The following is a 72,089-nucleotide window of genomic DNA, read 5'->3' as shown; positions in this document are numbered from 1 at the left end:
GAGCACAATTTTTCAAGACCTGTACACAAGTATTTTCACACTATTCCTGTCTTATACATGTACTTAGGGTAATGATTTCTGATTCATTCCACCATCATTCTTACCCCTGTACCTGCTCCTTTCCCCTCCCTCCTCTTTGCCCTATCTAAAGTTCCTCCATTCCTCCCATGCTCCCCGCCCCCAATCGCCATGAGGCGTCTGTATCCTCATATCAAAGGAAACATTTGGCCTTTGATTTTTTGGGATTGGCTTGCTTCTCTTAGCATTATATTCTCCATCTCCATCCATTTACCTGCAAAAACCATGATTTTATTCTCTCTTAATGCTGAGTAATGTTCCATTGTGTATATCTACCAAAGTTTCCTATCCATTCATCTACTAAAGAGCATCTGAGTTGGTTCCATAATTTAGCTACTGTGAATTGTGCTGCTATAAACATTGATGTGGCTATGTCTCTGTAATATGCTGTCTTTAAATCCTTTGGATATAAACTGAGGAGTAGGATAGCTGGGTCAAATGGTGGTTCCATTCCCAGTTTTCCAAGGAATATCCATACTGCTTTCCAGATTGGCTGCACCAATTTGCAGTCCCACCAGCAATGTATGAGTGTACCTTTTTCCCTACATCCTCACCAGCACTTATTGTTGTCTGTATTCTTTATAGCTGCCATTCTGACTGGAGTGAAAATAAAAAAATTTTTACTGGAGTAAAAATCTTAGTGTAGTTTTGATTGGCATTTCTCTAATTGCTAGAGATGTTGAACATTTTTTCATATGGTTGTTGATTGATTGTATATCTTCTTCTGAGAAGTGTCTGTTCAGTTCCTTGGCCCACTATTGATTGGGTTATTTGTTTTTGTGGTGGTGAGGTTTTTGAGTGCTTTATATATTCCAGAGATTAGTGCTGTATCTGATACGCTTCTGATAAAGATTTTCTTCCATTCTGTGGGTTCTCTATTAACCTCACTGATTATTTCTTTTGCTGTGAAGAAGCTTTCTAGTTTGAATCCATCCCATTTATTGATTCTTGGTTTTAATTATTGTGCTACAGGAGTTTTATTAAGAAAGTTGGGGCCTAATCTGACATGATGGAGATTTGGGCCTACTTTTTCTTCCATTAGGTACAAGGTCTCTGGTTTAATTCCTAGGTCCTTGATCCACTTTGAGTTGAGTTTTATGCATGGTGAGAGATAGAGGTTTAATTTCATCATGTGGATTTCCAGTTTTCCCAACACCATTTATTGAAGAGGGTATCTTTCTCCAATGTATGTCTTTGGTGCCTTTGTCTAATATAAGATAACTGAAGTTATGTGGGTTAGACTCTGTACTATTGTTCTACAGGTCTATTTTGGTGCCAATACCATACTGTTTTAGTTACGGTTGCTCTGTAGTATAGCCTTAGGTCTGGAATAGTAATTCCACCAGCTTCATTCTTCTTGCTAAGGATTGCTTTGGCTATTCTGGGTCTCTTATTTTTCCAGATGAATTTCATGATTGCTTTTTCTATTTCTATAAGGAATGCCATTGGGATTTTGATTGGGATTGCATTGAATCTGTATAGTGCTTTTGGTAGTATAGTCATTTTGACAATATTAATTCTGCCTATCCAAGAACAAGGTAGATCTTTCCATCTTCTAAGATTTTCTTTAGTTTCTTTCTTTAGCATGTTGTAGTTTTCATTTTAGAGGTCTTTCACCTCTTTTGTTAAATTTATTCCCAAGTATTTTTTCTTTTGAGGCTATTGTAAATGGGGATGTTTTCCTAGTTTCACTTTCATCGGATTTGTCACTGATGTACAGAAATGCCTTTGATTTCTGGGGTGTTGATTTTATATCCAGCTACTTTGCTGAATTCATTTATTAGATCTGGTGGAATGTTTTGGGTCTTATAGGTATAGAATCATATCATCTGCAAATAGTGATAATTTGAGTTCTTCTTTTCCTATCGACATGCTTTTGATTTCTTTCATCTGTCTGATTGCTCTTGCTAGAGTTTCAAGAACTATGTTAAATAGAAGTAGTGACAGAGGGCATTTCTATCTTGTTACAGTTTTTAGAGGAGATGCCTTTAACTTTCCTCCATTTAGAATGATGTTGGCCTGGGGCTTAGTGTAGATTGCCTTTACAATGTTGAGATATGTTCCTGTTGTCCCTAGTTTTTCAAGCATTTTGAAAATGAAGGGATGCTATTTTTTATCAAATGCTTTCTCGGCATCTATTGAGATGATCATGTGATTTTTATCTTTGAGTCTATTGATGTAATGAATTACATTTATTGATTTATGTATGTTGAACCAACCTTGCATTCCTGGGATGGACCCTATTTGACTATGATGCACTACCTTTTTGATATGCATTTGTATTCGATTTGCCAGAATTTTATTGAGAATTTTTGCATCTATATTCATTAAAGATATTGGTCTGAAGTTTTATTTCTGAGATATTGGTCTGAAGTTTTATTTCTTTGATCTGTGTCTGGTTTTGGAATCAGGGTGATATTGGCCTCATAGAATGTGTTTGGAAATGTTCCTTATTTTTCTATTTCATGAAATAGTTTGAGAAGTATTGGTGTTAGTTCTTCTTTAAAGGTCTTATAGAACTCAGTTGTGTATCCATCAGTTTTCTTGGTTGGTAGACTTCTGATGGCATCCTCTATTTCCTTGCTTGAAATTGATCAGTTTAAATCATCCTGATTTAGTTTAGGCATATCAGATGCCTCTAGAAATTTGTCAATGTCTTTGATATTTTCTATTTTATTAGAGTACAAATTTTCAAAATAATTTCTAATTACCTTCTGTATTTCTGTAGTGTCGGCATAATATTTCCTTTTTCATCACAGATGTTAGTAATTTGAGTTTTCTCTCTGCTTCTCTTTGTTAGTATGGCTAATGGTTTATCAATTTTATTTATTTTTTTCAAAGAGCCAACTTTTTGTTTTGTCCATTTCAATTGTTTCTTTTGTTTCAATTTCATTGATTTCAGCTCTAATTTTAATTATTTACTGTCTCCTATTGCTTTTGGAGTTGATTTGTTCTTATCTTTCTAGGGCTTTGAGATGTAATGTTAGGTCATTTATTTGTTGACTTTTTCTTCTTTGAAGGAATGAACTCCATGCAGTGAACTTTCCTCTTAGCACTGCCTTCATAGTGTCCCAGAGATTCTCATTTACTTCTAAGAATTTTTAATTTCCCCCTTTTATATCTTTTGCAACCCATTGTTCATTCAATAGGGTATTATTTAGTTTCCAGGTGTTGAAGTAGCTTTTATTTTTTATTTTATCATTGATTTCTAATTTCATTCCATTGTGGTATGATAAAATGCAGGGTAGTATCTCTACTTTTCTATATTTACTAAAATTTGCTTTGTGGCATAACTTAATGGTCTATTTCAGAGAAGGATCCATGTGCTGCTGAGAAGAAAGTGCATTCACTCACTGATGGGTAATATACTCAATATATGTCAGTTAAGTCTAAGTTATTGATTATATTATTGAGTTCTATAGTATCTTTGTTTAGCTTTTATTAGGTAGATCTATCTAGTGATGAAAAAGGTGTGTTAAAGTCACCCAGAATTATTGTATTGTGATCTACTTAACTCTTGAACTTGAGAAGAGTTTGATTGATGAATATAAATGCTCCATGATTGGGGCATATATATTTATAACTGTTATGTCTTGTTGATATATGATTCCATTAAGCAGTATGAAGTATCCATCTTTATCCTTTTTGATTAACTTTGGCTTCAAGTCTATTTTATTTGATATGAGGATGGAAACCCCTGCTTACTTATGTAGGCCATGTGAATGGTATATTTTATCCCAAACTTTCACCTTCAGTCTGTGGACATCTTTTCCTATGAGATGAGTCTCTTGAAGGCAGCATATTGTTGGGTCTTTTTTTAAATCCAATCTACCAGCCTATGTCTTTTGATTGGTGAGTTTAAGCCATTAACATTTAGGGTTAATATTGAGATATGATTTGTATTACCAGTCATTTTTGTTTATTTTTGGTATTTAGATGGACTTGGTTTCTCCTTTGGTTGGCTTTTCTTTTATTGTAGTTCTTCCCTTTGCAGATTTTTATTGTTGTTATTCATTTCTTGCTCGTAGAATATTTTGCCAAGAATGTTCTGTAGTGCAGGCTTTTTTGCTGTAAATTCTTTTAGCTTTTATCATGTAAGATTTTTTTCATCATCAAATTTGGAGCTTAATTTTGCTGGATATGATTCTTGGTTGGCATCCATTATCTTTTAGAGCTTGGTATATGTTGTCCAGGATTTCCTCGCTTTGAGAGTCTGGGTTGAAAAATCTGCTGAGATCCAAATTGGTTTTCCCTTATAGGTAATATGATTTTTCTCTCTTGCAGCCTTTAAAATTCTATCCTTATTCTGTATGCTAGGCATTTTCATTATAATGTGATTTGGGGCAGATATGTTGTAATTTTGTACATTTGATGTCCCATAGGCCTCTTGTATTTGATTTTCTAATTCATTCTTCATACTTGGGAAATTTTCTGATATTATTTCATTGAAAAGATTGAGCATTCCTTTGGTTTGAATATCTGAACCTTCTTCTATCACAATAAATCTTAACTTTGGTCTTTTGATGGTATCCCATAATTCTTGGATGTTCTGTTCATGGTTTCTTACCATCTTCACTGTGAAGTCAACTTTATTTTCAGGATTGTATATTTTGTCTTCATTGTCTGAGGTTCTGTCTTACAAGTGGTCTAATTTGTTGGTGATGCTATCTATTGAGTTTTTTAATTGGCTTATTGTTTCTTTCATTTGTTTGTTTGTTTGTTTTTCAGTATCTCTCTTTCTTGAAGTAATCTCTTGTAACCTGTATTTGCTCTCTTATCTCTTTGTTGGAGTGATCGATTTTTGCCTGTATGTTCTCACTTAGGTCGTTCTTTAATTCCCAAATCATTTTAGTTATGTATATTCTGATCTCTGGCATTTCATCTACTTCATTATCGATGGATTCTATTGTTGTAGTGTCTTGGTTTGTTTGAAGCCCTTTTCTCCCTTGTTTTTTCATGATGTCTTTGTGTCTTCCTCTCTTGCAGTGTAGATCTGAAGTATTACAGCTTCTGCCCTATTGTCTTACAGTGTGCCACAGGTTACCAATATCTCACTTTTAAGGGAAAGATTAATATTTAGCACTCAATGTACCCAATGTGCAGCCATATATCAGTTAGCTTCTATTTTTACATTTACAGTTTTGTCACTATAAACAGAAATGATAAGTTTGGTTATCTTCAACCATATAATCAGTAGGTTTGCATAATGGTTTACAGTTTTGGTGGTGGAAGGGGGGCATAGGGGATTGGCTGAGATGTTTATAAGATAGTATGTGAGAATATGGAGGTATTATATTATATGACTAGTGAGAGGATAATCATAGGAAGTTGGCTGTTAGTAGGAAAAACAAGAGATAGGCAACCTATGCAAGACTCCCTGTTACCTCAGCAACAGGATAACTGTTAGCACCCCTAGTAGAGGAACCTCTGGTGCAGCCAGGCCATAGGGACCTTGATAACATCTTAACAGGTCTTTATTGTTGTCTCTTGATAGAAGCAGCAAATCCTAGTTTTGTGGCAGTGGCAGCCTTAAGCCTGTATGTTTCCTGATGTTGGGCTGTGCAGCCACACTTTGGTGAATAAGGAACCCCAGTATGGGGTGGTTCTCCTCTGGAACTCCGGGTTGTGGTGGTATGGGGCAGGCCGGTGGGCTCTGCCTCCTTTATTTATTTTTATGTGGTGCTGAGAACTGAATCCAATGCCTCACACATGCCAGGTAAGCGCTTTACTATTGAGCTACAACCCCAGCCCCTTCCTCATAGTATTTTTTTCTTGTACCAGGGATTGAACTCAGGGGAACTCTACCACTGAGCCACAGCCACAGCCCCATTTTGTATTTTATTTAGAGACAGGGTCTCACTGGATTGCTCAGCACCTTGCCATTGCTGAGGCTGGCTTTGAACTTGCTATCCTCCTGTATCAGCCTCTGGAGCTGCTGTGATCACAGTCTTGAGCCACTGTGCCCAGCTTCCCTCATAGTATTAATGGAAGGATTATATGGATTATTTAAATGAAACCCTTTATAAAACACAGGGAAAAAATATATATATATACATATTCTTATTAATCCTGTCTCTCCTTGAGATGATTGGTATATTTCCAGTTGTTCTTCATTCCTTAAAGTACCAAACTGGAGAAGCACTTTCTACTGACTACTGATCATTTTGCTAGCATAAATTTGGTTCTCAGCTTCTCCCTAAGTCTCAGTCACCTTAGGAACCTTGTTGCCCATGTTGTGTAAAATACCAGAATGTCAAATAGCATTTATTACCAGGGTGAGATGGATAGACCCTCTGTGTTAGTTTTTGTTTGGAGAGACTCTTTGCATTCATTTTCTATCACTGCTCTAAACAAATTACCACACTTAGTGGCTGAAAAAAAATACAAACTTATTATCTTACAGTTTTGTGATTCAGAAGTAGGTCCTGGTAGCCTAAAATCAAGGTGTCAGCAGAGCTATATTTTTTTCTTAAGGCTGTAAGGGAAAATCTATTTCATCATGCTTTCCAGTTTCTACAGGCTGCCAGCATTTCTTGGCTCATGACCTCTTCCTCCACCTTCAGGAATAGTAGGTTGAGTTCTAACCACATCATCAACCATCTCTCTGGTTTTCTTCTATCTCCCTCATCTTATACTAAGGAGCCTTGTGATTATTTGGGGCCCACCTGGACAATCCAAAATACTCTACATGAAGATCTATTAATTAGCAACCTTAATTCCCTTTGCAATTTTAATCTCCCTTTGCCAGGTAACCTAACATAGTCACAGATTCTAAAGATTAGAACATGAACATTTTGGGAGTCCATTATTCTGTTACCACACCCTCCACAAAGAGAACACCAAGAAAGTTTCCCTCTGCTTTGTTCCTCCACTCTACAAGACCTGATTTACTAAATGATGAATAGTTGATCACAATTCAATAATTATAATAATCACTGTTAAGTGGTCTTTCATAAGAATTTTCTTCTGATCTAATCTGATTCTGCTCTATGCTTAAATATATGTTTGCAGTCTAACACAATGGTTATTTAAAGAAATGTCTCCAATAAATCTTTAGCATGGGAAAGAAAACTTTATCATTAGTCATTCATATTCATAAATGATACAAATGCCCGTTTCATTTCTGAGATTACCCCATAAATCTACCATGATCTTCACCAATATGTTTCTTATTTCTTTAACAGAATCTCAGCAGCAGTATTTTCATTTTAGCTCCAGCTGATGATTAATGAACAGCAGAACATATCCTAAGACAGGTGAAAAATATCAGGTTGCCAAGCAAAGCATGTAAATATATCAGAGAGAGGAATTTTTTTTAAAGGGTGAAAGGCCATGAATACTATTTTAGAAGTACCAAGAATTTAAATGCTATAGTTGGCAATGGGCAAAAAAATTCAATGCCTTTGAATTTAACCCTGAAATTCAGTATTTATATCTTTTAAGTATGTTTTAAGATTGATGTATATAGATCTGTTAAAAATAAACATTCAAATCTTTCTGGACAGGGTGGCACACACCTGTAATCCCAGGCACTGAGGAGGCTAAGGCAGGAGGATTGCAAGTTGAAACCAGCCTGGGCAACTTAGTGAGACCCTGTCTCAAAACAAAGGAAAATTTAAAAATTTATCCAAATCTCCAATGAAGATAATTTTTACCTTTTTTTACACCAATGAAAAATAACAAAGAAGTAAGGAATAAATAAACTTTGGCTTAAAAACAGGACAGGTTAGTGCTGGGGGTGTAGCTCAGTGGCAGAATGCTTGCCTCGCATGCATGAGGCACTGGGTTCGATCCTCAGCACCACATAACAATAAAGATTTTGTGTCCATCTATAACATATATATATATATATATAAACAGGACAGGTTAGCACTAAACTGTTTTATAACTTTGGAAGGGCACTCAAGAGACAGAATGAGAGCAAGTATTGAGCTCTATTACAGCTAAGCACTATAATTTGTGCATATCATCTCACTGTTTTCACAACAACCCTTATAGATAGGCATTGTTATCCTCACTGTGCAGATGAGGAAATTGAGGCTGTGAGATGATAAGATTCTCTCCCACAATCACAGCTAAAACGTGGCAGCCTTGGGATGACATTCCAGTTCTACCTGGTCCAAAGCTCACACATACACTCTCTCCCCCACCCTCAGCTGTTCTTTCCTGTTTCCTAATCTACAAAATGAGAGTTGAGTCAGATAATCTCCGATGTTCCTCAAGATGTAATTGTATGGCCTTTTTTGTTGGGAGGGGAAGGGGAATCAAGGAAGGGGTCTCAAGCAGTAGATGGGATGTCTTTCTCTCCCAAGGGGAAACACGTGCAACCACTTGACTTCCTGTTCTATGAAAGAAGGCTATTGTTGTTTACAACACTACAAATGATGGGACTCCCACACTCCTCTTTCAAAAAGAATAACATTGTCTAATTCTCCGTTTTGAGGCCACTGCTTGTGAATTTTAATTTCCAAAAGTACATCTATCAATATTTACTGAGAATTTTATTGTGCTCAAAACTGAGTTAAATTTTATTGTGAGACTCAGGAAACAGCAATCCTTATAATATGTATTCTCAGGAAATTTGTAACTAGCTAAGGAACACAACTAACACATAAAGCAGGTTTTAAAAGTCTGCATATAATGCAGGACTGGAATGTGTAATCATCCAGACAACACATACTACAGGAGGACAAAGAAAGGGGAGATCAAGGAGGTAGAAGTACCCGTGAGAACTGGGGCAAAGACAATGTTCTTCACCTTGCATTCTGGACTGGTCTTTCTTGGACTTTTCTGTTATTGTGAAACCCTGGTATGAACCTTTCACATAGTTCAAGCATTCCCAGCTTTGCAGGCTACAGTCTGTCCTTCATATCACGTCATCTGAATGCCACTTCATATTTATTGGTACTTACTGGGAGGGTAAAACCCCGTGGTATGCAAACACCGTCATGGTTACTTGCTTCAAGCTATGGGAAGTTTCATGCAAAACCAGTTTCTCAATAGGGCAAATGTTGTGTAAAGGTATAAGGAGCTTGAGAAACTAGTTAAAAGAAAAGCCTGTCACAGCAAGAACCAGATTTGAATGGGGACACTTTCTTGTCTGTGTCAGCAATGGTCACCTTCCAGTTCCTCACCTGCAGGGCTTTGTTTGCTTAAGCATTTCTTCAACCCCTTGGCCGAGAGGCCATAGGACCTTGTTCTACATGGAAGGAACTCATCCCCATACCCCTCTGTGTCTGCCCACCTCTCATGCCACTATATTGATAAGAGACTCTAGGTGTGAAAAATTATTTCAGAATTCTAGATCCCTCCCCTCCCTCAGACTACTAAGTACATGTCCCTTTCTCCAAATTTAAATGTGACGTGGGAGTGTGATCCCAAGAGATGATGTGACCTAGTAGGTTAAATAGCCACTATATGTTTACTGTCTGATCTGAAACAAGCTAGACTGAGGAAATTTTTCCAAACTAGTTGAAAACACAATGAATACACAAGAAACAGTAGCTCAGGGTATCTATCAGAATAATAGCATCAAATGCTAAATCAAGGATAATTGGTTCAGAAAATCAAGATATTGATGTTGATGAGTACAGAAGTGAGGAGGGAAAGTTTCATGGAGACAAACAAGGTTTAGGATGGACCCTAAAGAAATGGAAGAGTTTGCATAGGCAAGGAAGATAAATTATGACATTCTAGAAATGAGGAATACCATAATCAAAGGCAGGAAAAATGGAAGATGTGTACATGGAGAATGAAGGTGATCAACTTGTCTCAGGAAAGGATGAGGTGAAAATATGCAAGCAAGAATAAATGGGAAATAAGACCAAATGGATAGGATGAATTCATAAACAAAATCAGCTGACAAATAAGTGCTGATTAGGCATCAAGAACTATATTAGGGGAGGGAGAGCATGGAGGGATTAGATTAATTCTAGATAAGGAAGAGGGGCGAGAGGGAAAGGGAGGGAGAAGGGGATTAGCAAGGATAGTGGAATGTGATGGTCATCATTATACAAAGTACATGTATGAAGACTTGAATTGGGTGTCAACATACCTTATATACAGAGATATGAAAAATTGTGGTATATATGTGTATTAATGGAAAAAAGAGAACATGTATAATGAAAAAAAAAAGAAATATATTAGGATTCTTCCCACATAATAGCTAACAGCTTACACCTATTAAAGCTTACACTGTGCCAGTCGTAGTTTATGTATATATACATATATATATACACACACATACATGCATGCCTATTTGTACACATATATCTACTGTTCATTTCTCCATTTACAGATGAAAAGATGAAGCCCAGAGAGGTTAAGGAACTTGCTCCAGGTCACATAGTAAGTGGAAAAGCCTGGACTTCAAGCAAGTGAGTCAACTCAAATGTGATCTCTGGATACAATGCTAAATTGACTCCATACATATTATCTAATTAAATCCTCATAAAAGTCCCTATGACATAGGTATCATTAGCTTCATTTTGTAAATGAGGATACAAGGCTCCAGGGGTCAATGAATTACCCAAGGTCATTTTGCAGGGATGTGGAAGTAATTCTGCTAATTCCAAGCTCATTAAACTTTCCATTACAACATAGCTACCTGCTGACAAGGTACTTGAGTATGGTATCAAATAGGGGAAAATTTGACAGGCTGATAAAAGCAAGAAGTCAGGAATAGGGAAGAACTTCGTAAGTCTAGGTCTGGCCTCAGCCAATGACAGGAAATTGAATCAGGGAAATAGTGGACACGACACTCTGTTAAAATGACTTAATGGACTACTGTCAGGGCCTGAGATGTTACCCAAGCAGCTGGTTTGTTGCAAAAAAAAATGAAGGTTCTTTTTAGATATGTTGCAACCTGTATTGCAGAACCATGACTGGTACATTCCCAAGGAAATGACTAGAAGGCATTCAGGAATGTGGCATTGGAGCTCAGATGGAGAACAGAAGGTGTCAATCACATTCAACCAAAAAAAACTACGTAAGGGCCACTGAATGCACTGAATGAGCAATTCAGATCTCAAGGAAAATAAATTGTTAATAGTTGCAATAATCTGGTAGTCAGCACAGAACAAAAATGCAGGATAACAAAAGCAAGTCATAGGTCAAGACAAGTGGTCAGGGCCAAGGCACAAAAGGGATACTGCAACAAATGAGATCTACCAGTAAAAAGGCAAAATTACAACAGAATAATCTCCTGTCCTGTTTCTGATATCCTATGTGTTTCCATATTACAGGAGCCACACTCAACTCAACTAGATAGGACCCTACAGTTTGACCCTTCAGGTTAGGAACTTTCCAGGCAGAGAGTACGTCAGCACAGGAATAGAACTTAAATCATCAAAGCAGGCTTCTCCACTGATTTGCACTCTTTTTAAAAATGGCCAAAATGATAAATGTTATGTATATTTTGCCACAATAAAGAGAAAGAGAGAGAGAGAAAGCTAAGGGCAAGCTAGGGAGGTAGCTAAGTGGTAGAGCACTTGCCTAGTATGCATGAGGCCCTGGGTTTGATATTCAGTGTCACAAAAAAAAAAAAAAAAAAAAAAGGAGGGCCTTGCCTCCAAAAATAAAAACAACTATGGAGCCCCGAAAACCTCCAAAAGCCCAACTAGCTTAGCATCTCCTAGACTTACCCCTCTTTGTTAAAGCTCTTTATCTGCTTGCTCAAGATGGTGGGGCTGTGATACTGAGGGATAAGAGTCCTTATGAAGTCATGGATTCTGTAGCCACCTGGTTCCCATGTCTTTCCAATCTGGAGAGAGAATAGAACAGTCAGTTGTGTACAAGTCCTCTCCCCCACCCCACCCCACCCGCCACAGTGCAATGGGAATATGACACATTGGCCAGTATCCCTGGCTCTGTAACCTCTTCTACACCACATAAATAAGAAAGTGAGCCATAGAACAATGCAGCCAACATCTAAAAGGGATTTACCTGAGATGGGATCTGGAAGGCCTGTCATTTCAGTTCTTGCTCATTATCCTATTGATTTTTCCTCTCTTGGTTCTAGAGTTCTCCTTCTGACTGATTTCACAGAGATCACCCTTTCCTGTTCTTTATATCACCTATTCCTAAATCAGGCATCCTCCACAAATCAGGGCAATCCACAGAGGCTCCTATACTCTTAGAAGTAGCCAGGTGGGGTTCCCTCTCGTTTTACAAGTGGGGACACAGAGGCCCAGGATTGCTGAGTGGTTTGCCCAAGGGCATACACCTGGTTAGTTGCAGCACAAGGAGATTCTGGCCTTCTGATTCATTCTCCAAATCTCTCCTAGATAGACAAAGAGATCCTGGATGAAATATTTGAAATTCTGGTTTGGGGATTTTTGGGGATTGGAGATTGAACTCAGAGGTGCTTTTCTTACAACTGAGCCACATTTCCAGATCTTTTTATTTTGAGACAGGGTCTCTCTAAGTTACTAAGGGTTTTGATAAGTTGCTGAGACTGCCCTTGAATTTGCAGTCCTCCTGTCTCAGCCTCCCAAGCTTCTGGGATTATAGGTGTGTGTCACTGGGCCCGGCTGGAGTTTTGTTTTTATTGAAGTTTTGCTTTCCTCAAGGTTTGATCTCTTTTATTGCCCTTTCACTAAAAATGCTTAAATGACTGAAAATACCAATTAGGGATCTAGAAGAGAATGGTAACAGCAATGATGGAGTAGGAAAGCTCACTGGTTGCCCACAAAACCATCACTGTGCTGTGGGTAAAACTTGGATCCACATCCCCAATCAATCCTCACAGGGACCCTATGTACTTGCACTTTCTAATTCTTTTCAACAAGGCCCCGTGTTAGACCTTAATATTTGCCTCTGAAATCTTTGATTGCCAATGTTAACAGTAGACAGCCAGCTTAGGATGGAACCTCCAAGGCTATGACAAGATAGAAGAATGACAGACAGTACAGCTCATCATAAGTATATTTATTGAGCAAACCTCAGGAAAAACTGGTTTCTCAAGCTTGTCACTTCAAGAAAAGAAGTTTTGTGTGAAGCTTGACATGGTATGAAATAGACATAAGCAAGGTTGTTCCATTATCACACTCATTTAGGGAAGGGCATCTATAGGTCAGTTCAATACAAAAAACAAAGGTTCTTTTTTTGTTTTTCTGAAGGTAATTCAAGTGATGAAGTTAACCAGAGAAATGAATTATCTGTTTTCATTAAATCTACCTATCTTTGGCATGGTCATGTTCATAAAATGCAGGGATTCGCGTTTAGAACTTTTAAGTCATTGCATCATATTGAGTTGTTGGGGATTTGCAAATCATCTAAACTAGCCCTTAATTTGGCAGATGAGGAAGCTGAAATTTCCCATTATTAGCATATTGTACTTCTACTATGTAGCCTCAGATTGCACTCATTTTTTTTATAAGCTAAAATTGTACTGTTGGGGCTGGGGATGTGGCTCAAGTGGTAGCACGCTCGCCTGGCTTGCATGAGGCCCCGGTTCGATCCTCTCTCTCTCTCTCTCTCTCTCTCTCTCTCTCTTTAAAAAAAAATTGTACTGTTGGCTCTTGCAAAACTGGTGGCTAACCTAAAACCCATAGTATTTTTCACAAAAACTGCTGTTCAGCTAGATTTTCATCATCCTGGATTTATACAATAAATTTCTTAAAATTTGGTTTGAGAAGCTTATGTTTTGCTTTTCCATTCCATTTTGTTAGTTTTAACTCCATATTCTAGTCCACAGTTTGAATTTTTGTCTGTCTTAATGTACAAGTGTGTTTAAGAAAGATCATTTGCCACTGTGCACTTTATGCCTGCTATCTCATGTAATAGCTAAACTGTTCTAAATAAAACTCTATGTATGAAAAACATTTAAATTTAGAATTCCCCACTTAGTTTTTTGGGTCCATTAGAGGGCTGCATAGCTTTTCTCCTTTTTTACATGGCAGAGCTCTAAAAATGGGTCTTTCTTCATAGAACAGAATATTCTTATGTTTTGTCTCCTGCCAGGAACAGGTGTAGGTGGGTAATGCTGTAAAAGCTCATCCTCTAAACTCCAGAGTCTGGAATATTGTATGTTCATTTTTTTTAGTTGTCAATGGACCTTTATATTATTATTTATATGTGGTGTTGAGAATTGAATCCAGTGCCTCACACATACCAGGTAGGCACTGTACCACCGAGCCACAACCCCAGCCCTGTGTGTTCATTTTGATGTATAAATTAACAGTTTATTAACTATGAAACTGGAGAAGTCAAGATACTCAGGTACAAGAAGGAAAGGAAAATTTCTTAATCTCTTTCATATTTAAAAGGATATATTCTATATGCAAATAGAGAACAAGATGAGTAGAATATTTGTGATTACTTTATATATTGTAAATAGCCTGACATTTAGGAATAATTCCTGACTTCTTCCACTCCTTCATTCCCCGTATCTAATAATAAGACTGGCTAACATTTAACAACACTAAGTATCAGATACCTTGCTCAATACTTTATAAATCTGATTAATATATTCCTCACAACAATTATCACAATGTTAAAACGTGAAGACTGGTACTGTGTGTGTGTGTGTGTGTGCGTGTGTGTGTGTGTGTTTCTGGGGATCGAACCCAGGGCCTTGCATGTGTTAGGCAAATGATTTTTCACTCAGCTATTCTCCCAGCCCAAGAGTGTCACTTTTAAGAAGTTAAATTACTGCTTGACCTCACATGCCTAGAACTGGTATTCTCATTCAAGTTATTGTTTCTCCAGAATCCAAAAGCTTACCCACTATTAAGTTTATTCTGGGTCTTCTAGGAGAGTCATTGGCCCATGATGCAGCTCTGACTCTTTTGAATCATAGAAGGAAGGGAGGGAGAGAGGACGGTTGGATGAAGAGTCTTAGACTGCAGTGCAGTACTGAGAAATTTCTGCAAGGCTGAACATCTTGGAGCTAAAGTTGCTCACCAGAGTAGTTCCACATTGCCCAGGAATGGACCTGTTTTAGACTTCAAGAAGTATAAGCTCAACAAGAAGCAGTGATGAATTTCAGAGCACAGAAATTATTCAATTGTAATCCTTAATGAGTGGTGCATTTTTATTCCTGCCACTTTATATCACACTTTCTTCAAGCAAATCTGCTGGTTTTGTCTTCTCTGCCTATTGCCCTAGTTCAAGTGAAGTCATCGTTCACCTAAACAATCCAGTGTGTGTGTGTATGTATATGTATGTATATATGTATATTCATATATATATATATATATATATAATGCCGGGGATTAAACCTGGGGCAAAAAAATCACTGAGCCACATCTGCAGCCCTTTTTTGTATTTCAGAGACAGGGTCTCTTTTAATTGCTTAGGGACTCACTAAATTGCTGAGGCTGTCTTTGAACTCTTGATCTTTCTGCCTCAGCCTCCGGAGCCACAGGGTTTACAGGAGTGCACCACCGCACCCAGTTTCCAGTAATACTTCAACATTTTCTTACTTCCAGTTTCAGTACCCTTAAAACAATTTTCTGCAGTGCCGCCAAGATGATCTTTCTGATACATAAAGCCAACTATGTGATAACCCAGTTTAAGCAGCTAGATAGAGATATCTTTTTGTCATTCCATGACAGGTGTGATGATCCTCTAGCACATAAATGACAAGAATCTCACCAGGTTTCATTAACTAGGCTAATTTCAAAATTGCCTCATATTCTTTTTTAAAAAAAGATTTTTAAAATAACTTTATTTACTTTTAAATTTTTTTAGTTGTTGATGGACCTTTATTTAACTTATTTATTTATATGTGGTGCTAAGAATTGAACTCAGTGCCTCACACATGCTAGGCTCTACCACTGAGCCACAACCCCAGCCCCCAAGTTGACTCATATTCTTTTTGGTAAGTTTATCATTATGAAATTTAAAAATTGGGCTATCCCATGTGCCATACATCATCCATATGCTTAAAATTTTTTCAAATATTTATAGGCAAAAACCCAAGCTTTTTAAAAATTCTTTTTAGTTGCAAATCAACACAATACCTTTATTTTATTTATTTTTAGGTGGTGCTGAGGATGGAACCCAGTGCCTCACACATGCTAGGAAAGCGCTCCACCACTGAGCCATAGTCCCAGCCCCCAAAACCCCAAGCTCTTGATTATGGTATATCATCAGGACCTCTAGGACCCAGCCTTTTCCTACTTCTTTCACATTAATCCCTGCCACTTCTTTCCTGGCATTTAATACTCAAAAAAATATAGTAGTGAATTATTTGTAGCTCCTGATATGCTATATCATATCTCCATGTCTTATCATACTCATATACTCTACCTGACATTCCATTTTTTCTCCTCCCTTTGTTTTTATTTGAATTTTATTTCAGATTCAGCTCAGCCATCACCAACTCTTGCCCACGACCGGTGCAGACAAGAGGAACTGGGTTTAAAAGAGCTGGCTGCAACATTAAGCTAAGAAAGTGACGAAAAATCACACAACACAAACATAAGTTTTTCAAATCGAGGGCGGGACAGCTCTGCGACCTTAAAGGTCAGCTTCCACGCTGGAAAGAGAGAGCATGCACCCAGAATCCATTTATTTATAGGGAAATGAACAAAGGAGTTTTGATAGAATATTCTTCACCAAATAAGGCAGGGTGTGGGCTGACCTAGCCACAATGGTTAATGCCCAGGTCCAGAACTATGGGAAAGCAGACTTCTTTGCAAGCGAAGGTGAAGACCACCTGCAAGGTGCAGCCCAAACAGCCTGCAATGCCATACCAACACCCCCTTGGCTCAAGGCTGAGATAGGATGCTTAATAAAGCTCAGGGGTGGCCCCCCACAACCAACTAACTTTTCATAAATCATATATATCCCAACCCAAAGATCAGTTAGTCCAATCTCTAGCCCATTCGGGAATCTTATCTAAGCCATCCAGGCAGAAGTTCATCCAGGAAAGAATAGACTTCACAAGACCAATGACTATCTCTTTGATTGGTTTGTGTGACTATGCTCATGATCACATTAACCAAGCAAAGCCACATCTTATTCCACTCCATCAGGAGTCTGTTAGTTCCTCTTTCTCCATCTTTTATGTGGGCAGTGGTTAAAATGAATAGCACTCAATTAAAGTGAGTTGAAATAAAAGAGCGTTCACCTGCAGCCTCAAGATGAATGGAGAGTTAGAAGTTGGGAGCCTGAGAAATTCTGGCAAATCCCATAGAGATGAACTCTAGCTTTGAATCTTGGGTGGGGGTGGAGACAGGAAAGATGAAGATGAGGAAGGACAGAACTTACCAATAAGCCATTGGTTGGTTCTTTATAGTTGTGATTTCTGAACTTTCTGCCTTTTCACTTCTGAATCCCCTACCTGTGACTCACAGATGTTTCTAGAAGCTTTCAGAATGTTTGTGGACTTCAATAAGTGGAATGACTGTAGAAGGAAGACACAGCCTTTGATAAACCATAAAAGATTCAGAATTTGGCTACAGTGACGGTAATCACTAGGATTCCAAACGTAACCTTAGTGCTTTTTTAGCAAACCTCCCTTTCCACCAGGCCGAAAAATTGCATCTAGAACTATGCATGTAGATGAACGATACTTAGAGTAGAGGGAAAAAAAAACAGTAAACGTAGACTGATTTAGGAACCCTACACTTGCTGGGATTCTGGGATAAGATGATGAACAAAAGTGTTCTTTATCTATACCTAGCACAGTATAGTTTTTCTAAATTTCAATATGCATCGCCTGCTTTTATGCATTTTAGAAGGCTCCATATGGTGGTTGAATAAACTCTGGTACATTGTCAAGTTGTTTTCAGTCAAAAGTTTATTTGGGGGAAGCAGAAGAAGGACTTGTAATACATATGAACAAATCAGAAAAAATAGACCAATTATTCATAAAGGAGTAAGCAAAGAAGTATGAATGCACCCATCACAACCACAAAATAATATCCAATCTTATTGCTGACTCAACAAATGCAAATTAAAATATCAATGAGTTGCTTTTTTGTTCTTGTTACTAGGAAATGAACTCAGGGAGGCTTTATCACTGAGCCAAATCCCTAGCCTCCCCCCACACACACACACCTTTTTTTTTTTTTTTTTTTCAAATTTTGAGACAGGATCTCAAAGTTGATTAAGCTAGCCTTAACTTTTGATCCTCCTGCCTCAGCCTCTGAGTTGTTGGGACATGCTCCAGTGCACCCAGCTAGTTATTATTTTTAACCCACAAAATTGCAAAGTTTTGAAAGTATAATAATAAAACACCTTGTGTTAGCTTTCTGTCATTGTGACAAAACACCTGAAATAATCAACTCATATGAAGAAAAGGTTTATTTTAGCTCATTATTTCAGAGGTTTCAGTCCATGGTTGCTTGGCCCTGTTGTTCTGGGCCTGTGGCAGCTCAGCACATCACTGTGGGAGCATGTGGCAGAAGAGACCCATTTCTATCATGGCAGCTGGGAAGCAAAGAGAGAAACAGAAAGGGGCCACAGAGGATATTCCCAATATCCTCTTCAAAGGAATGCCTCTGGTGACCTAATACCAGACCCCACTTCCTAAAGGTTCCACTACCTCCCAATAGTGCAAGGAGCTGGGGACCAAGCCTTTCCACACACTGGCCTTGGGGACTATTCCAGATCCAAGCTATTCAGCACAGTGACTAGCATGTAAGGAAATGTGCGAATACTGGTGGAAGTATGTATACTTAATGTTTTTGGAGGAAAACTTGGCAATATTTGTAAAAATTTAAAATACATTGATATGCTGTATTTTTAATCTAGAGGTTCTTCTAGGAATCTATCTAAAATCACAAAAGAACATAAAGATGTGTAATCAAGGTTTTGTATTTCTGCACTGTTTAATAAAAATAAAAAGTAAATAAGAAGTAATTTCTGTCAGTTGTTTGTTTGTTTGTTTGTGACAGGATATTGCTGTGTTGCCCAGACTAGCCTTCCAGGCTCAAGTGATCTTCCTGCCTCAACTTCCCAAGTAGCTGAGACTACAAGTACATGCCACTGTGCCTTATAGGAAGAAGTAAATTCCAAAAGAAAGAAAAACATCAGTGGAGGAAAGAATGTTTTATGGGATGTTACAGAATAATATCCAAGATATATTGTTAATTTAAAAATTAGAATGTATAAATATGTTAGCTTTTCATTGCTGTGACCAAAATGCTTGACAAGAACAAATTAGAAGAGGAAAAGTTTATTTGAAGCTTAACAGTTTCAGAGGTTCAGTCCATAGCCCACTTCCATCACTTTGGACCCAAAGTGAGGAAGAACATCGTGGTGGAAGGGCTTTTCAGAAAAGCCAGCAGCTGCAGCCAGGAAAGAGAGGAAAGGGAGGGACCTCAGGGAAGATGCACTGTTCCAGAGCAGCCCACAGTGACCCACTTCTGTTAGCCACTCCCCACCTGCCTACAGTTACCATCCAGTCGGCCCATTCAAACTAGGACGGATTAATTAGGTTAAGCTCTCACAATCCAGTCATTTCACCTCCTGCATTTTTAAAACAAAGTATTTATTTATTCTAATTAGGTGTATATGACAGCAGAATGCATTTTGATTCATTGTACATAATTGCAGCACAACTTTTCATTTCTCTGGTTGTACAAGATGTAGCATCCCACTTTATGTGTAGTCATACAGGTACCCAGGGTAATGATGTCCATCTCATTCCACCATCTTTCCAGCCCCCATGCTCCTTCCTCCCCTTTCTCCCCTTTGCCTAATCAAAGTTTCTCCATTCTTCCCATACCCCTCCCCCCATCATGGACCAGCATCCACTTACTTATCCGAAAGAACATTCGGTTTTTGGTTCTTTGGAATTGGCTTACTTCACTTAGCATGATGTTCTCCAACTCCATCCATTTACCTGCAAATGCAATAATTTTATTCTATTTTTAAAAAGATATATATATATATATATATATATATATATATATATATATATAGAGAGAGAGAGAGAGAGAGAGAGAGAGAGAGAGAGAAGAGAGAGAGAATTTTTTAATATTTATTTTTCAGTTTTTGGTGGACACAACATCTTTATTTTATTTTTATGTGGTGCTGAGGATGGAACCCAGCGCCCGGCACATCCCAGGCGAGCGTGTTACCACTTGAGCCACATCCCCAGCTCAATTTTATTCTATTTTAATGCTCAGTAATATTCCATTGTGTTTATATACCACAGTTTCTTTATCCATTCATCTATTGAAGGGCATCTAAGTTGCTTCCACAATTTAGCTATTGTGAATTGAGCTGCTATGAACATTGATGTGGCTGCTTTACTATAGTATGTTCATTTTAAGTCCTTTGGTTATAGACTGAGGAGTGGGATAGCTGGGTCAAATGGTGGTTCCATTCCAGATTTTCTAAGGAATCTCCATACTGTTTTCCAGAGTGGTTGCACCAATTTGCAGTCCCACCAGCAATGTATGAGTGTGCCTTTTCCCCCAAATTCTCACCAACACTAATTCTTATTTCTATTCTTGATAACTGCCATTCTGACTGGTGTGAGATGAAATCTTAGAGTAGTTTTGACATGCGTTTCTCTAATTACTAAAAATGTTGAACAACATTTTTTCATATATTTGTTGATGGATTGTATATTGTCTTCTGAGAAGTGTCTGTTCAGCTCCTTAGCCCATTTATTGATTGGGTTGCTTGTTTTTTGTTTTTGGGGGGCTTTTTTTGGTATTTTTTTTAGTTCTTTATATATCCTGGAGATTTCACTTTCTGCATTAACATAGGGGAAGCACCTCATATCCAAACCATAATAGTATAATGCCATTTGTGTTAAAATGAAAGGGAAATGCCTGTATTCCTTGTAGTGCATAGAACATTTCTAAGAGAATAAAACTCTGGAGAGTACGTCAGAGAGAGGCAGAAGAGGGTTTATATTTTTACTTTATAACCTTCTTTACTGTTTCAGCTTTTTGCCATGGACAAAAATTTTTGAAATAAAAAGCTACCTTTTTTTGCAAACAAAAAAGACAGTTAATGAAAGTTTTCTTTTTAAAAAATTTTACCTTTCTTAAATAATATTTGTTCAACTCTAAATAGTTTTTAGTCTATCATTTCTTATCCACCAGTTCTTGAGACATAGCATGGGGAAATGAGAGTCATGGAGAATTTTTAGTCTAGTCATATATATCCATTACAGATGTCACTCATCTTGCCAAATGGATATAGTTGACCAATAACAAGAAAGACATATAATCAAATACTTATCTCTAATAAATTCCATGTCTTACTAACATTTTAAGACAAAATTACAATAGATCAAATTAAAATTTTGGGTGAAGGAGGGAGTTAAAAAATTTTCTGGAATATATATTAGGCAGCCCTGTAGCTGTATCTACATATTTATGTAACATCCCAACAGTTCTTTTATCACTTGTTGCTTATGTATGAAAAAGAGTCTGAAGAGAAAACAAGTCAGGATATTTGGCCTGTGGTCCCTGAGTACCACCAACATCTCACCAAAGGTGAGACTTATGTCAGCATTTTTGTTCAGTCATCAGATACTGTGAGTACTCTTACTATGTTCCAGGCCTTTGTACTATAATATTTAATTTGGTTTACCGTGCTATCACATAATATATGTTACAAATACAACATAATTTAGTGTAATCAAATACTCTAAAACAAAATAAGAAATAACAAGAAGGGGCTGGAGTTGTGGTCCAGCAATAGAGTGCTGTGAGGCTAGCATGTGTGAGGCTCTGGTTTCGATCCTCAGCATCACATAAATAAAATAAAGGCATTATATCCAACTACAACTAAATATATTTAACTATATACAATATATATAAATATATATAATATACATAAATATATACAACTAAATATATATATATATTTAAATAAATATATATATGTATATTTTTTCTAAAAAAGAAGTTAACAGGAAATGCCAACTGCATGTGAAAGAGTTAAGTCCCCCAGACTTAATTGTCACTCTTCTGCTTAAATCCTCAGTGGCTCCCAAGCACCTTCAAATTAAGTCCACTCTTTTTGGCATTCAACATGTTTCATCTATTACCTGTCTACTTTGTTAGCCTTATTTCTTGACATTGCTCTCGTCCCCTGAGATACCTATATTATACCCAAACCTAATTATCTGCAGTTCCTTACTATTATTTCATATCACTATGCCTTTGCAAATATTTCTGTTATTGCCTACTTGTGCTCATCCTTTGAGACCTAATTCAGAAATCAGCCTTTCAAGAAACTTTCCCTAGTTCCTCTCTATATTTAATTTTATGTGTATTATATTATCACACTTAGCACACTATCATGCAGTTATTCATTATGTATTCATTTACAAAAATGGAAGAGAATGTAAATAAATCCCCACTAGTGTGCAACCTCCTTAAGAGTAGACACCCTGTCTGATCTTTCTATCTCTAGTATATAATACAGTGCCTGGCAAGAAGGACCTGTTGGATACAGTTCATAAATGAGTGGATGGGTAAAAGAATGTATCAATCATACTACAACTGCAGGACTTCTTTGTAGTATGACTTTTCTTTTTTCTTTTTTGGTACTGAAGATTGAACCCAAGGTTGCTTAACCACTGAGCCACATCCCTGGCCCTTTTCTTATGTTTTATTTAGAGACAGGGTCTTGCTAAGTTGCTTAGGGCCTCCCTAAGTTGCCGAGGTTGGTTTCTAACTTGCAATCCTTCTGCCTCAGCCTCCCAAGTTGCTGGGATTACAGTTGTGTGCTACCACGCCAGGCTATAGTATGACTTTTCTTTATATACTGACAAATCTGGTGAAGCTTGCATCTCTCTTGGATTCCATATGTTCTCTACTCTGTCCCAGTGCAATAGGCACTACCCCTGGCGTTACAGTGAGATGCATGTAACAATTCATTGAGGTTGACTCTCAGTTGGTGCAGTCTTGGGTAGGGAAAGATATATCATTTAAATCTTGACAGCATACTTTAAAGCAGATGCTTGAGTTTTTCTTCCATCACATAGCTAACATCTCTGCAAACAAGCTTAGATGGCAACCTGTTTTCTTTGGCAAACTGATTAATGGGAACAATTACTCATCTGCCTAGTTGTATGACATTTCCAATAACATTGTCATTTTGTTTTTGGAGTGGTTGGTAAAAATATCCAGGAATTTACTGTGAGAGGAGGAACCACCTGTCTACAAAAATGCTCAAGGAAAAGCTGGGGAGGCAGCTCCCTTGAAGAATGCCGAAAAGGGTCTAATTTTGTCACCCGCTTCCCCCAAGACACACTGCCTACTCCAAGCTTAGCAGTACCACCTGTGGAAACAAGAGAACAGTCTTGCTGGGCACCTTAACACTTTGGCTGGCTGGGGACCAAGGTCCCCTTCAGGTACTTGGTGAAACTACAAAAATAGCTTTTCTCTTGCTTGAGGATGGCAGAGTAAAGGAGCTGGGGACCTGGCAAGCACTGCATCTTGACTTAGGAGTATAAACAGAAGATGAGAACTAGAGAAGGGATGGGAATTGGGGGGAAGGGGAACATAGTGTATGACAGGAAACTGGAAAAGGGTAGCTCACTACTTCTCCCTTGCCTGGGGGACCTTACAGCATTGGTGGGGAGGGGTCAGGGAGGATAGTGACCATGAAAGGGTGGGGTGATCTTATCCTCAGGAAGCTGTAACCAAGACAGAAAGGTATCAAGCACACATTTGGGCCTCCTCAGTAGGAGCAAGAACAGAGCAGATTAACAGACAAATTCCATGCTGATGAGAAAGGACGCTATCTAAGGGAAACACATGCCTGAAGTTTTCGATGACAAAACAAAACAAACTGGAGAAAATCTTTAAGGATCAGGAAAAGACGCACGTCCCCCCCCACCACCACCACCACCATACACACACACATCCCTGCTAATTTAAAAAATAAAACAAAATTACCAGAACCAGCCGGGCCCAGTAGTGCACGCTGGTAATCCCAGTGGCTCGGAAGGCTGAGGCAGAAGGATCTCAGAGTTCAAAGCCAGCCTCAGCAATTTAGTGAGGCCCTAAGCAATTCAGCAAGACCCTGTTTCTAAATAAAATATAAAAAAAGTGCTAGGGATGTGGCTCAGGGGTTAAGTGCCCTGGGTTCAATCCCCAGTATCAAACAAATAAACAAAAACCCAGAACCCAACACAAGAACTGCCAGAAAAAAGGGAAAAGATGAAGTTGCAGAGAACACCATAAGAAAGTCCAGGAAGACCAAATGGAGTGCTGCACACTGCAAGATCAACATTTCTTGCATAATCCTTGACTGCATAGCCAGCACAAGGCCATCTTGAACTGCAACTGGGACCATTCAAGAAGCTTATCTGAAAGTTAGGATTGTAGCTCAGAGGCAAAGAACATCTAGAATGTGGAAGGCCCTGGCTTCCATCCCCAGTACCACAAAATATATCAAAGAAGCTTACTTGAAGAATCCAGCATTGAAACAAAATGACTTTCTCTTCAAGTTTAGAAAAATACTCAGAAGGCCAGCTGTGGTGGCACACACCTGTAATCTCAAATACTCAGGAGACCAAAGCAAGAGGATCCCAAGTTTGAGGCCAGCCTCAGCAATTTAATGAACCTTTGTCTCAAAATATAAAACAAAAAGGGTTGGGGATGTAGTTCAGTGGTAAAGTGCCCTGGCTTCAACTCCATTACCAAAAACATAAAACAAACAAAACCCCCCAAAACCAGAGTTTAAATGAACGGTAAATCTATAAAATGCAGTGATATGTATCTCCCCCTGGTAAAAAGTGGAAATAGCCTTTTCTTTTCTTTTTTTGTCTCTTTCGTACTGGGGATTGAACCAAGGGGGCACTTAACCAATGAGCTATATCCCCAGCCTTTTTCTATATTTTATTTAGAAATAGGGTCTAAGTTGCTCAGGGCCTCACTAAGTTGTTGAGGCTGGCTTTGGACTTCCAATCATTCTGCCTCAGTTTACCAAGCTACTGGGATTACAGGTGTGCGCCACCCTCCTGGCTACTTTTGTGGGTTTTGTTGTTGTTGTTGTTGTTGTTTACTTTTGTGTTTTTAATCTGGTAATTCTGAGGGGAACAGGAATGTCAGGATAGGCTGTAGCCATAAACACTTGGAACTTTAAAATTCTTATGGTGTAAAGGATGAGCTAATTGTATGAACTCTGATAATGCTCTTTTGTTAGGGAAACAAGGTAGCTGTTTAAATATCTAAAATAAAGAAAAAAATTAAAGAAACAAAGAACTTTTGTGCCAAAACATGTAGTTGCCTATACAAAGTCCCTATACTCAGCTTTGTCCAAAAGTTCTAGCTGAAGGCCCCAGAAAGTCTAAGGTTAGTACCAATCTGGAACAGAAATGGAAACAGAATATTTATTTTACTCAGATTAAAAACCAAGAAAATAGGACTAGGGAACAATTCTATGTACAAATAAAAAAAATGTAAAGATATATCCTGGAATGGAAATCTCCCTGTATAAACAAGAAAAACCTTTTAAAGCCTTTTAAAATTAAAGCAACTAACTATTCTTTAAAAAAAATTATTGGGGTTGGGGGTGTAGCTCAGTGATGAAGCATATGTTTGGCACGCACAAAGCTCTAAATTCCATCTCTTATGGGGGGGATCTTAACCTAAATATGTAAATGAATAAAAAACTAAGCAAACATATATGACTATTATATGATCCCAAATAGAAAAAATCAGAATACCCACAACATTACAAAGTAATGCCAAAGAGAATCAAAGTTATGTACCTCTAGCAATAGAGAGGGTCTAACTAGAGGCAGATAATACTGTTAGAACTCACATTCTGGTAAATATTGTTTGTGGCCCTTTGAAAATATCTTTATAAGTATTTTGGTAGGCTCCCAATAGTAAATTTTAGTTTGCATCTTTTTCCCTCCAAAGTGGGTAAGATTGAAACAAAGGTTGAATAGTTAAGTCTACATATAAAGTAAAAGATGATTCCTCTGCTGCTCTTCTGAAGTTTCTAGGTACTGAAAGGACACTTATTTCTGAATGTCCAAAGAGTCCTGTCTTTCACTCCTTAAAAATGCAATATTCCTGGACGGGGGATGTGGCTCAAGCGGTGGTATGCTCGCCTGGCATGCGTGCGGCCCATGTTCGATCCTCAGCACCACATACAAACAAAGATGTTGTGTCTGCCGAAAACTAAAAAATAAATATTAAAAAAAAAATGCAATATTCCACCAGGAACAGTGGTGTTGGTGGCAGCAAACACCTCTGATCCCAGCCTGAGGCAGGAGTATTGCAAATTCAAGGCCAACTTGGGCAACTTAACCGAACCTGTCTCCAAATTAAAAATAAAAAGAGCTGGGGATCTAGAGTACCTTGGGTTCAATCACCAATACTGAGGCCGGGGGCATGGGGGAGGAGCAAGATACAGAAGAGGAGCCCTGTCAGATTTCTATTCAGCAAGGTACTCTGGATTTATCAAATTTTGTGCTAGAAATATCCATTGAAGAAATGAATTTTGATGGAAGCTGCTTTTTAAAAACAAAGTCTTCAAGGTACTGAGGCAGGATATAAGAAAGTTAAAAAAAAACTAGAAAGGAAATATAAATGAAGAACAAGGAAATAAAATGTTAATTGAGAAGTTAGGCACACTTTTCCATGTTTGTTATTCCCTTAGTGACAATCTCTCTTCCAGGCCTTTCACTCTCAAATTTTTGGGAAATCTATAAATCTATCTTGTGCACTGTGGGTTAGTCTACCAATAAAGAGAACAAATAGGGGCTGGGTTTGCAACTCAGTGGTAGAGCATTTGCTTAGCGTGTGTGAGGCACTAGGTTCCATCCTCAGCACCACATAAAAATAAATAAATAAATAAATAAAATAAAGGCATGCTGTCCATCTCCAACTACAAAAAAAATTTTGTTTTAAAGAGAATAAGTAAGAAGAGATATGACATTTTAAGAAACCTATTGTTAGGGGATTGTTTCTAACATTATCTGCTAGATCAGATAATGGAAACCATATCAGCCTGACAATGTGAAAATGACCACACCATCAAAAACCATCTTGAAATCACCAGACTGATGTCATTCTCACATACCTTCCCATACCCACCCCTCACCAAGTTTCCTTTAAAAGAAGAGCCAGGAACTCCAAAAGCATGTCTCTTACTCGCAAAATGGTTCACATTCTCCCTAGCATGTACTCCCTGCTTTTATAAATAAATCTCTGTGCTTCTACTGACACATACTGAAATTCTTTTCCATCACTTTTGTCTCATATGTCAAAGATCCCACTGGTTCTGAGTCACATTCCCCTTTCTCCTTGGGATCCTCTTCTAGAAATATCTGTTCTTCCCTGACACTCTCAATGCAGGCTGAGTTTTTTTTTTTTTTTAAACTTACTCTATAACATGCTGCAATAAGTTTAGACATCTTCAGGGCTGAGTCAGTAGAATAAAATGTGCCTGGCCCGTTGTGCTGGTTAGTTAAACCCTCAGAGAATTGTGAAAGAAAGTACCTGAATACTTCTTTCTTCAGCAATCTCCTATCTCCTCACCATAGTTCCAATAGATAATTCAGTGTCTACTTGCTGATCTTTAAATGCTTAAAGCTCCATCACAGCAATCAGATATACCTCCTTTAAAACCATATATTCCTCTATTCTCCCCCATATAAACCCCAGATTGGAGAGCCAGTAGTTCAGTTTTAAGCAGTTGTTTGTTAGCTAAATAAATAAATTTTCTATTATTTCCTTGAATAAGGACACACCTTGTTCTTTTTCACTGGGTAAGGAATGGCTTAGGCAGGGCAGCAATATTTCAAGTAGAAAAGGGTAGTTAGGACAGTATTAAGAACAGCTGTTGTTGAGTTTGAGGAGCAGCTTTTAGTACTTTGGTGAAGAGGAAGAAGTGAAGGAAAGTTTGAAATTGGAAGGTTTTGGTTCCTTGAACTTCATTTTCTCTTCCTTATTTTTATGCTGATTGGGTCTCTTTTTCCTTCCCTGTCAACAAACTGTTTCAGTACTTTGGGGCTTTATTTATTTATTTTGCTCCTGCAGACAAACTGGAGGCTGTTATGTGCTCACTCTGAAAACGTTCCTTCAGACTCGCATAGAGTTAGTAGGTACTGTGCTGTATGCAAACGGGTGCATATTTGTCTGTGTAGGCCAAAAGGAGGAGAGGCATATTGCCAAATGCCTTTAGAACAAAAACAAACTTTTGAAATGGAATATTTTGTAGCATCATTGAAAATAAGCTACACTTTTAGAAAACAAAAAGTACAGAGGAATACTTATCTATAAAATAAATTTGGGGGAAAAAATCACACACAAAACAAAACATGACTAATACTTCAACAGTGAGTTCACCTCAAGCATTTCATGAATTTCACATGACCCACCCACTTTTCCTCTGTACCTCTTAAGACTACCATATCAGCAGCAATAATACTCTGTTGTTCAAGGGCCAGATTTACATATCAACGTGGCCATGGCATTCCTGAAAGTAGAATATTCTACTGTTCCCCTCATTTGTGGTTTCTATTATAAGGTTAATTTTTGTTCTCTTACCCTCCTCTCTTAATTCCATGCCACCCCCTACCTCTCTCCAATCAGTGCATTTTTTTTTTCTTTGAATAGTTGTCCTCTTTTCCTTTCTCCTGGGTCATGATTTTAACTATCTGCAAATTCATCATGCAAACTATGCTATATTTTAATATCCTCATCACTCAGCACAGCTGATCAATTCTTTGAAAAGACAAACCGGGAACAGAGAAGTAATGAATGGTCATTTCTAAAATGACCCTGGAATGCTTTCTTCCCTAAGATCACCATGTATGGTATAGATAGATCTCATGGCCCACTTTTTCTTTCTTCCTTCCTTTCCCCCTTCCTTCCTTCCTTTCCCAGGGATTGAACTCAGGGGCATTCAACCACTGAGCCACATCCCCAGCCCTATTTTGTATTTTATTTAGAGACAGGGTCTCACTGAGTTGCTTAGCACCTCGTTGTTGCTGAGGCTGGTTTTGAACTAGCAATCCTCCTACCTCAGCCTCCCAAGCCACTGGGATTACAGGTGTGTGCCACTATGCTGGTTTCATCTCTTTCTTGAGAGGTTCTCCCTCCCTCTCTTCATCCCTTCTTCCCCCTTCTCCTTCTCCTTTTTTTAAATTTTTTCCCCTTTTTAATATTTATTTTAGTTGTCAATACACCTTTATTTTATTTATTTATATGCAGTGCTGAGAATTGAACCCAGGGCCTCACATGTGCTAGGCAAGTGCTCTACCAGTGAGCCACAACCCCAGCCCCTCCTTCTTTTTGAATGATTGATATTTCTAGATTATATTGGAAATTGTTTAGCAAAAATTTCCCTGCCAAAATTGCATCAAACAATTTTCATCTTCAATGAAAGTTTGGAAAGGGCAAGGCATTATTAAAAATTTCAGGCTCATATGTGTCAAACTTAATGGAAAGTCAGCTGGAGTCTAACAAGCTATTTTAATGAGCGTCCTTTCTTTCTGATGTTCCTCTGGGGATATGTGCCTAAGCAGACCATGAGACTCTGGGAGTAACATGATCATCTTGGCTCTGTTTAGACACCTGTGTGCTCTTTTAGCCTGCAGTAAGAGAAACAGCAGAAGGAGAGAGATGAACAGAGGGAGAGAGAGCAATGAGGGCAGAGAGGGCGTGCAAAGTGTGAGTGGGCATAACGCCCCGCTGCTTAAGATGTTCCTACAAGAAACTTTTCAGCAGCAGTGGAGGCTGGATGCATCATAGGCCAACAGTGCCTCTGTGTGGGGGTGCCTGGGAGTATGTGCAATGTATTTGTGTGTATTGGGGAGGGAGTGAGGAAAGGAGAGACACATACATTTTTTAAAAAGGAATTGCATGCGTTGAAGGTTTCTTTCGAGAAGACAATATAGAAAGAAAGATTGAGAACCATGGATATAGAGAGTATGCCCCAGGATCCTAAGAGCACATTCTTCTAAATTTCTCCAGCCCCTTTTAAAAAAATGTTTGCTGTGTTCACTTTTTCTTTGCCCTCAATCTCTCTGATGCTTGGCTCTCCCTACCCACTGTAAACATCTTTTTAACCTCAATTCATCAAGTAGATATTAAAGTTGATTTGTATTATTTTTTACCAGGTGCTTGTTTAGTGAGTGAGCTTGATCTCATGCATGTATGGACTTCCCCTACTGGATTATAAAAGCCATGAGGATTTGTACTTAGAGAAGTTAATAAATCCTCTTGTTCTCTCTCTACTTCTTCCTTGCCAATTCTGGGTACTTCTTTTTCTAAATCTTTTGTTTTATTTTTGCTGTGCTGGGGATTAAACCCAGGGCCTTGCACATGCTAGGATGTGCTCTACCATTGAGCTACCTCCCTAGTCCTCTGAGTACTTCTGAACATATGACTGTGCAATACTTCTTCATAATATTTTCTTCCCTCCACAAAGTCTTTTATGACATGATTGGGATTCACAATTTCCAAATTAAGAATTGTTTACAAGTATTTCTATACTTTGTGTGTGTGTGTGTGTGTGTGTGTGTGTGTGTGTGCTGGGGATTGAATTGAACCCAGGGCCTCTTGCATGCTAAGCACCTACTGTAACACTGAGCTACACTCCCAGCTGTACACTTTTTAAAGTGAGCAGGTTTACTTACACTTTAATTTTTAAAAATTCTATTCTGTGAAAAATTTTAAATATGCAGAAATATAAAAAAATATGATATATACTTCATACCAACCACTACCATATTTAACATGTTTGTTTTTTTCTTTAAAAGCTAAATTATACAGCTAACTGCCCTAAGCCTTCCTTATCCTATTCCTCCCCTCTCTCCCCAAGAGATAACCATTCTCCAAAACTGGGGTCTAAGAGTCCATGACATGGCTCAAAATATCTTGGTCCTCCATCCTAAGAGGTGGGCTGAACTCTTGAGCCCAAGAGCTGCTCACACACAGCCAGATGTTGCAAGCAATTCTTAGGTCTCTTGAATGCTCCTTTCCTGAATTCTCCTGAATGCTGGGTGAATTTTTGTCACCTGAGAACATAACCTTCCTTTTTCTTTTTTCCTTTTCTCCCTGCACCCTCACTTCTTCTCTTTTTCTTTCTTTCTTTGTTTTTCTGGTACTGGAGATTGAAAACAGGGGTGCTTTACCATTGAGCTACATCTTCATTCCTTTTTATTTCCTTTTGAGACAGAGTCACGCTGAGTTGCTGAAGGTCTCACTAAACTGCCAAGGCTGTGATCCTTGAGTCACTAGGATTATAGCTCTGAGCTACCATTTCTGGCCCTAAAATAACTTTCCTTATGGCAGCTGAGATTCAGGAAGAGAAAGGAGCAGAGGACCAACCTAGAAAATAAGTTCAACTCTAAAGAAGAGGGCTTAGCAATGGCCAGGGCTTGTCTGGGTTGGAAGATTGAAGCCATGATGGACCCGAGGCAAAGAAGTGCCCTGAGGTGGAAAAGACTCCAGATAGGCTTTCCCTCTGCTCACAGTCAGAAAAGACAGGCTTGATGTTTCTCATGCTGTAGGGACAACCTGGCTAGATGGCCTTAGCATGCAAATTGACCTGCTGGAGTCCCCCCCCTTGAAATATTGTATAGGCCTGATAGAGACCATTCAATCTTTCTGTTATTCCTCCTCAATTTAGAGTTGTCAGATAAAACAGAGATTATCCAGTTACATTTGCTTTTCAGATCAACAACACAATTATTTTTTGGTAAAAGTATATTTCCAATATTGCATTTGAAATTCTTATACTAATAGGATATTTTTCATTTGAAATACAAATGTAACTGGGTGTCCTATATATTTATTAATAAATCTGGTAAGTCTACCTCAGTTGAATTTTGGGTTACCAAAACACATTAGGAGTCTTTGAAAAGGTACGAGCCCAAGGCTTTTCAGGAGTGATATCAGTAAACACACAATGTCAGGTTCTCAAAGGCCTTTGAGAAGGGTCTGGGGTTGTGGCTCAGTGGTCAAGTGCTTGCCTAGCACATGTGAGGGTTTGATTCTCAACACCACACAAAAATAAATAAAAAAGATATTCTGTCCATCTACAACTAAAAATTTAGAAAACAAACAAACAAAGGCCTATGATAGGTTTAGACAATGACAACAAAAACAAGTTCACTGACTTTATTAGGACACAGATATTTTTAGTTATTTTTTAATCACTTCATTTAAGTATATAATTCACTCAAAGTATAAAATTCTGTGAGATTTTAGCATATTCAAAGAGTGGGGAACCACCACCAAAATCAATTTTAAAACATTTTCACCACATAAAAAGAAACCCAGTATACATTAACATTCACTTTTCTGTCCCAGCTTCCCTCCTTCCCTGTTATTCCTCACCCTGAGCACTTGGCAACCTCTAGTGGACTTTTTGTTCCTTTAGGCCTGCTCATTCTGGGACATGTCATTAAAAATTGAATCATACACTACATGGCCTTCTGTGATTGGTTTCTTTCACTTAACACACTATTTTCAAGGTTTAAGAACAAGATAGTATGTATTTGTACTTTATTCCTCTTTATGCCCAAATAATATTATTTTATAGCTATGGTCCACAAATGGTCTCTCTCGGTCCATCCATTGATGGACATTTGGGTAATTTCTACTTTTTTGACAATTGGGAATCATGCTACTAGGAGAGAGTGTTTGTGTAGTCACACGTTTTCACTTCTCTTGGGTATATTCCCAGGAGTGGTCACATGATAGCCCTATGTTTAATATTCTGAGGAACTGCCAAACTGTTTCCTAAAGCAGCTGCACCATCTTACATTATAATTATCATTTTTTTAGATGGACAGAATGCCTTTGTTTATTTTTTGTGGTGCAAAGGTTCTAATCTAGTGCCTCACACATGCAAGGCAAGCGCGCTGCCACTGAGCTACAGCCCCACCCCTCTAATTATCATTTTTAAAATAAAGAATTTAAGCCAGGCGCAGTGGCACATGCCTATAATCCCAGCGGCTCAGGAGGCTGAGGCAGGAGGATCCCAAGTTCAAAACCAGCCTCAGCAAGCAAAAGTGAGGCCATAACCCACTCAGTGAGACTCTGTCTCTAAATAAAATACAAAATAGGGCTGGGGATTTGGCTCAGTAGTCCAGTGCCCCTGAGTTCAATCCCCGATACAAAAAAAAAAAAAAAAACAAGAAAAGACAACTTAAACCGGGCTCGGCGGTGCACGGCTGTAATCCAGTTCAAAGTCAGTCACAGCAATTTAGCGAGGCCCTGAACAACTGAGCAAGACCCTGTCTCTAAATAAAATACTTTTTAAAAAAAGGGGGCTGGGGGTGTGGCTCAGAGGTTAAGCTTCCCTGGGTTCAATCCCCAGTACCAAATAAATACATAAATTAATTTTTAAAAATAACTTCATTTTGCACCTTCCCAGAGTCCCCTAAAACGCCTGTTCCCAGGGCCCTGCCTCCATCGTTGCCTCGCAGGGCCCCAAAACCTCACTCTCACTGTCCAGCAACCACTGGCACTCCAGAACCAAACCGAAGGCCCTCCGCGCTGTGGGAAACGCAGTTTCAGACTTCCGCAGGCCCCGCCTCCTTGGTGCTGGTAGGCCAACGGGAAAAACAGACGCCCCTTTCTGAGGCTCTCTGGATATTGTAGTTCTCTTTTCAGTCAGCTGCGCAGTGACTACGGAAAGGAAAACTACAATTCCCACAATTACCGCAGCGCTACGGAAGCCGCAGGGACCATTACGCGCGCGGCACTACCGCCCACTTTCAGGACTCGGCGGCTCTCCAGGGCCTCTGTAAACACACTCAGAGACTGTCATGGAGGGGGAGGAGGAGGCGGCGGCAGTGAAGGGAGGCGTTTTGGGCCGCCTCCAAGGTCCGCTCTGCCATTCCTGAACTAGTCCTTGGTCCCCGTGACTGGCATCAGGGAAGTGAACTGTTAGGCGAGAGGAGGAGACAGTCAGAACCATATCTCCTTCTTCCCCGGGGCGGGGGCCGGGCCGGGCCGGCTGAGCCAGGGGAGGGCCGGGGGAGGGGGTGCCTGGCCGGGCCGGCCTGTCTGCCGAAATGGATGACAGTAAGGTAAGTTCTGTGGTTTGCACGCGCAGCTGCCGCCGCCGCCTGCTTTTCGCTAAGTGCTAGTCCGCCGTTGAGCCTTAGCTCAGAAGTCCATGCCAACACCCAAGCAACATCTCCCTTACACATCCCTGCTCCTCTCCACTTATTGCCTGATGGTACCCAACCAAGAATTCAGGGAACACCGAGGCTGTGTTTTTCCAGGAAGGGCCCTGTCTTTATTCCCAGCACAACCCTGTTTGCCAGCTTTTCCAGAGAATTCTAACCATCGTCCTTGACCTGCCTAGCGAAATAAGTGAAGAAATTACTCTGCTTTTTCTTTTTGCCCTTCCGTGCGCCTTCTCAGCCGTCTTCGGTTTGGAAGATCTTAACTAGTGAACCCTGAACCAGCCCTATTCCCTTTGACTAAATAGTCCCCTTCTCTCAGAATCCCTCACTCAATGCCCCATTCATATAATCAGTTCACTCCCCTTATGAGCTATTTTCCTGTGGTTGGTTGGAACACTGCTAAGCTCCTGTTGCTATTTGGCCAGAGTCTGGAATTTAACCTCCTCTAGAAAGCCTTTTTCTAAAAAGAGTAGTGAATTTATTCTTGTTAATTTACCTTAATATTCCATCTCCATCACACTTTTCCTGTCCAACATATCCATCTTTGTGATTTTAAGATAATAGAGAATGTTCATTATTGGTTAATTCATACAGTTGAACTATGTATAACCTATTCATATTGTCTTCAAATCTACCAAAGTTTGTATTGTTTAGTTTTATTCCATGAAGACAGGGATGGTCAGGGATTTGCATATTGGTGTTTTAGAATGTTTAAGAATTGGGCCTTTTTATTTTAAGGAATCAAACTTTTAAAAATTTTCCAGTTTTTGAAATCATCCCTTCCCAGAGCTTTTCAAAGCCTCATTTTCTGAAATCTCTGGCATACTCCTTGGATAATGGTTTCCTTTGTTTGGATGCCCTTTTTACCTCCACCTAAACTACTAAATTTTGCTGTTGCTGTTTTGTTTCACACATCCTCCGAGAGATTAAAAAAAAAAAAAAAAAGTCCAGCTTTTCTTTGCTGTTTTATTCTACATTATCTTCCTTTCTTCTTCATGCAGAAGGCCTTGAGAAAAGTGATAGAAGGTAAACCCCAGCACAGTACTCTGGACTTAGTACTCACCTAGAGGAACAGATTGCTTGTGAAGCAGCAAACGTTTCGTATTAGGATTGATATTTCTAACATAAGTGGTTAGTTCCAAAATTTTTCCAGAAAATAATTTTTCATAATCTTTGCTAGTTCAGTCTTTTAGGGTTAATATCTTTTTTAAATATTTATTTTTTAGTTATAGGTGGACACAATATTTTATTTTTATGTGGTGCTAAGGATTGAACCCAGTGCCTCACATATACTAGGCGAGCGCTCTACCTCTGAGCCACAACCCCAACCCCTTTAAGGGTTAATATTGAAATTATATCTGAATTCGGTCCATTATAGTTCCCAGAAAATAATAATTTTGTAACCATTTAAGGATGCTAAAAGAACATATTGTTCTTTAATTTTCTCAGCTTGTGACTCCTACCGAATTCTAATTTTTAGTTGCTTCCTTTTCAGATCTTTAAAGCACAATAGCTTTCTTAAAGTCTTCAGTAATCTCAAATAAGTTCCAAGAAAAACTTAAAGGATTTTGGGTTATTCTCCTTACATATAAAATCACAAAGGGGTTATTTTTAACACTAGCACACAGTAATAGAAGGAGGATATAAAATTTCATCTAGCACCTCAAACAACAGAAAGTGCTACTTAATAATGATTAATTGGAGGGCTGGGGTTGTGGCTTAGTGGTAGAGCACTTTCTAGCATATGTGAGGCACTGGGTTCGATTCTCAGCTCCGCATAAAAAATAAGTAAATAAAATAAAGATCCATGAACAACTAATAAAAATATTTTTAAAAATGATTGGAACAGAATAACATTAAGGTGATTGCCCAGAAGTACTTGGTTTTATTAATCAATGTGCTCTAGTTGAGCAAAAGAGTGAGAGCATATATATAATAGCAAACAGGGAACATAGAGCAAGAGGTAGAATGGGCATCTAAAAAAGGTATCTCCCACTGATCAAAGAAAAAAGCTGTGTGCCTAGCCACTGCTCTTTACAGCTATGAAGAAAAAACAAAGCAAGTAGTGACATCTTCATTGAATACTTTTTTTTTTTAGTTGTTGATGCACCTTTATTTATTTATTAATTTTTTTGTGGTGCTGAGAATCAAACCCACTGCTTCACACATGCTAGGCAAGTGCTCTACCACTGAGCCACAACCTCAGCCCATCTTCATTGAATGTTAAGGGCTACTGTTAACTTCCTTCACCACCACAACCTAGGTCTTTTATTTACCACATCTTCAGAAAGTGAGAATATCTAATCACTTCTTTTCTGCTGCTAACCTTTCTGCCAGTTTCTCCAATCAGAAGGAGAAAGAAGATAAAGTAGGCATCTCTAAACTGAGGGTTAATTCCTGCCACTCTTCTTTCAACTCCATGGCTTTGCCCTTCTCCCAACTATTCTCTTTTGAAGCTGGAGCTAAGTATACCTTCACCTAAATATAAAACAATGGTGAAATGGTTACAGACCTATTTTAACAATGCCTGAAATGATTACAAACTGGCTCAGCAAGATGGTCTTTATTTTACTGTCTTTGCTTCTTTCCCACCCAACTCTTCTCAAAAGGAACCACTCCCTGGGGAACTATTAAATCCAAAAATAGACCCCATTCCCAGGGATTCTGATTCAACAGGTATCTTCTACACTTTGAAAAATACTGACCCAAAATTATCAAGCCTAGCTTATCATAATTTGGCCTCTGATTATCTTTCCAACCTTTTCTCTGATGACAATTTTACTTGTGCCTTATGCTGTAACCTCAGGGTTAGTAAAGTATGCCCTGACAGCAAGCCAAATATAGTCTGCTGCTTGCTTTTGTAAATAAAGTTTTATTGGAACATAGCCATGCTCTTCCAATACATTCTGCCCATAGCTATTTTTGTGAAACAATGGAAGAATTGAATAATTACTAAAGCAATCATATGGCCTACAAGTATTTACCATCTGGTCCTTTACAGAAAGCTTGCCAATCCCTGTTAATCAAAATTGGGCATCTAAAATGGGGTGTTTAGGAACATGTTAAATAGTAGAGTAAAAAACAGTCCTGCTAAAGTATATCTCATACTAGGCTAGTTGGGTAGGAAAAAATCTTAGCCAAGTTATTTAGCCTTTCTGAGTTTCTACTTTCTTATCTTTTAAATGAGGCCAATACCTTCTTTGCAGGCTTTGGTAAGGATTACAGATGAATCACATACAGAATCGAGTTCAGAGTCTTAACACATAGTTGGTACTAAAGAGCATTACTGGGGGCTGGGGATATAGCTCAGTTGGTAGAACGTTTGCCTTATATGCATAATGCCCTGGGTTCAATCCTTAGCACTACCAAAATAAATAAATAAATAATCGCTTATGCCTTTGGGTTTAAAGAAAAAAAGAACATTACTGTGAGGCTGGGGATGTAACTCGGTGGTAGAATACTTGTCTAGCATGTGTGAGGCGCTGAGTTCTTAGCACCACATATAAATAAATAAATAAATGTCCATCAACAATTGCTCTTTAAGATGTCTGTACCATTTTACATTCCTTCCAGTCATGTATAAGGGTTCCAGGTTCTTCACATCTGCACAAACACTTGTTATGGCTCCCTTTTTTATTATATAGCCAAGTCTTAGTGGTTATAAAGTGGTATCTGGTTGTTTTGATTCACGAAAAACTAGTGATATTGAGTATTTTATTATTAGCTTATTGGCCATTTATGTATCTTTAAATGTCTATTCAAATCATTTATTCTCTTTGCTTCTTTCCCACCCAGCTCTTCTCAAAGTTCAGTTAGCACATGAACCACTCCCTGGGGCACTATTAAATCCAAATTCCTAGGATGATTGCAAGTTCAAAGCCAGCCTCAGCAAAAGTGAGGCACTAAGCAACTCAGTGAGACCCCATCTCTAAATAAAGTACAAAACAGGGCTGAGGATGTGGTTCAGTGACCGAATGCCCTTGAGTTCAATCCCTGTTACAAAACAAAACCAAACAGATACACCAAAAATTGATTTATAGATGGAAAAGATATGCTATCAGAATTCCACCTTTTTGCAGCTATTGTCAAGACAGTTCTAAAATTTATATGGAAATACAAGGAATCCAGATTAGCCAAAACAATTTTGAAAAAGAACAAAGTTGGAGGGCTCACACTTTCCAATTTCAAAACTTACTAAAAAGCCATAGAATACTCTGTTTTCTCTTCAGATCGTATAAATCTTTTGCCTTTTACTAAAAAGCCATAATAATAGGCTATAGGGATATAACCCAGTGGTGGAGTACTTGCCTAGCACGTGCAAGGCCCTGGGTTCCATCCTGTGCAGGGAAAAAAAAAAAGGAAGAAAAGGAAGGGCGAGGAAAGGAAAGGAAGTCACAGTACTCAAGGCAATGTGATACTGGCACATGAATTGATACACAGATTAATGGGAAAGAATCTAGAAATAAATCCTACATTTATGGCCAAATGATTTTAAAAAGTGCCAAGGGGGGATAAGGGTGTAGCTCAGTGGTAGTGTGTATGCTCAGCAAGTGCAAAGCCCTGGTTGCACTTGAGATGGATGTGCACTTGGATAGAGGATACCCAACATCCCTCTCTCACAAAACAGTGCCAGAATAATTTAATGGGGAAGACTAGTCATCTCAATAAAGGTTGCTGGGACAGCCACAAGCCACATACAAAGTCGGATCCCTATCATGCAATACACAAAAATTAACTAAAAAAACAAAGATTGAAAAATAAGAGCTTTTTGTTTTGTTTTAAGGGTACTAGGTATTAAACAGGGGCAATCTAACACTGAACTACATTACTAACCCCTTTTTTTATTATTTTTAAAATTTTTTTTTAGTTGTTGATGGACCTTTATTTTTTAAATATTTATTTTTTAGTTGTAGTTGGACACAGTACCTTTATTTACCTTATTTAATTTTATGTGGTGCTGAGGATCGAACCCAGGGCCTTGCATGTGCTAGGCGAGTGCTCTACCGCTGAGCCACAACCTTAGCCCCAGACCTTCATTTTATTTATTTATATGTGGTGCTGAGAATCGAACCCAGTGCCTTGCACATGCTAGGCAAGTGCTCTGCCATTGAACCCAACACCAGCCCCACCCCTTTTATTTTTATATGGAGACCAAGTCTTGCTAAATTGTCAAGGTTGTCTTGAACTTGTGATCCTCCTTCCCAGCCTCCCCAGTCACTGGGATCACAGATGTGTGCCACCATGCCTGGCAAAAACTATAAAACTCTTAGAAGAAAATATAGGATCTAATCTTTGTGACCTTAGATTGGATGATGGTTTCTTAGATATGACAAGCACAAAAAATTCCCTCCCCCCCAAAAAAAACTATGCTTCATTAAAATTAAAAACTGTATTTCAAGGACAAAGTATCAAGATAAAAAGACAAGTCCACTTAATGAGAGAAAATATTTGTAAATCATAGACATGTTATAGGATTTGTATCCAGAATATATAAAGAACTCTTACAAAAATCAACCATAAAAAGATAGCCCAAATAAAATGGGGGTAATTTTTAATTGTCACTGGACCTTTATTTTAGTTATTTATATGTGGTGCTGAGAATTGAACCCAGTGCCTTACAATGCTAGGCATGTGCTCTACCACTGAGCCACAACCCCCGTCCCTGTTTTTTCCATTTTTAGTGTATTTATTTTCACTGTAATATTTATTATTAATCTTCTGTCTTCTTGCTTTGGGTTTAATTTGCTCTTCTTTTTTAAAGTTTCTGAAGATGGAAGATTAGGTTATTGATCTTAAAACCTTTTAAAAAAATATTTTTAGTTGTAGACGGCCACAGTATCTTTATTTTATTTATTTTCATGTGGTGCTGAAGCTCAAACCCAGTGCCTCACACGTACTAGGCAAGTGCTCTACCACTGAGCCACAACCCCAGCCTCTTAAAATCTTTTTTAATATTGATGTTCACAGCTCCCTCTTAGCATTGCTTTTGTTGTATCTTATAGAGGTTTTGGTATGTTGTGCTTTCCTTTTCACTCACCTCAAATTAGTTTTTTAATTTTCTTTGTCATCACAATCTTCTCTGACCCATTAATTATAGGGAATGCCTTTTTAAAAATTGTTTTTATTTTTTTTAAATGTTTATTTTTAGTTGTAATTGGACACAATACCTTGATTTTATTATTTATTTTTATGTGGTGCTGAGGATGGAACCCAGCGCCTCGCACATGCTAGGTGAGTGCTCTACTGCTGAGCCACAACCCCAGCCCTGCCTTTTTTTTTTTATCTATCATTATTTATTTAATACTTATTACTATGTACTAAGAATTATATGATACTGTACAGGTGTTTCCTTTGTTATAATCATGCCTTGGTTCATGACTGTAAACCCAGTGGCTCTGAAGGCTGAGGCAGAAGGATCTCGAGTTTAAAGCCAGCCTCAGCAAAAGCAAGGCACTAAGCAACTCAGTGAGACCCTGTCTCTAAATAAAATTCAAAATAGGGTTAGGGGTGTGGCTTAGTGGTCAAATGCCCCTAAGTTCAATCCCTGGTAACACCCCTTCCAAAAAGAGTGAGTCTTTTTTTTTTTTTTAAGAGTAAATAAAACAGATAGTTAACAGAAAATAGGACCTTTATTCTTATTTGTTTATAACCAATAACATTTAATATTTTTAACATATAATAAAGATAGACTTAGTATTGCCCAATGTCTCGGCTTGGCACAGAATCACGAGCCACCACACAGCTTTGTAGGTTCAAACAGCAATTCTTTATTCCAGATCTCACACCAGCCTCCACACACGTTCAGGGGCAGTCTCTGTCTGCCCTCACAATTCACCTACTCCATGAGGCTTTTTCCAAATCCCGTTTTAATCTCACGAGAACTCAACGGGAACAAGCAGCAGGAACACCCTAATCCCAGCAGCCATAATCTTCAACCTCAACTTCCCTAAAACCCATATTCTTAAACCAGGAAACGCCTTAAACCGGGAACACCCTAAACCCAAGGACCAGGATACTTCCTCAAACCTGCAGGATACTTCCTCAAACCTGGATCCACCCTGAGCAGGGTCATCTTACTAAAGCATACATGCAATGTCCCATCGAATGTCCTAAGCAGCATGGGGTACGCTGGCAAGGAGATTTTGATGCGTCATACCTACTTGGTAATGGCCCTCAGCACAGATAGTTAACAGAAAATAGGACCTTTATTCTTACTTGCTTATAACCAATAACATTTAATATTTTTAACATATAATAAAGATAGACTTAGTATTGCCGAAAATCTAAAGTCTTTAATATCCTACCTTTTTGAAAGAGGTTCTCTGGAAGATATGAAAAAGTGGCTAGCAAGTTTCTTTTTTTGATGGTAGAGAGTATGGACTGAGGTCCTGTTGAGTGTTTCCTTAGGGCCTATTATCTTTAGCTCACTAATGTGTTTGGGGTGGAAAAAGAGGCAAAATGGATAGTGGTAGAGAGGTACACTGTTTTAAAGCCAGGTATTTAAATTATCATATGACTTTAAGTCAATAGAAATTAAAATAGTAGAAAAGCTAAATGTTTGGGTTTTTTTCATAGTTCTTGGAGTTTGCATTGGTACATGAAAATCAATACTTTCATTTAGCCATATTAAAATCTTCCTCACAGAATACATATAAGGAGAGAGCAGAGGGACAAATGTAGTTATATATGAGTTTGTGAATATTTGAAGAATGTATTTTTTGGTCCAGTGATTTTTATTTTTTAGTATGGGGGATTGAACCCACGGGCATTCAAACACTGAGCCACATCCCCAACCCTTTGTATTTTGAGACAGGGTCTTTCTAAGTTGCTAAAGTCGTTGCTAAATTGCTGAGGCTGGCTTTGAACTAGTCCTGCCTTAGACTCCCTAACTACTGGGATTACAGACATACACCGCTACTCCCACATGCTCCAGAGATATTTAAGGAATTTTCAGGGTTGATTTCAGTTTTAGTTTCTGATTCTTAAGTCCTAATTAACATTCCTTCTCTATTCCTCAATCTTTATGGCTTATGAAATACTAAAAGTTAAGGTGTTAAAGGCAATTAGTATACTAACCAACATTTGTCTAATATTTTTACAAATTGCTTTCATATATATTTTATACTAGAGATTTATTATAGTCCTTTTTATACACATGACTTTTTTGAAAATTGGTACACATATCAGACATTATCTGGTATCAAAAACAATTTAGAGTATTACTGAAGAAAAGTTCAACTAGAGAAGTGGCGGTTACATGGTTTTAAATGCAATTTTATAGGAAATGACAGAAAATACAGGAACCATAGATTCATTTAATGTACCTTTATAATTTAAAAAAGGAATAAATAGCTCTAATTCAAATATTTTATTATCATGAAACCTAAACAAAGGGTTATAACTGTTGTTTGGTTTTTATGACTTTGTTAGATTTAAAAGATCAAAGAAATCTATGAAATAACAGTGTTCTCTTGCTGACTTCAGCCATTCCTGAGTTAATTGAAAAGAATAGTATGTGAGATATTGGATTATAGTGTTATAATTGCTGACTCATTTTACTACATAAAGAATAGAGCTGGGTGTGGTGGCGCATGCCTGTAATCCCAGTGATTTAGGAGACTGAGCCAGGAGGATTGTGAGTTCAAAGCCAGCCTCAGCAATTAAGTGAGGCTCTACTCTAAGCAATTCAGTGAGACCCTGTTTCTAAATAATATATAAAAAAGTGCTAGGGATGTGGCTCAGTGGTTAAACACTCCTGGGTTCAACCTCTGGTACCAAAAAAAAAAAAGAAAGAAAATTAAAAGTCATTATACATTTATTTTACTAGTACTTGCATTTATGCTGTAATATACTGCTTTTTAAAACTGTAATAATAGTATATTTAATTCAGGGCATTAAAAATATTTTAATAAAATTATGCAGTTGATGAGATATAATCATTATTTAAAATTTAAAAATTAGTAGTATTTGGGTCAACAAGGCCATTCTGTAATTGCTATCAAATATTTAGCTTTGAGAAGTTTCCTGATGAATATAGTTTTTTTAAAAATTTTTTTTGTAGTTGTAGATGCACAGCATGCCTTTATTTATTTTTATGCATTGCTAAGGATTGAATCTATTGCCTCACACATGCCAGGCAAGCGCTCTGCCACTGAGCTACAACCTCAGCCCCGAATATATTGTTATATCGGTATTAAGACATGATGATGCAGAATAGAAAAGCTTCAAAAGACCAGTTTTTGAAAAGTTTAAATTTCTTTAAGAGTAGTCCTAAAGCAGCATTTTTTTTTTTTTTTTTTTTTTGGTACCAGGGATTGAACTCTGGGGTACTTAACCATGGAGCCACATCTCCAGGCCCCCCCCCCTCCGCCTTTTTTTTTCTCACTGAGTTGCTTAGGCTTTGTTAAGTTGCTGAGGCTGGGTTTGAACTCTCACTACTCCTGTGTCAGCCTCCAGAGCCACTGAAGCAGCTATCTTTTAAGATGATGGTAGAAAGGATACTCTTCCCCCCCCCCCAGACCTGGAAGTAATTGTCTCATTTCAGACTTATACTATAAAATGGTTAGCCGTTATGTTATGAGTGGGGTTTGGTAAATGTGGCTGATTGACATTTAAAATTTGTTTTCTTAGGGCTAGGGATGTAGCTCAGTGGCAGAGTGTGCATTGCCTAGCATGTGCAAGGCCCTGAGTTTGATGCCTTGCACTGCAATAAATATAGATTAGATATTGTTTTCTGACTAACCATTATACATAGTATTGATTTGATCTTTATAGGGTATTTGGCATTGTTGGTGTATGATGTTAATAATGATTTTGAACAAATAAATCAAGGTTTTTGTATCCAAATAAATATTGACTTAGAGTTTTGCTACCTGGGAAGCCTTTTACATTTATTTAAGTATTTGCTGGTGATTTGAATTTTGCATCTTCTCTTTTAGAATTGCTTTTAAAGCCTTAGCAGTATTCCTGTCAGTATACTGAAGGTATAAAACTTGCATTCTCTGAGAGTGATTTGCAGTGTTGGGGATCAAACCCAGGATTTCAAGCATGTGAAGTCCACACTGTACCACTGAGCTACATCCTCAGCCTTTCTCTGAGGGTGATTTTCAGAAAAAAACTCATCATCATTCAGAACTTCATCAAATAAATAAGATAGACAGTCGTATTGTTTGTGAATTTAATGAGTAGTTTTAAAATAATGAGACACAGTATGAGAACTGGTTCCAATAGTACTTTCCAAAAAAAGTACTTTGGAATAAATGCATCCCTTTTCAAGGTTACTGCTTTAAAGCATATTTACTTGATGTGCAAGTTTAGGTTCATGAGTTTAATTAAAACTTCATCATCTTTACTGCATAGTTAGATATAGTATAAGACCTTGGGAAGGTTTCAAAGCTAAACAAGGAGGAAAATTAAATCATTTTGTCAGTCACCTAATAATTGTGCCTAGGCAGGTAAAGATAGTGAGAGGATATTTTGTGACACCCAGTGGGAGCAAGTAGAAATCAGTTTAGGGTATAATTATCAGCTTCTAAAGGCAAAAGAGAATTTTCCTGAAGATTTCTTGGACTTTCTGTGTGTTCCTTTGGGTTGCAATTTGAAGAGGGAATTTATAGCTCAAATGCTTAGGATGTATATTTACATATACATATATATATATATATATATATATTTATATATATATATAAAATATAAAATTCAATACGTGTATTTTTCTAAATTTAAACATTTCAAAATCATAAAAAAGATCTTATAAAAGCTATTATCACATATCAGAGAAATCATCACTGACCTTGTTAACTTCTTTTCATCTGTTTGTTATAACATTGAGATCATAAGGAACTAGTAATTTTGAATGTTGTTTTGCTTATTTCAGTATAGTTTTTTCAAGGCAATAAAAATTCTTTATAAGCAAAATATTTAGTGGTGATATTTTAGTTTTTAAAAATATATTTTAGTTTTTAAAAATATATTTTAGTTGTAGATGGACACAATACCTTTATTTTATTTGTTATTAATTCTTACCTGGTGCTGAGGCTCAAATCCAGTGTCTCATAGGTGTATAATTATCAGCTTCTAAAGTCAAGCACTCCACCACTGAGCCAAAACCTCAGCCCCAATATTTTAGTTTTTTATTATTCATCTCCATATGGTTTATAAAATTTACTGTTTAACTATTTAAACTTATTATTGAATAAATAATAAAAGCTTATGTTATATCTTTTCTCACATTCATGGTATCAAAAGTATCAGAAAAAAAGAGAGACAAAGACCTGAAGACATTTGATGGAATTGGGCTTTCTTAGTTCCAGAAGCTTCACTTATTTATGATTTGTAAATGTTCTCTTTGCTAATATGTATCCATGGCCACTTTGCTATATAAACTAAGAGAAAAAGCAATTATTTCTTCTCTCTCTTGTTGAAGGTGGTTGGAGGCAAAGTAAAGAAGCCTGGTAAACGTGGTCGGAAGCCAGCCAAAATTGACTTGAAGGCAAAACTTGAGAGGAGCCGGCAGAGTGCAAGAGAATGCCGAGCCAGAAAAAAGCTGAGATACCAGTATTTGGAAGAGTTAGTATCCAGTCGAGAAAGAGCTATATGTGCCCTCCGAGAGGAACTGGAAATGGTAAATTCTCTCAGTAAAATAAGCCAATCTCATCTTGGCAAAATAAATGTATACAAAAATAACAGTTTTTGTTAATCCAGTTGGCAAAAAATGGAAAGAATATTAATCTGTTAGCCATGCTGTGGGCAAATAGTCATTTTCTTAGGTGGGAACAAAATGTAGATGATTGTTTCATTGAGGAATTTTTTATGATAGGAAAAAATAGAAAATAACCCAGATGTGTAACAATCTAAGTCAAATAAATTATACTACATTCACATATGGGACTGCTTTGTAGCCAGTAAAAAATCACAGGACACATATGTGTTTACTGGTATAGAAGGATGTTCATAATATATTAATTGTGAAAAACAGTGTAACAATATGTAATTGCACAAATTATGATACCATTTGTGTTTAAATGAATTTATCTATTTTACATGTTTCATTTCTTTCATTCATTCATTGTTTTTTCTTTTTGATACTGGTGATTGAACATAGGGGCATTTACCACTGAGCCACCTCCTCAGCCCTTTTTATTTTTTATTTTGAGGCAGTTTTATTTTGAGACACTGAGTTGCTTAGGGCCTTGATAAGTTGCTGAAGCTGGCTTTAAACTTGTGATTCTCCTGCCTCAACCTCCCGAGCCACTGAGATTATAGGTGTGCACCACAATGCCCAGCCATTTAATTTTTTTAATGCATTGAATTTGACCTATGCTATAAAGTATTTTTACCTGCATTATAGGTTACTTAAGGGCTTCACCTTTGTATATACCCAAAGTCTATAGTATACACTCTGGTAGAATATACATCTCCTGTCATCTATATCTCATGGTAGTGTATATGTCTGCAATCTAGTAGATGTTTAGTGACTGTTTGTGAAAGAGGGAAGGGTAATTACTAAAATTATTTTTTGTGTTTGGGATAGAAATAATACTGTGACAGTTATAAAAAATTGAGATGAATTCTAATTAATGGCATAGTATGAGGGCATGTTCTTTTAGTTAGAGGGACCTCTTTAATCTGAGCAACCCTCCAGCACATTGCAAAACTGTGCAGTAGCAGTTTTTCTGGCCTCTTCTGAAAGATGACAAATCTCATATATGATCTAATGTGATAAATAAGTAATACCATGGAGTGTGGGATTCTCAGCAATCAACCTGACCTCTAACTGTGGGAGTTTGTATATCTAGGATTCTACCAGTGGTTCCTGAATTCTGTTAACTTTTTTTTTTTTTTTTGGTGGGGGTACTAGGAATTGAACCCAGGGGTGCTTTAGCAGAGCTACATCCCAGTCCTTTCTATTTTGTAAGAGAGGAGCTCACTAAGTTGGCTTTGAACTTGTGATCCTCTTGTTTCAACTGGGATTACAGGTGTGAGCTACTGGGTCTTTTAACATTTTTATATATTTCAGTACAAGCAGTGGTGCATGGCAATGGACCAAGGAAAAATTCCTTCTGAAATAAAGGCCCTACTCACTGGAGAAGAGCAGAACAAATCTCAGCAGAATTCAAGCAGACACACCAAAGCTGGGAAGACAGATGCTAATAGCAATTCCTGTGAGTATGATCCATGGGAGAATTTTTATTTATTTTTTTATTTAAATTATTTTTTTTGTAGTTGGATAGCATGCTTTTATTGTATTCATTTATTTTTATGTGATGCTGAGGATTGAACCCAGTGCCTCCCACATGCTAGGCAAGTACTCTGCCACTGAGCTACAGCCCCAGCCTGGAAGAATTTTTATTAAGGGAGCATCTCAAGGTAGGGTTTCTGTTGATCACTTCCTTAATGTCTTTTTTTTTTTTTTTTTGGAGGGTACCAGGGATTGAACTCAGGAGAGCCCTCGACAACTGAGCCACATCCCCATTATTTAGAGACAGGGTCTCTAAATATTTAGAGACAGGTTGCTTTGCACCTAGCCATTGCTGAGGTTGGCTTACAATCCTCCTGCCTCAGCCTCCCATGTCACTGGGATTACAGATGTGCACCACCAAGCCTGGCCTTAATTTGTCTTTAAATAAAATGAAAGGTTGATGTCATTTGCAATGCACTAGTGAGGAAGTTAAATAGCATTAGATTCTAAATACTGAAATGCCCTTTATATGAGTTCTATAAAGGACAACTGATCCATTTATGGAAATTTTTTTATTAGGAAGATAATACATAAATAGGAATGACACTGATCTAGTTATTGTTGATACTACTATATTTTATTTAGAGACAGGGTCTCACTGAGTTGCTTAGTACCTCGCTTTTGCTGAGACTGGTTTTGAACTTGTGATCCTCCTGCCTCAGCCTCCCCAGTTGCTGGGATTACAGGTGTGTACCACTGTTCCTAGCTTTATTTATATTTTTATTTACAGCTTACAAAGTAGTTTCCCTTATATTTATCTTAAATATGAACTCTAATAATCACATTAAATAATTTAAGGGTTGATGGTATAGCTCCATGGTAGAACATGTGCTTAGCTTGTGCAAGGCCTGGGGTTTAATCCCTGGCACCAAAAAGAAAAACAAACAAATTATTCTTAAATTTTTTAGATGAGAAATAGCAGGAGTCTAGGTAATGTGCCCAAGGTCACACAGCTATAATATTAGAACCTGTCCACACCAGTCCAGGCTCTTTTTCTGTCAATATAAAGATTTCTTTTCTTGTTGTGGAGATTGAACCAAGGGCCTCACATGCTAGGAAAGTGCTCTACTACTGAGCCCAACCCAGCCTAGGAATATTTTTTTCCCTCAAAATCTATTTTTTAGTTGTAGATGGACACAATATCTTTATTTTTATGTGGTGCTGAGGATCAAACCAAGTGCCTCACATGTGTGAGGCAAGCATTCTACCACTGAGCTATAGCCTCAGTCCCCCCCAATTTTTAAAATTTATATAACAAAATTAACCATTTAAGAAAAAAAGTAACCATCTTAAAGTAATAATTCAGAAGCATTTAGTATATTCACAGTATTGTACAAGTATCACCTCTAGTTACACAATATGTAATCACTCTAAAAGAGAACCCTAAACCCACTAAATAGTTATCACCTTTATTCCTCCCCTGGCCAGTCCCTTAAGTCTATGAATCTTCTTTTTGTCTATATGGATTTATCTTGGTCGGATATTTAATATAAATGGATACATATAGTATATGACTTTTTTGTCTGGCTTCTTTCATCTAGCATGTTTTCAAGGTTAATTCACATGTCTTAGTGTTTATTCCTTTTTGTGGTCAAATAATATTTTTACACATATGTATATCACTGTTGTTTATCCACTTATCCATTGATGGACGATATTTTTTGTACCTTTTGGCTCTTGTGAACAATGCTCCTATGAACATGTATGTACAGGTATTTGTATACTTATTTTCAGTTCCTTTGAGTATATACTTAGCAATCAAATTGATGGAGCATATGGAAATTCTGTGTTTTAACTTTTTGAGAAATTGTCATGATGTTTTCCATAGTGACTAAAACATTTTATATTTCCATCAGCAATATATAACCTCTAATTTCTACACAGCTTATCAACACTTGTTATTTTTCATTTTTTATTATTTATCATTATTTATTTATTTAAGAGATAGGGTCTTGTTATGTTGCCCAGGCTAGTCCTTATCTTCTGTGCTCAAGTTATCTTCCTTTCTTAACTCTGGGGTTGCTGGAATTATAGGCATGTACCCATGTGCCTGGCTGGATTTTTTAAAAAACAGTAGCTATCCTAATGAATGTGAAGTAGTATCTTATTGTGGTTTTGGTGTGCATTTCCCTAAATATCTAATCATTTTGTGTCTTTTAATGTACTGTGATTGTTTGCAATTTCTTTGGAGAAATGTCTAAGTTTGCTAGTGTTTTAATTGTGCTTTTCATTTTGTTGTTGAGCTATAAGAACAACATATATCATATCAGATATATGATTATTTTCTCTCACTCTTTTAAGCTATTTTTTCACTTTCTTGATAGTGTCCTTTTGATGCGCAAAATATTTTAATTTTGATGAAATCCAATTTACTTTTTTTTCTTTTATTGCTCATGATTTTGGTGTCATATCTAAGACTCCATTGCCAAATCCAGGGTTGTGAAGATTTATCTCTTGGTTTTTCATCTAAGAATTTTATGGTCTTTTATTTGGGTTGTTGACCCATTTTGAATTTATTTTTCTTCATGGTGTGAACACAGGGTCCCTGTGTTGCATATAGGTATCCAGTTGGACCAGTACCATTTGTCTTATAGATTGTAATGATTTTGTGGGTTGATTGATTATTATTATTATTATTATTATTATTATTATTGTGGTAATGGGGATTAAACCTGAGAGCACTTTACCACTGAGCTACATCCACAGCCCTTTTAATTTAAATTTTTTTTCTCTTTTTTTTTATTGGTTCTTTTTAGGTATATATGATAGAATACATTTTTACATAATTATACAAGCATGGAATATATCTTATTCTAAATAAGTCTTTAGTATCTCTCTTTCTGCTTCTCTTTCCCCTCTCCCTTCTCTCTATTGATCTTCCTGCCATTTACCCATAGTTATTTTTTAAAATTAATTTCTTGGGCTGGGATGTGGCTCAAGCGGTAACACGCTCGCCTGGCATGCGCGGGGCGCTGGGTTTGATCCTCAGCACCACATAAAATAAAATAAAGATGTTGTGTCCACCGAAAACTAAAATATAAATATTAAAAAATTATTTATCTCTCTCTCTCTTAAAAAAATTATTAAAAAATAAAATAAAATAAATTTCTTGTACATGTATATGATGATTGATTCATGTGGTATATTTATATATGTACATAGGAAAGTTATGTCAGATTAATTCCACTGTCTTTCCTTTTCCTGTCCCCCCTTTAATCCACTGAACTTCTGTTCCTCTCCCCACCTTATTGTGGGTTAGCTTCCACATATCAGGGAAAACATTTGACCTTTGGTTTTTTTGGATTGGCTTATTTTACTTAGCATGATAGTTTCCAGATGTATCCATTTACCAGCAAATGTCATAAAGTCATTCTTCTTTAAGGCTGAATAATACTCAATTGTGCATATATATACCACAATATTTTTATCCATTCATCTGTTCAAGGGCACTCTCGTTAGCTTAGATTTTTAAAAAATTTTATTCTGAAGCTGGGTGTGATGGCGCATGCCTGTAATCCTAGCAACTTGGTAGGCTGTGGCAGGAGAATTGCAAGTTTGAGGCCAATTTAGGCCTCAGCAATTTAGGCCCTAAGCAACTTAGTGAGACCCTGTCTCATCAGTAAGTAAGTAAGTAAATAAATAAATAAATAAAAACAGGGTTGGGGATGTAGCTCAGTGGCAAAGTGACCCTCAATACCAAATAAATAAGTAAATTTTATTTGGAGACGAAGTGTTGCTAAGTTGTCCAGACTGGCCTTGACCTTGCAATCCTCTTGCCTCAGCCAGCCCCACCGAGTCACTGGGATTACAGATGTGTGCCATTGTACCTGGTTTATAAAGATTCTAGAATAAAGGTATCAGGTGTTTTCTTCATTGCGATTAGTCTGGGAGGACTTAATGTAGTTATTAGGAAATGTTATCAATTTTTTAGTCTTTAATTTTTTCTTGAATTGATATAATTGTCTTTTTGATGACTTTTATTAAATGAGGTAACACTGGATCTTAATCAAAATTGAATTAGTGAAAAAAGGCAAATAACTGTTTTTCTTTCAATCTGTATTTTAAAAAATAACCTTCCCATAGATGCTAATCTGAAAAGAAATTCATACCTTTTAAAAAGATTAGTCAAATTTCATTGACCTTGAAAGCATTGTAACATTGGTGAATTTGATTTATTTTTCAGGGTGAAGATGATATAAAATGATGAATCAGTGATTGAAGCCAATATTCTAATTTCCATGGAGGAAGAATAGGCAAGATTTTGCTTCTTGGCTCCACTTACTACCTACTGCTCAGTAGTCATCTCTGTAAATCTGCAGTTTCTACCAAAATGTGGGATTACAGATCTCAGAAGATCTTGCTTTAACTTTAACTTTTAATACTTAGAAATTTTTCAAACATTCAGATCTGTTCTGTACTGCTAACCATGACATTTAACATGTTAGGATGCTTGAAAACACAAGAGTAGAGAAAAGTGGTTGAAGATTGTATTTTTGCACCTTAACTCCACATTGCTTTATTGGTTAATTTATATTCATGTAATTCACATAATTGTATGTGTATGTGTGTTTAGGTGTCACCTCCTTTCATGTTTCTGATTGCCCTACAGAGAGAAACCAAATGGGCTGATTGCTAACTGTAAGTTCTCAGCCTTTATGGACCTAATATTATTTCTTTTTATTTACTTGAGTAATGTTTATTTTCTGCATGAACCATGATTTCTCCTGTGAGCCATTCCAGCATAAGCTGTGAATATGTATTAACAAATATATACATTTCTATTTTTATAATCCATAGATATGCCTGTTTTAAATAATGTATATGTTTAAAAAATACATCAAGAAAAGCCTTAAGACAGCCTCTATTTAAAACTTTTGTTGCTGTCTTATCCAAATGTATTTATAAAAGTTTGGTAGGTCCACACTTTGATAATAGTCAAATTTTACTTTTAAGCAGAAGTAACCTTTTAGGCATTTCAGCAGCATACATTATCTTGACAACCTAGAGTATGTATGTATATGTATATGTTTCTATTTTATGTTTATATATGTATGTGGGGAGGACAGGAGTGAATGTTCACACATTTTCTTGTGTACTCAACTAAATCAGAGAATTTTTCTGGAGAAAATAGGATGAGGGCTGGGATGTAGCTCAGTGGTAGAATGCTTGCCTTAGCATGCATGAGGCCCTGGGTTCAGTCCCCAGCACTGGAAAAAAAAAAAAAAAGATGAAGAAATTAGCTGCTGAGATTGAGTTTCTGCCTTGAGATCTGGAAAAAAACAAGGGACAAACTGTTGGTAAATTTAGTGGCTATAGCCATAAGCAGAATACTTAGTGTCTTCCATGACATGAGTTTTCTTATGAACATGTTCTGAGCCAGAAAAAAACATACTATGGTCATGCATCTGGTTCAGTCTGTGCCTCCACTGGTATGAAGCACTGGAGCTGGAGTTGTACACAGCAGTGCAGCTAGTGTGTCCAGCAGGAAGTATGTAAGGGCAGAGGAGTTCTTTGCAGTTCCCATCATTGCTACATCTACTTTCTTCTTGACCACCAAATGGAGTGATGGTTGACGAATCAAACTTATAATATGATGTACTCAGACCTAGGAATCTTTTGATTTCCCCAGTGAGACACTTTATCACTCTTTCTCATAGTTAAATCAGTTATATTCTCTATTGCTGCTAAATCATAATTGATCTTCACTAATGAAACAAATGTTTGGCTTCCAAACAAATACTTTTGTTATAGACTAGAAGTTTAATAGGAGGCATCATCATCTAGATTGTTTTTGAGGTGGGACATAAGTTGGACCACACAGTTTAAGATTAAAAGATACTTTTTTCCCTTTCTGTCAGGCCATGCATTTGAATAAAGTGCTTCCCCTTAGCCTGAGTTCCTGAAGACCTCTTGTGCTTAGGTTGCAAACTCAGATCTCTTGGCTAGTTGTGTGTAACTACTGATAAATCACTAGCCCAGCTTGTTGGGTCTCTGTATTTTGGAAGATAGGGACTTTAAGAGTATTTAATGTCTTCTTAGGACCATAAATGTGGGTAGATTAAGGATTGTTGATATTTAGACCTTCAGAATCTGTGTTTTAAGTGTAATGTTCAGATTGTAATGGGTATGTTTTTGCCAGCTGGTCTACTCAATTGTATATTTTTATTTTGCAGAACAACCCAAGACTGACTTTATGTTGCTTTGTTCAGTACCTTCTGAATTCCCCAAAAGAGTTGTTTTCAAAGCAAACATTCCAAAATGAATGTGGCTCTTCAATGCAATGTCTCCATTGTGATTGAAGGATTTCTCTCTGGTTATAATTCTAAATGACAGGGTCATTTGCACTTCCTCCCCTCCTCCCTAGTATCTACAAGAGCAGGGACTTTGTCCTCAGGTAGAGGATATATAATTTTGGGTGAAAGTAAATTATAATTTATTTTAGTTTATTTCTGAACCTATCTATTTGGTATCTTGGAGTAGATCAAACTAAGAGAATGTTCCTTGGTCTTGAAAATGACTGTTGTGATTGCTTTGGGCATTGTGCTCGCTGCACACTTTGTCCACTTTGGAGCATGTGAATAAATGTCACTGATTAAAACAGTTAGAGCACTTCCCTCCCCATCCAGTGAAGGGGCAGCATACCTAAATCTCTCCCTACCTGTGATGACAGGGCTGGGAGAGGACAGACAGTGAAGGAACCAGTGAGTACAGGAGAAGGATTGTTCTCCTTGCCCTCTGAGTGGACAGAGTAATGTTTTTCCTTTTCCTTTTTTTCCCCCAAAAGAAAGAAAGGTAAAGGAAAAGATATATTTGTGTATTTAGACCAGGCATATTAAGTCATTATTTTAGCATCAACATTCCATATATTAGGTCAACTGAATGTAATATGGAATGAATCTGACCAGGCCAAATTCTAGGATTTAGTTGAAGTCCTTAAACATTTTTCCTATTTTATTTAAAATATTCCTATTACATCTAAATCAGAATTATCTCAGTGCAGCAAATCCATATAATTGTTTGCCAACTAATACATTACTTAGTGTTACCATTTAGCATTTAATTTTGTCATCTTTGAATTATGATTGATGCGACTAATTATAGAAAGTACAGGTTTAAACTGGAGTTATCTTTAGTTAAAGGCAAATGAAATTTTTAAAATGCTGTATTTCACAAGAAATCAGTTGCTACTATCAGTTACATATTTCATTTTTAAAAGGAGGAAGATTATTTAACCACATGGTATTTGGGGGCATTGAAGGGATTTTTTCTTTCTCTGAGAGCATTGTACAATTATATTTTTATGAGAAATAAAATATCTTCACCAGAGTTTGTCTCAAGTTGTCTATTTCACAGTACTGAACTATGTCTGTGTAAGAGTATGGGGTTTAAATAGAAGAACTGGTCCTAAGTCCATTTTCTGAATCAATTGAAATTATTTAATCTCTCATTCTTTTTCCTCATCTACAAAAAAAGGAGAATAACTTTCACAGAGTAGCTAAGCTAAATACAAGTTAAGAGAAATTGCTTGTTAAGTAGTACAAAACTATATTAAATGTTCATTATTATGCCTGTTTGAGTGTTTTTTTTAATTTAAAAAATATAGTTCTTTAATAAGTTGGAATCTAAAAATGTAGTGTTGCACACATCATATTTCCCAAGTCTTTAGCTATATTATGTCAGTCCTTGAAATAGTGTAGTTGGATTCTGGATGCTCTTTTTATCAACAGTAGCCTTCTGTTATTAGGCTAATTTTAAGAACTAATATTCCAACTGGCAATATTATACTATCATCTGTATAAAGCAGGTTTGCAGGCTGCTAGATAAGTTGGTCCTCCCCTTCCCATTTCCTTCAGTTTTCTTAGTTACAGGGGTAATGAATCAGAGTTAGAACTGCATGTGTGGTTGTACCGATTGTTCTGTACAAAGGCCCTCAGTTAAGAGGGTAAAGGCCCTAAAATCTAGTTTCCAATCCCTTCAACAAGCTATATGTAGAGAAAGGGGCACTTGTCATCAGTTCATCTAGGCATATATGTGTGAGGGTCTGTCTAGAAGAGGTGGCTTTTGATGACTTGCCCAAAGTAGGTACCTCTCTCTTTTTTTTAATGTGCACAACAATGGTATGTGGCAGCTGGCTTTCCTGGCTTCCCAGAGAATGGCCAGTTTTGTGCATCTTTTCCCAACTCCATGTTCAGTGACATTGGATTGGTGGCTTTTATTCATCTTGTTTGTATGTATATAGTACTGGGGTTTAAACCCAGGGGTCCTATACCACTGAGCTACATTCCAGGCCCTTTTTATTTTTTATTTTGAGACAGGGTCTCGTTAAGTTGCCCCAGCTGGCCTTGAACTTATGATCCTCCTGCCTCAGCCTCTCTGTGGTAGCTGGAATGAAAGGCATGTGCCACTGTGCCTGGCTATAAGAAGTGGTATTGAAATAACAAGTAAAAAAAAAGCAAAGTCCTAAATAGTTTAATATGTTCTTAGTTGTATTTTAATGGGGAGATACACACACACACACACACACACACACACACACACATACACCCACACATATATACATATCCAGATTCTTGATTTTATTGACTTTTTGAATTTATAAATCTTTGATTTTTTTTTTTTTTCAGTGCTGGGGATTGAACTTAGGGCTTCACACAAGCCAGGCATGCACTCTTCTGCTAGGTATATCCCCTCCTCACAAGATGTGTTTTTTTTTAATATTTATTTTTTAGTTGTACACATACCTTTATTTTGTTTATTTATTTTTATGTGGTGCTGAGGATAGAACCCTGGGCCTTGCATGTGCTAGGCGAGCACTCCACCACTGAGTCACAACCCCAGCCCAAGATGTGTTTTTTAAAAACATACTTTACCTCTAGAGAGGGATGCTGGGAAACAACTTTAGGAAAAAGATTATTTTTTACATGTCACTCTGTTGTGGTAGTCAGCTTCTAAAATGGCCCCCACGTTCCATGCCTCCTGGTACTCATGCCCTTGTATAATTCCCTTTTCTTCAGTATAGGCAGGACCTATAACTTGCTTCTGATCCAGAACACAGTACCTGTGATGGGATGTCACTTCCATGACATAAGATAGTAACTTCTGCCTTGCTAGCAGACTCTCTTCAATGGCCTTAAGAAGCAAGTTACCATTTTGGACAGACCTCTATGCTAAGACCCGAAGGCGACCTCCAGTCAGGATCAGAGGTCACCAGTCCAAAAGCCCCAGATGAACTGAGTTCTAACAATAAAACAGGCCCGCAAAGCAGATCCAACCTCAACTGAGTCTTCAGGTGAGTCCTGTACCCTGACTGATACCCGATTGCAGCCTTATGAAGTATCCAATGCAGCTATGCCTGTGTCCAGATTGCTGACCCACAGAAACTCTGAGAGTGTGTGTGCTGTTTTAAGCTGCCAAATTTTGGGATGATTTGTTATCCAACAATAACATACAGCTGTTTCATTTTTCCTTAAATATATCCTTCATGTTTAATTAAGAATAAATTAGGGGCTGGGGCTGTAGCTCAGTGGCAGAGCACTTTCCTGGCATGTATGAGGCACTGGGTTTGATCCTTAGCAACACATGAAAATAAACAAATGCATTCTGGGCTGGGATTGTGGCTTGAGGGTAGAGTACTCGCCTACCAGGCATGAGGCGATGGGTTCGATTCTCAGCACTACATAAAAATAAAATAAAATATCAGGGGCTAGGGTTGCGGCTCAGTGGTAGAGCACTTGCCTAACGTGTGAGGCACTGGGTTCGATCCTCAGCACCACATAAAAAAAATGAATAAACAAAATAAAGGTATTGTGTCCATCTATAACTAAAAAAATATTAAAAAATAAATAAACTACAAAAAAATTTTAAAGAATAAATTAGTTAAAAACACCTTCCAGCAGGGCACGGTGATGTAATCCCCAGCAACTCTGGAGACCGAAACAGGAGGATAGTGAGTTAGAAGCCAGCCTCAGCAATTTAGCAAGCTCTAAGCATTAAGTGAGACCCTATCTGAAAGTAAAAATTAAAAAGGACTGGGGATGTAGCTCAGTGGTAAAGCACCTCTGGGTTCAGTCCCCAGGACTGGAAAACAAAAAAAAAAAAAACCACCCCAAAACCTCCCCCCAAAAAACAAAAGCAATACTGACTTGACTTAATTTCCTTTCTTTCAGATTCCATATTCACAAACAACCTTCAAGTTATCCTTCTAGGCTCCCAATTGTTCCTAAACTGTTAAGAGGATGCCTTGAATAAGTCATCTAAGCATTCTGGTCATTGGAAATGAATATACTCCCTTTTAAATAAATACAGTGGTCTTCTGGTCAATACTTATCAAGACAATTGAGAGAAGAGCATCAGCCCTGGCATAGTGGATCAGCTCTGGACATGTGAGGACAGTTTGGGATGATTCCATTAAGCTCCTTGTTAGTATCTCAGGCCTGGTAATGAATCCCACCCATCCTGCCTGGTAACCTCAGTTACCAGGGTCAGGATTTCCCTTTCACCTGTAACAGCTTTTATAAACCAACAACAAAAACAACTGAAACAGGTCCTATTACAGAGCTCTACCTTGTCAAATTCAATCAAGTTTTAATGTGTGGGCTTTTTTAGTTGAGTGTTTCTTCAAAGCACAAAACCAACAATTTTCTTCAGTATAAGTAGTATTTTCCCCTTTGTACCCAAACAATAGGCTCATATAGTTTAAAAACAAAAACAAAAACAAAAAACAAGCTGGGTATGGTGGTGCACGCCTCTAATCCCAGCAGCTCAGGAGGCTGAGACAGGAGGATCCTGAAGCAACTCCGTGAGACCCTGTATCTAAATAAAATACAAAATAGTGCTGGGGATGTGGCTCAGTCGTTGAGTGCCTCTGAGTTCAATTTCAGTTGCCAAAACAAAAAAACTATTATGCTAATTCTAATTTTTTTAATCAAAATAAAAGTTCTTTAAATTTTGTGTTCAAGAGTTTGAGCATTTGACTTTTTCATTCTTTCTTCCCTTTTCCACTCCAGATACAGATAGCCTTTTTTAACACCTTGACTTTGATATCATTGGATTTCACTTAGGTTTCTAGATATAGCATAATTCACTTGGTTTAAGTGAAAATATGCAATTGTCCCATATTTTTGCTTCAACAACAGCCTGCAGTTAATTATGATCAAGAGAAAACTTGTCATATTTCACTGCTTTTTCATATTTCACTAGATTACATAGTAGAATTATGAGTCAATTAAGTTTTCCCCATTTGTACTCTCTTGGTGTATGTGGAAATCCCAACCTAAGAGTGCTGATTAAAGTCTTAATTCTTATGTATTCTGTGCACCCTGACTTTTTAAACCATTCCTTATTTAAGAAATATTTCAAGGGGAAAAGCTCCAGAAGTAGACCTACCTATCTCCCTTCCACACCAGCTCCTACCCTCATTTTTTCCTTCCACCTCAAATCTTCAGAATCTTGGCCAAACTAAAAAAGCAGCTAAAGAAAGAAAGCAAGGCTACAATGTGAGGCTGGTGTTAAAAACCTGTTCCTATGAGAGTTAGCATATGTCATTGCAGTGCTAACTCAAAAGATGCAAAAATTCATTGGGTTGGCAATGACTAAGTTAAAATAATGCCAATACATAACCCTTATTGATAGCTAAATCCCAAAATTTCCATAAAGGAGTTTTAATGTCTTATATCTAACTGTTGTGGGCAAAGGGCTGGATCTACCTTATCGACTGTCTGCCTGCTGAAAACCAAATTATGTTTTCAAACCTCCAGACCTGCCTCATTATCCTGAAACCAGATACACTGATACATTAATCGTGACAGAGCCCAGCAATCGCTGGTCATTCTTCCTCAGAACTAAAATCACATTCTTCAAATTATAAATGAATCCAAATTGAGTAATGGTAATGTGTAACTCAATTAGAGTTGATAGAAAGTTGGTAAGAGTATAATTTTAAAGCAGCTTCTTTTGAGAGAATATACAGAGTTCTTAAAGTGTGCAGTTGACCACAAGTCCAGAATGGGAGCCAGGCATTGTGGCACATGCTATAATTCCAGCCTTTTGGGAGGCTGAGGCAGGAGCATTACAAGTTTAAAGCCAGCCTTAGCAACTTAGGGAAGTCCTGAGCAACTTAGTGAGACCCTGTCTCAAAATTTAAAAAAAGAAAAAATTAAAAGCCTAGGGATGTGACTCAGTGATAAAGTGCCTCTCTGGGTTCAATCCCCAGTACCAAAAAAAAAAAAAAAGTTCGGAATGGTCTGGACTGTAGGGACTGGGGAGTGAAAATATTTAAAAGGGTCTGAATAAGTAGGCCCAAAATGAATTCATTCTAAAATAAATTCAACTTCCTACTTACTAGCAGCATGAATATTTACTTGTAGGAAAACTCTAGATTACACTGCTATGAAAAAAGTCCATTAATTCTTTGAATCAAATAATAAAAGCAGGAGAGAGAGGCCCTGCTAAGTGTGGGTGGTACTACTGACAGTTTGGTGGTTGGATTGGGCTTTTCAAAAATGATCACATTTGCAACATGAGTTTAACACAATATTTTGACTAGTGATTTCATGTCTGTAAAGGGTATTAATTGTTTGGGAATTTTCTCCAATGTTTAGAAGCTTTGTGTTTTGAACACATTGATTGATTAGTTAGTCTACAGCTGCTTCTGGGTGCTCAGCAATTTTCACTGTCTTGTTGCTATGAGACAAGGACGTCTCTGAATTCGCTAATGTGACAGGCATCAAGAAGAGCTGCTGGGCTCTGCCGACTAGCCACAGTGCCATCAAGCGGTCATTTAGCAAAACTGCTAGAGGAAATCGGTTTGTTTCCACTGTTCTCTAAACTCGTCTCTTTTCCAGATGAATTAGCATATTAAGTGAACAGTGCAGAATTGTGTATTTTTTATATATATTCTACATACAATGAAGAATATTTTTCTGCAATAAATGAATCATGCCACAGTAAACAAAATGGCAAAGTTGAAAGCATGACAAATTGGATGGTCAAAGACATTGGTCTTGAGATCCTCTTCCGAATGACAATGAGTTTGGTTTAGGTCTTTCAGTGTCTCTTCTGCTCTAAAAGTCTTTATTTCTTTGTTTCTCTTACATATGGTTCTTAGGGAGCAGCATAACCTCAAAGTTCATCCTGGTCAAGGATATCCAACAAATTTTGGTTATGTGACTTCAAAGTGAGTTTGAGCAAATGACAGCCAGGAGGGACTGTTCCCACAAGGAGGGGATTAATTGCTAAATTTATCTAGCAAATGACTCAGCTCCCCATGTGCTCGATGGAAATAGACCTGGTAAATTTGCCCTTCCTAAGCAAGAAGTCTGGCCCAAAACTTGTGATGGAAGACTCACAGGGAAGCTTATCTGTGTAGGATGCACTCTCAATAGCAGGTTGGTGGGATTAATGCTTTCACTGAGGATTAGAAGAAAGCAGTATTAGAATTCCACCTCAGAGGATGCATTCATTCTTTCTGCCTCCCTAATGGTTATGGGATCCCAGAGCCAGGTGGGAGCACTATTCTGCTCTGCATCCTGCTTTCTATGGTCACCCACCATGGACGCCCATTTGGGGCCTATGTGACTGGATGCATAGTGCACCTCATTGTGTACCTGGTAAGACTGGGGTCATTTTCTTATTCTCTCCAATTGACTGTATCTTTGTGGCTTAATTCTAATTCTTTTCAAATAAATGTGAGGTGTGGTGAATGTTGTTCTTTGGTCACTGAAACTTAAGAAATTGTCAGTGCATTATATCCAGTTTCCTTCAACCTCAGGATCAAGTAAAATGCCAGAAATCCTGAAGAGTAAACTAAACAAAAAAATACACTTTATTACATTCTTAGAGAACATAGCTGAATTTCATAAGACTTTGAGGCTTGCTTATGACTTTATTAACACTTTTGTCATTTGGGGGGGATTTGAAAAAACAACTCTACAACAGCAGTATCAGGCTTTCTCACTGAATTTCTACCTATTGGGTATCTCACAGAACACTGAAGACAGAATGGAGTTTCAAAATCACTTAGAATAGCCCAGTCCTGTGGTGCACATTTGTAATCCCAGTGACTCAGAAAGCTGATATGGAGGATTGCAAGTTCAAAGTGGGCCTCAACAACTTAGAGAAACTCTGTCTCAAAAAAAAAAAAATTAAAAATCTGGGGGTGTAGCTAAGTGGTAGAACACCCCTGGGTTCCATTCCCATTACCACCTCCACACACAAACAAAATCATCTAATATAACTCTTTAGTTTAAACCCAGACCTAAAGATTAGTAAAAATAAAATTGAAACAAATTACACTTTTTATAATATAATTTTAAAAAATAACATTCCATTAAAAAAGACAAAAACCAAAATCTATTGCAGGGGTCTTTTCTACTTTTTAACAAGTCCAAATAAAATAAATATATCTGGTTCATCTTGTTAATTAGAGTACCATTTGCCAACAAAGAATTTGAAGTGGAGGAAAAGGGAGAAAGAAAAAAAATACATATACTATATTTTGAATTTGTTGGTTGAAGGAAGCATCTCAACTTAAAATTTTCAACTCTGTAGATGTTTTATAGATTCAATGTTTTGTTGTTATTCTTTGCCCAAAATACCAAACCTAGTTTTGTGTTATTTCCTGGTGTCTATGAAGTGGGAATGGACAGCTTCCCTCTCTGTCTGACATTAAGCAGCCCAAGTTCAAGAACCAAACCACAGCCAAGGGAAAAGTGAGGGCCAGCTCATTAAATTCTGTCTATATTTTTAAGAATAGCCAGATTTTTTAGACCTTACAATTTCAGCATAGTGGTCAGGAGAGCCATCAACAGTAGACTGGGGGTGGCCATTTGTATTTTCTAAGAAGACATCTGAAATGTCAAGGAAAGAGCCACAGACTTGCAATCAGAGAATTGGAGTCTGACTGCCAGCCCTGTCACATTCCAATTTGTGGAAGTCACATAATTTTGAGTGCAGTTTTCACAGCTATAAAACAGATGATGATGATGATGATAAACATGTCACAGAATTGTTGAGGATAAATTGAGACAACACCTGTAAAATTGCTGAACAACTGGAGTTATTATTTGCAGCTCTTGTAGAGTATGAAGGTGTATACTAGTCTTGACTGTAAGCCCTTTATTGTTTAATTTTTTTAAAAAAGTTCTGAATATGATAGTTCTAGATTTGAAATAATGGAGACCTGGGAACCAGAGGAAAAAATCCTAAGTTATCACAGGCAAAGAATAGTGTGAGTTTGGCTAGGTATATTGTGGTCAGCTGGAGATGAAGGGAGGGAAGCTGTGGCTGGTAATGGCCTTGTGTCTGAGTTTCTGGGAGAAAGGGAAAGGGTGGATCCTACCTGGATGTCCTGGTAGACAGTACTAAGGCCAGGCAGTTGAAGGTTTCCCCCGGCATGCCTAACAGGGAACCTGCTCATTTGCTTGCGTATACTTTTAAAAAGGGAGGTAAATGTCCTAGAAACAGTCTAAATGCGACAAAGTTATGAGGAAAGAATCACATTGACTTTAAATTTTCAAGGCTTTCATCAGCTGCTTGGATTAAGGAAGGATGTAAAGGAGACAGAAATTTAGGCAACCCTATAAGCATTCTTCCCCTGAGAATCCTAATCACCTTGCTGCAGTACACCTCTCAGCAAGTTCCAATATATGGAGCACTTTTTTGTAGGGGATTTAGCCAGTGATTACTTGGAAGAAGGTAATGTGAAAATACATACAGTGTTAACTCTTTCTAAATGCTGCACAGTAGAAGAAATGCAAGTAGCTCAAATGAATGTCATGGAGAGTTTCATAGAATATAAGCCAATAGTTATAAATATTCAGTATGAAGAAGAAAAAAATGAACAAACAGGATGAAGTGGAATCATTAACCAAAAAGTGTGTATGATTTATGCTTTTTTTGGACCTAATAATAATAAAAAATAGGTAAGAATTTTTTATACACCTAATATAGTAAAAGGACAGCTGACTATCATTTGAAGTTGAGTACTTTTCCTAAAACATAAAGCAACTAGACAGATACTTCTCAGAAGAAGATATACAATTGATCAACAAATATATGAAAAAATGTTGTTCAACATCTTTAGTTATTAGAGAAATGCAAATCAAAACTACTCTTAAGATTTCACCTCACAACAGAATAGAAATAGAAAGAAATAGAAACAACAATAAGTATTGGCAAGGATGTGGGGGGAAAGGCACACTCATACATTGCTGGTGGGACTGCCAATTGGTGCAACCACTTTGGAAAACAGTATGGAGATTCCTTAGAAAACTTAGAATGGAACCACCATTTGACCCAGCTATCTCATTCCTCAGGCTATATCCAAAGGACTTAAAATCAGCATATTATAGTAATGCAGCCACATCAATGTTTATAGTAGCATAATTCACAATAGCTAAATTGTGGAACCAACCTAGATGTCCTTCAGTAGACGAATGGATATAGAAACTGGTATATATACACAATGGAATATTACTCAACATTAAAAGAGAATAAATTCATGGCATTGGCAGGTAAATGGATAGGGTTAGAAAATATCGTGCTACGTGAAGTAAGCCAATCCCAAAAATCCAAAGGCCAAATGTTCTTTCTGATAAGTGGGTGCTGATCCATAAGGAAGGGCAGGCATGGAAAAATGGAGGAACTTTGATTGGGTAAAGAGGAGGGAGGAGGAGGTATGGGGGCAGGAAAGATGGTGGAATGAGATGGACATTATTACCCTAGGTACGTGTATGACTGCATATAAGGTGCGACATTACATCATGTACAATCAGAAATGAAAAGTTGTGCTGCAATTGTGTACAATGAATCAAAATGCATTCTGCCATCATATATACCTAATTAAAATAAATAAATAATTTTTTAAAAAAGCAACTAGAATAAAAACCACAAGTATTACCAATATGGGTACATTTTACAAAATAACTCAGCTGAGTGAAAAAAAAATGTAAAAAAATTGTCTTTATAGTTAAAGCTTTTTAATCTCTGACACATAACAATAATTGAAAGAATTCTGAGAAATCAGACAAAAGTATTTGGTGGATTTGAGTTAATGGGCCAAGCAAGCTTCTTTTCCTTGGCTTCTCTGTCAAATGAATCATAGATTGAGTCTTTGGTTACAGTTTTGGCTATGGGAGGGATTTCTGAAATGCCAACATAGTTCTTTTTGGCCATCCTTGAACTTGTTGTGATAGTATAGGCATTGCTTCGGTAACATTTCATTGAGGACATGCAAAAAGTCTCTTTCATCCCTCTTCTAAAATTGGCATTATAAATTGAATACAGAGTAGGTTTAGAGGCTGAAGAACTAAAGGATATCCATGTGATAGCTGTGAAAACAAGGGAACTTTTCTTAAAATCTTGTTCATGGGGGTGCCACAGCTGAACTACATGAAAAGGCAGCCAAGAAAACAAGAACAACAGATTTAAAATGAGGAACATCTTGACTGTTTTCACTTTTGTCCTTGGGACAATGTTCATTGTCCTCCTCACTGTTCGGCCATCAGTGCCTATTCTCCAAATATACTTTATGACCTTCTGGTAAAATAAGATTATGAGGACAGATGGAATCACAAAGCCCACCAAGAAGTGGATGACAGTGTAAGCAGTTCCTTCCCAAGAGGAAGGGAGGAAATAGTTACAGTGACTGTCCCAGTTGGAGCCATAGAAAAAGAACACGGGGGTCACAAAGGCTGCATCAAAGATCCATGATGCTGCAATCATTTTCTTGGCTTTTTCTCTGGACACCTTGAAGCTCAGTGGGTAGACAATGGTGTAGAACCGGTCAATGCAGATGGAGAGGAGAACGTAGATCTGGACACCTGGAGTGAGATATTGAAAGTATCGCACCATCTTGCACATTGCGGTACCCAATGTCCACCTTCCAGTGGTGAACTGGAGCAGGACAAATGGAGTGCTGGCCACGCTTATGAGAAGGTCAGCACAGGCCATGGAGACCACAAAGTAGTTGGTGGTAGACTGAGTCCTCCTGCTCCTATGGATAACCAAACAAACCAGGGAGTTGCCAAAGATAGAAAACAACCACAGAGCCCCAAAGAAAATGCTGGCTGTGGCCACTTCCCCCGGTTTCAGTCCATATTGAAGGTCTGTTCTGTTGCTCATCCAGTTGGGCTCCTCATATAAATCCATCAGGTCATGGCTTGGCAGAGGCGTGGCTGTTTCAGTGCAGCTGTGGTTCTGGAGGGACACCAGAGGTGTAGGAATAACCATAGGTGGCTTGCTGTGATCCATTCTGTGAGCAAAAACCATATTCACTTTTTTTCTCTTAGTTCTGGATAAGAAAAGAAGAATGAGGGCTCCTGTTAAAATGGTGTCAATATAGACTGACCACTAAAACTAACAGTTTTATGACAGATTGATTGTCATCTGTCAATGCTTCTGCACTAGCAGGAAAGCATAATTACTACCTGAAGAATTTCTGCCCCCCCCCTCCATTTCTTTTTCATTTTAGAAAGAGCTCAGGCTCTCTCTGGACTCACCATTCTGACCCTTAATCAGATGTGGTAGAACTCATGTCACACCCTATCCCTGCACATGTCATTGTTTCCTTCACCCACTGAGGGTTCACAGAGGGTTGGGGAGCTCAAATCTGGCTCATGGTAAGTTTGTTACCACTAGCTGAAGAAGCGTTGGAAGTCTGGCCAACCACGTGACAAGTTCCTAGATGTCATAACACACAATGAAGCTGCAAGAGAGGAAAGCTTGGGCAGAAGGAAACACAGACACTGGCTGTGGAAAAGGCAAATAGGAGTCTGTGAAAACAGACTGGCTATGGAAGAGCCCTTACTGACTGCAGACCTTCTATTAGAAAAACATTATGGTAACACATGGAACAGTCAGTACTGCTCTTAATTTAATGACATCTGTAAACAGCTTCCTTTTCCAGAAGATGATGCAGTTCGTGTACTAACAGTGTGCTACCTACCAATGACGTTACTTTGATGTCATGGTGTTGTTATTGCTTCATGAAAGAACATACAAACTGAAAAACATATGAGACATCCTCTCATGAGCAGATTACCAGAGACAGACAATTCAAAACAACACAATGTAATTGTTAACATTTCTCAAACAACTTTTAAAAGCTTATGATCCTTACGATATAAAATAATATTATAAAGTCTAGCCTTTATTTTATACTTTTTTGTATCATCCAGTGAGAAAAAAATTGACACTTTCTCATAGGTTCAAGAGAATTTCAATAATTGTGGGTCAATTAAAATTGAAGTGATTTTAGTCATAGTTGGAGTATAAAGGTTTACTTTGGTCTGAATTAAGTAGAAAGAGAAAGTACAACTATTGAACCCACAAAAACTATAGCAACTATGATTATTGCAGTAAGAGGTAAAGATAAACACAGATGTTTTCAAAAATTTACCAATTAAAAGTAAAAGGCCCATGTGGGGTTACAGCCCCAGTGTTTGTTGTGTAGAGTCCACCAGCCTGTGCCATGAGGGGACGTGGCTCTGTCAATAGGCACTAGTGGGCACTATTTTCCCTCTTGGTGGATTCCTGTGACTATATCTCATAAGAAACATTTCTGGAATGAAAGACAGGATTAAAGAAGTTTTTAATAAAGGAACTCTTCTTAAAGACACATTTTTTTCCTTGGAAGATTTTTTTTTTTTTGTACTGGGGATTAAACCCAAGGATGATTTACCACTGAATCACAACCCCAGTTTTTTTATTTTTTATTTTGTCTTGCTACGTTGCTGAGGCTGGCCTTAAACTTGTGATCCTCCTGCCTTAGCTGCTTGAATAGTTGGGATTATATATATGTGCCACCAAGTCCAACTGTTATCTTGTTGATGAATTAATTCTTATAGCATTAAGAAATATTCTTTATCTCACAGCAGACCCACAAGCCTCAAGGACTGACTTAAGGTATCTCTGTCAAGATGTGAAGTTCCAAGCCAAGAAAGAGTGTTCCCATGCTAATAACTGTTCCTATTTTCTGCCTTATGTTCTGCCCTACCCAGTCTAATAACCATACCCCTCCCATATGCCCTAATGCCTCCTTCTACATGTTGGCCAGGTCTTTTTTCTTTAAAATAATTTTAACTGACACATACTAATTGTGTTAGGCACAACCAATATTTTCCATATTACAAAATCAGGATATAAAGTGTCAAAACAGGACACATACTTTAAAGTTAGTAATGCTCTAGAAAACCTGGAATACATGACCCCCCTCTTATGTGAAAATGATCTTTTAACTTTCATATTTGTACAACCTTCAGAATTTCAAAAAACAAAAAGTTTTTTTTTTTAAGATTTAAAGCTTAAAGCTTTTTTTTTTTTTTTTTTTTTTTTTTTAATGGCTGAGGCCTTAAACAACTATAATAACACAGGAGTCAGTGGCACTGGCACTTTTCCTTCATCCACACATACATATTTTAAATCAGTGAACTTCCATTTTCTCTTCCTCTTACAGCAAGATTCTGCAAAGGAAACTCAAATTCACTGCTACAGCTAAAGCCTTGAGAGGCCTCCTGCCATCATTTTCTCCAGCTGCTTTACCGCATGGAGAATGCTGATTTCTCTAGCCCCAGCCAGCACCTAGAAGCCAGGATCCTGATGCTCAAAACAAAGTCATAGGAATTCTGAGTCCAGGGCTCCCTAATGGTGGCACAACTTTTCTGACTCTATCTAAATTGCTGCAGCTCTGTTTATTTATTCAATAAACTAAGAAACTGCTTGGTACTAGAGAAACAAAGATTAGGAAGGCATTATAAAATAATCGGTCTGCGGGGACTGGGGTTGTGGCTCAGTTGTAGCACACTTGCCTGACTTGTATGAGGCACTGGGTTCTATTCTCAGCACCACATATAAAATAAAGTCTATCAACAACTAAAAAATATTTTAAAATAATCAGTCTGTCATATTATAACAATTAGAAAATAATTATAATTAACTGTTAAAAACAGACATATTTACAAGGAGCTAAGAAACAGAAAAATAGACTCAATTTTGGGGTAGGAAAGGAAAGGTTTCACAAAGGAGCTGAGATTTGAGCCTTACTGCAACATTTTACAAGTTTATTTCACTCTAGCTTAGCAATAAACTGAAATTTACCAGGGAGCCTTAAAAAATACTGATGCTTGGATCCCATCCTCCAGGGTTCTAATTTAACTGGTATCATATGCAACCTGGACTACAGGATGTTCCAAAGTTCCCCAGGTGATCCTAATGTGCAGCCACATTTTAGAATCTTTGCTTTAGGGGCTGGGCACAGTGGCCCATGTCTATAATCCCAGCTACTTGGGAGGCTGAGGAAGGAGAGTCTCAAATTCAAGGTCAGACTTAGCAATTTAGCAAGACCCTGTCTCAAGATAAAAAAATAAAAAGGGCTGGGGGTGTAGCTCAGTGATAGAGCACCACTGGGTTCAATCCTCAGTACCACAAAACAAACAAAAAGAATCACTGATTTACAATTATTTCCATTTTTCTGTCTGCCCCACTGAACTATTGGCTCATGGGGGAGGAGGTGTTATTCTTTCTCTATTCTCTACAGCTTCTACTGAAGTTCTTTACATTAGTAATTGCTTATTAAATATTTAGTAAATTGGATTCTTAAGGACAGAGAACTAAAATAAATGACTCCTTATTCTCTGTGGCTCTGCTAGGACAATTAAAAACCGGATAGAAAATCATTGTGCATTCTCAGGAAGCTGAAACATTGGTGACCACAGTGATATTGGAAAACATGACTCCTGATAAGAGCAGGGCAGATGTGATCTAAGTCACCCAGGTCAGCAGCTACATGAAGCCAAAGGTAGGTATCCTCAGACAGGTTCTGGGAGTTCCCCACTCCCAGGGAAACTTGTCTGCTATATTAAATTCTAAGGCTCCAAAGTAAAATTTCAGAAAAGCCTCCTCTGCTCTATCAATTTGGAAACAAACATTCTTCCAGGGAGTGTTTCTGAAATACAAGAGCTCTTTAGCAATTATATCACAGAGCCACCCATATGTGGTCATTTCAGGAGTGACAAGAATTCTTCATCTCTTTGCTGCTCCGACTTACTGTTCACAGCCAGTTTTGAGACTGCCAGTGTATCATACTCCATTAGGTAGAGGACTGAAGGCCTTTTTAAATCTCTATATATTATCTAAAAGTACAATCACTTATTAAATTATATTACTATCTATCCATACTCTAAGAGATGTATTTAATATATGGGTGGAGAAAATGGTGATGGGTACAGAACTAGGGGCTAGGTAGGCCTCTGCAATCAGGTAACTTGGGGAGCCTGAGATGTTACTAGGCCTCATCACTTGATATTATAATTTTTATTTTGTACGTTTGTCTCCTCCATTAGGTTACAAGTCTCTCAGGGATTATGCCTTGTCTCTATATCCCTGGGATATTTAGATACTAATAAAGACTCACTAAACATATGAATGGGCACATATGTTAATAAAAATTATCCAATACTTGAAAAGGTGGCAAAGGTATTGTTGTGCTGGGATGCACACCCCACACAGTTCCCTGGCAAACCTAGGACTTCCATATGCTGGACAAGCACTCTACCACTGAGCCACACCCTCAGCTCTGAGACATTCTTAAATGGGCCTTCCTCAGGATTATTAATCCTCTGGAAAAAATGAGCCTGTGCTTGTTTTGCTATTTACTATTCGACCAGCACATAGACACTATGAAAATTACATGTCAACTTGTTGATTTTTGCATAAAAAATGACTCCAAAGTTAATGAACTTATTGCCTTGTAGGACATTAACCAACTTATGCCTACTTAGCTGAAATTGTTTTTATACTAACAATTTTTTTTAAATGACTATAAATATCTCTTAAAAGGTTCTTGGAACCAGCTTTATTATTTCATTGATTCTTTCAGTAGTAAGTTAATATATCTTTGATATATGTTCATTCTGTATTTGTTAAAAAGTCACAATTTTAACTTTTTGAAATTCATACTTTTTATGGCTAGCTGGCAGAATGAATGGATGAGTGGAAGCTAATATAAGAGGGAGGGGAGGAAAAAGGAAAAGAGGCACAGATGACAAACTCTGTGCTCTGCTAAGGGCTATTCCTGACTTTGTGTACCAATTGCTGGTTAGGGTTTTGTTTGTTTGTTTTAAAGACTCAAAAACCCTAACAAATGATTTTTATCCTCCTGAAGTTGTGAAGATTCACAAACATTCTCACCATTTTGGAAGACCATTCTTATTTCTGAGATTTGCTTAAAAATTTAATATCATTCAGGCATGGTGGCACATGCCTATGATTCCAGCTACTGGAGGGGTTGAGGAAGGAGGATAAGAAGTTTGAGGCCAGTCTGGGCAACTTAGCAAGACCCTGTCTCAAAATAAAATAAGGGTTGGGGATGTAGGTCAGTGGTGGAGCATCCCTGGGGTCCATCCCCAGTCTAGTAATATATACATACATACATAGAATTTTTAAAAAATTTAGGTGTAGTTGGACACAATACCTTTATTTTATTTATTTATTTTTATGTAGTGCTGAGGATTGAACCAAGCACCTCGCGCTTGCTAGGCAAGTACTCCACCACTGAGCCAAAACCCCAGCACCACACATAAAATTTTTATGTGAAAATTTTTACAGTTTTAAAAAAGAAGCATTTTCTTTTTTTTTTATTAGTTGCTCATGACAATACAATGATCTTGACATATCATACATTTGAATCAAATGGGGTATGAATTCTCATTTTTCCTAGTGTACAGGTTGCAGAATCACATTGGTTATACGGTCACGTATATACATATATCAATACTAGTGTCTATTTTATTCTGCTGCCCTTCCTATCCCCCCTCCCCTCCCCTCCCCTCCCCTCCCATCACCTCTCTCTATCCAATCTAATGTGACACATTTCTTTCTTTTTTTTTTCTTCTCCCTCACATCATCATACATGTATTTTGTATAATGATGAGGGTCTCCTTCCATCTTCCGTGCAATTCCCCTTCTCCCTCCCATTCCCTCCCACCTTTCTTCTCTATTTAGTGGTAACCTTCTTCTCATGCTCTTCTTCCCTACTCTATTTTGAGTCACCACCCTTATATCAGAGAAGACATTCGGCATTTGTTTTGTAGGGACTGGCTAAAAAAGAAACTTTTTCTATAGAATGGGAAGTATCTACTAGACCTAAGCAGATACATAATGCTATTTACTATAGAGCAGAACAGAAAGATTAATTACAGTGATGACGGTAGGTATAATGTTGGTATCACCCAGAGTTAATATTACTATGATCAGGCATTTCTTATGCATAATGCTTCAATGTAGGTAATATTATTACTCTGTTTTACAAGTTTAAAAGCCTAAAGTTCTTCCTCTCAAGTCATATGGTTGGAAAGACTACCTTGTCCTTAACTGTCATCAGGGCTTCATGTCCACTGAGACCACAAAGGGCTTGATCCGAATTCAGAAGGTCAAATGGGCCATACAGGGGTAGGTCCTTCTGGACTCTTCATCCAAACATAGGAATATGAAGCTATTCCCCACAGCCTCTTCCTACCCACAGATACATCCATAGGATGTATATGCCAACTCAGAAATATGTGACACAGCAAACACTTAAAAAAAAGTCACTCCTACCACATACTGCATGGAGGCTTAGCATCAAGAGTGCAACAGACACACTGGTCTGGAGATACAGCCTTTCTTCAGAACAAAGGGTGTGAGAGCGTTGGAAATGCAATATATGACTGATGATTAATTTGTCTTTTAAACACAGAATGA

The 72,089-nt window shown here is 37.7% G+C and overlaps 2 protein-coding genes across 2 annotated transcripts in view; one reads left to right on the top strand and one right to left on the bottom strand.

Moving 5' to 3' along the window:
* The first annotated feature begins 33,709 nt into the window (after positions 1-33,709).
* Positions 33,710-54,923, top strand: Crebl2 (cAMP responsive element binding protein like 2). Its single transcript, XM_026409302.2, has 4 exons — positions 33,710-34,012; positions 45,540-45,737; positions 47,133-47,277; positions 51,538-54,923. The coding sequence occupies exons 1-4, from the start codon at positions 33,998-34,000 to the stop codon at positions 51,540-51,542; spliced, it is 363 nt and encodes a 120-aa protein (XP_026265087.1). The 5' UTR covers positions 33,710-33,997; the 3' UTR covers positions 51,543-54,923.
* Positions 54,924-64,372: 9,449 nt separating this feature from the next.
* Gpr19 (G protein-coupled receptor 19) overlaps positions 64,373-72,089 on the bottom strand; it is a 23,666-nt gene continuing 15,949 nt past the window's right edge. Inside the window, exon 2 of the mRNA XM_026409301.2 lies at positions 64,373-65,643. Within this exon, the coding sequence (XP_026265086.1) occupies positions 64,374-65,621 (1,248 nt within the window). The 5' untranslated portion in view covers positions 65,622-65,643 and the 3' untranslated portion in view covers position 64,373. The remainder of the gene's footprint in view (positions 65,644-72,089) is intronic.

The sequence above is a fragment of the Urocitellus parryii genome, chromosome 5 (assembly GCF_045843805.1).
Source record: "Urocitellus parryii isolate mUroPar1 chromosome 5, mUroPar1.hap1, whole genome shotgun sequence".
Taxonomy (NCBI): Eukaryota; Metazoa; Chordata; class Mammalia; order Rodentia; family Sciuridae; genus Urocitellus; species Urocitellus parryii.
The sequence above is the reverse complement of the archived record's forward strand: the minus strand, read 5'-3'. Positions and strand labels throughout refer to the sequence as shown.

Bases quoted from the DNA above. Each gene is read 5' to 3' on its own strand.
- Crebl2 (XM_026409302.2), top strand. The intron at 45,738-47,132 runs GTAAATTCTCTC...TATATATTTCAG, and splicing joins TCCGAGAGGAACTGGAAATG to TACAAGCAGTGGTGCATGGC.